General features: G+C 35.6%; 2 protein-coding genes and 2 pseudogenes across 2 annotated transcripts; all 4 read right to left on the reverse strand.

Annotated features, from left to right (window-relative positions):
• Positions 1-29,344: 29,344 nt before the first annotated feature.
• Positions 29,345-30,777, reverse strand: LOC109190752 (heavy metal-associated isoprenylated plant protein 16-like). The gene is made up of 3 exons (XM_019341334.1): positions 30,747-30,777; positions 30,560-30,638; positions 29,345-30,059 (listed from the first exon to the last, which is right to left on the reverse strand). The coding sequence occupies exons 1-3, from the start codon at positions 30,750-30,752 to the stop codon at positions 29,665-29,667; spliced, it is 480 nt and encodes a 159-aa protein (XP_019196879.1). The 5' UTR covers positions 30,753-30,777; the 3' UTR covers positions 29,345-29,664.
• Positions 30,778-32,342: 1,565 nt separating this feature from the next.
• On the reverse strand, positions 32,343-34,312 carry LOC109190304 (annotated as a pseudogene).
• A 355-nt stretch (positions 34,313-34,667) lies between these two features.
• Positions 34,668-36,794, reverse strand: LOC109190305 (heat shock protein 90-2-like). The gene is made up of 2 exons (XM_019340777.1): positions 36,626-36,794; positions 34,668-34,822 (listed from the first exon to the last, which is right to left on the reverse strand). The coding sequence occupies exons 1-2, from the start codon at positions 36,762-36,764 to the stop codon at positions 34,668-34,670; spliced, it is 294 nt and encodes a 97-aa protein (XP_019196322.1). The 5' UTR covers positions 36,765-36,794.
• Positions 36,795-45,463: 8,669 nt separating this feature from the next.
• On the reverse strand, positions 45,464-48,507 carry LOC109190753 (annotated as a pseudogene).
• Between the last annotated feature and the right edge of the window lie 12,386 nt (positions 48,508-60,893).

Here is a 60,893-nt window from a genome sequence, read left to right on the forward strand (position 1 = left end):
AAATTGTTCAAATTTAACAATTAATTTTTTTAAAGATTTTTTATTCTACAATATTTTTAAAATAGTTATATGAAATATCTAAACTTCAAATCAAAATTAAACTATATTATAAAAAAATTGTTATCGTTGAACTTTAAGATGTTATTTAAAGTTTAAACATTATTATTATTATTATTATTATTATTATTATTATTATTATTATTATTTTAGGAAGTTTTTAAGAAGGAGATGCCCTATTACATATACTTCCACTAAGGTTCAAATTTATCACCTCCCACATAAGGAAGCAACGTACTACAAAGTCCTTGGTTAAAGTTTAAACATTAAGCAAATAATAATTAAACTTTAATTAAATAATAAATAATAATTAATTTTTTTTTTAATTTGAAACCAAAACCGTCTTTACCGTTCCGATTCCAAGAGTACACGATTCAGTTTGAACCGAATGGTTAAAACTGAACCATGATCAACGTTCATCACTTTAGAGCAAATGGGAAAAGGAAAAACCTTTTTTTTTTTTAATCTTATCTTCATTCCCATACTCCATTCATTGTTTTCGTCAGAAGTGAGAAAAAAAAATACACATTTTTCTTATCATTCATTCGGCAGTTTCATTTTTGGTATAATTTTGCCGTGAATTTATTGAACTTCTTGGGTGTTATCTTTATCGAATATTTCGAAGGTCAACTTGTACTTATTCCAAATATTTTTTGAATATTCTCGTATTATTGGTATTCATTTTCATCTTGTTTGTGATGATTGAATATTTAAAGTACGAGATATTATTCTTTTTAGCATGTGAATGTGAATGAATGTCTTTGGCGTAGAGTTGATGTATTTGACTATTTATGGATGTATGGTTTGTGTGATGGCCTAAACCTTTGTACATGAGATTTGTTATAGTGAAAACTTTGTTGGTGGTGGTTCCGTGATTGTTTTCCGATTTGGAATTTTTTTACGTAAATCGTATGTCCCATGAATTGATATTTATTTTTAAGCTGTTGTGTATAATCTTGTATTTGTGCACCGTATTGTTCTTGTGATTTTCATTGTCACAAGAACATGAATTTTTTCCAACAATTGGAATTGGAATGAATTCAAAATACCAAGACAGTTCGAATTGAGGTTTTGGATGGAATTATCAATTTACCATGGTTTAAAAATTCATTATATTTATTGTAAATATATATGTGTTTTATGGCCAAGCGTTCAACTTGTTCTTCTTCTTCTCTCTCTGATCTCTTTATGTTCTTTATGATTTTATAACACACGTTATTAACACGAATGCTCTATATCTTCGTCAATGTTTGTGCTATGAAATATGAAGAAGACCAGGATGTGAGGATTACAAGAAAAAGAAAACAAGAAAGAAATAAATAGAAAGAAAAAGGCCGGGGGAAATCATCTTCCCTTATTATTCTTGAGTACTCTTTGTTGCATAAGAATCTTCTTCATAGATGGCGGCTCGCATGAAAAACATAACCCACGAGTCTTTAGGAAGCATCACCAACATCCTCGGTGAACTCTTCCTTTCTATTAGGACTCTATAGTTTCAGTTGTATTGTGTTTCTAATTGTATTCTCTGTATATAAATATATATTCCTGGTCTTGTATTCGGTTTAGATTGATACTAATATTTACAAAACTTAAAGTGTGTTTGGTTGATGGGTTTTGTCTATATTGTGTATGAAAGTGATTGTTATTGTTTGGTTGATAGTATAGGTTTTTAGAATTTCAAATACCCATCAATTGAAAAACTCATACCCAAATAAAATAAGGGTTTCATTCCCTGCTTTATTCAAGCACTACTATTAGTAACCATTCTCATTCCACCCTACTACCAAACATGTTAAATACTTTCACCAAACCTCATTACCAAGTATTTGATACCCATTGCGATTTCGATTTCCATGTGCAAACCAAACACACCCTTAATTACGTTATGATCTGGTATCAGGTTAGGTTTTCTCATGGCGTCTCCTGCCCAAGCCGTCCGTGATACTTCGGTCTTCTCCGAACGAACGGTGTCTGAGACAGCATTACCTCACAATGCAAACCTTCACACTCTAAACTAGTGATGCATATATATCGTTCATTCATTGCAGGAAAAGTACTACGTAATGTTGAATAAACATACCTTTACCGAGTAATGGCCTTTCAATCTAATAAGCAATAACAATAATTTGCTATGATGAGCTCAAATAACACAAGTAAATGCCAAAAAAAATTGAAAACCGGTGCAAAAAGATTCACGGCCAGGTAAAGGCTAATCATACAACAATAATGCTACAAGGAAGTTAATAGATTAAAACCTAATTTCCAGTAATAATAAAGTCATTGCAAATAAAGACATACTGGATAAGACGGATGTCATCTTCCTTCCCATAGAAACCTGCATGGGGGAAATTAAATATAATGCGGTCGAATTTCCTCATCCGGAGATCCGTTGCTTCACCACATCTTCCAACACATACTTAAATTAGGGTTTAGATAGTGAAAATTCCGGTTGAAAACATCTGACTGTTTGTGTAAGGAGGAACTTGAGATATCGGCGGATCTAGAAATCTCCGAACTGTACTTCTCTTTGTGCTCGTTAAGCGCACCTCCTGTCAAAATTCCGGTTGAAAGCTGTCCAAAAAAACTCTTGCTCGAAGAAGAAAGCGAAATGCTAAAACTGATGTTGGTGCCTATTTATTCTAAAACTTCTCTATATCAACATTATGCTAAAATTGATGTTGAATAAATACATCTCTTTTTAGATCATGTTGAAAGCATCGCATGCACCTCATCCTCGGATTCACCGGAAAAGATGAATTCGTCGGAGAAGAAGGAAAAAGATGCAATGTAAAATGACTAAAATACTCTCATTATTTTAAATGTTAAAATTTTCCGGCGAAATTTGGCCGGCAATTTGACTGCAGTGATAAAAATTGATAAAAATTTCATAGTCAAAGTACTAAATTGACACTTTTAAAAGTCAGGTGCTAAAATTAACAAAGTCCCTATAGTCATAGGACCAAAATTGAAATGTTCTCTAATAATAATAATAATAATAACAATAATAATAATAATAATAATTATTATTATTATTATTATTATTATTATTATTATTATTATTATTATTATTATATTGGTGGTAGTTGTAGTGGTGCGATGGTGGTTTGTGGTTGTGGTTGAGGTTGTATGGTGGTGGTGTGGTGGTGTGGTGATGGTTGTGGTTGTGTGGTGGTGGTATTGATGGTGTGGTTGTAGTTGTGGTAATAATAATAATCCAAAAACTAGCTTAAGAGATGATAAATATGCATTTTCAAAAAAAATATATGGGAAAATAAAGAATCTGAAAAATATTTTCCGACTAAAAAACTAAGATTACATTTTATGTCAAATTGAGTCTTTTTGTTCGCTAACCATAATGAATTTTTTGATTTTTTTCATTCAATACCAAAACAAGGAAAAACTCAAAAAATGACTTTTGAAAGTCATTTTTTGGGTTTGCAAATGGACCCTTAATTTGATTAATTATATTATTTGATTTTCTTTTGTTTGTGAGAACTAGTTCTTTGTTTAAATTTTTTTTTTTTTTTTTTGTCATTTAACTGTTTAATAAAATTTGTTAACATATATAGAATTTCATCATTTAGGCCTCTAGCTCTAATATATAATTTTTCACGCTCTCTTTTAAACTTTTTAATTGAATAATAAAATTACATGTTAATTATATTTATTAAATAGTGAGTGAACAAAAATTTTAAACAGATAATTAATTATGACAAAATATAAAAATATAATTAAATGCATTGGCAATACCACAATAATCAATGGGTTTGAGGAAATTATTGTAGATGGCATTCCTTTCAATATGGAATAGAGCTGCTGACAAGTCATTTTCCTATGTCCTGGTAACAATGACTTGATACAAATACGTTAAAAGATGTTGAAATTTTTAATGGCTTGAACGATCCAAGTTGATGATTAATTAAATCATACACCTTTGACCTTTCATTTCATCCAAGAGATTTTTTTTCTTTTTTTTTTTTTTTTGGTCTTGGGTGTACAATGTGTACTCTGGTTTCCCACCTTTATTGTGTGGGACAGTTGGGTCAAGGATCGAACCATTCACATTTGATTAAAGATTGATAAGTATCTTCCACTCAATCACATCTCAGATTAATTCATTCAAGAGATATGATTAAATATCTATGGTATATCACGCGAATTAATATCTTAACCTATTAAATTTAAATATTTTATTAAATTTGAGAGAGAGAATAATTTTTTTCGTTAAAATGAATATAATTTTTTTCAGTACGTGTGTGATTTACTTTGAGTATCACTACTTCTAACATATGTCTTGGTTTTGGGTTTAGAAAAAATTGTAGTTTCAAAATTGGGAAAAAATTGTAGTATCAAAATTGGGAAAAGAAATAATATTTCATTTTTTTTCTTTTCATTTTTCTCTTAAATAAAATCATGACATATGTGAAAAATTTTACTTTCTTAACGTAAAGTTATAAATATCAATTTGACTCTTATGATATATCATTTTTCTAATCAATTTTTTCCTATATTTTTCCTTGCCGCGAATAAGCTAGTGACACAATTTAATTTAAAAAATCATTGTATTAAGATTCTTTGGATACTGTAAGCAGCGGGTCAACATTTGTCTAAAAAATTACTCCGTATATAGATAATAAAATGATTTTAAAAAGGGACTAAACCAAAAAAAAAAAAAAAAACTTTATATATATATATATATATATATATATATATATATATATATATATATATATATATATATATATATATATTGGGTAGGTATCAAACATGCGAGTGATTTTTGGATCAAATAAAAATGAGATATAATTAACATCATGTTTTTTATAACCTAGATTTCTCGAACCTACGCTCTATAAACCCGTCCCAAAATCATGAGGAGATAAATTGAGTCAATCTAATTTTGAGATTTAGTACTAAATAGTACACTTTGGGCACACAAAGTTGAAGCCAAATCCGCAATAACATCTTTAAGATGAGACAAAATGGGATAATATTGAATTAAGTTATTAAAATTTTAATTAAAAAATATATGAAAAAATTTAGAAAAATGACATTTTTAGTTAGTTGTAACCACTATGTAGATTTATGCTATGTTTGGCAAACATAACTGAAAACTGTGAAAAGATAGCTGAAAGTTGAAAAGCTATAAGCTAGAAGTTGAAACTGAAGAGCTGATAAATGTAAAAAGATTAAAAAGAACATCTTCATAAAATTTAAATAGTTTTAAATTTAAATAGGTTTTGTTTACATATTAAAATTTAATATTTTAAAATTAAACTATTAGCATAATCATGATCTAATATCCTATAATGAAGTAGCAATATTGTTGTGAATCTCCTTCATCTTAATAGATGTCTCACTTAATTAACAATAATAATAAGCTAAAGTTGCAATTTATTAGGAAAATATTGAGATCAGATTTCACAAGCATTTCTTCTTATTAAAGATGATTCTAAAATATCACAGAAGAAGCTAAACATAATTTGTGCAAAGTTTGTTCACCATAAGTCCATAAGCTAAAAGCCAGACAAATTTAAAAACACACCACATAGAAGAATTTGTCTTTGTTACATGTCACACTCAAATAGACCTACAAGTATTTTCAAATCAAAACCTCATTGCGAAGAAAATAAAAACAAGAGGACATATAATTTGTAAACAAATAACACAATGACTGTTTAGTTGCAAATATTTTAAAAACTAAAAAATCATACCAGGATCTGAAGTCAATGAATGTTTAGTTGTATACAGTATATATACAAATTCACATATTGTGTTCCTCTCGACAAATTCGCATTCTCTATCTCTCTCTATGCATACGGGAATCGGTGACGGTGGCGGAGCGGTGGAGGATAGAGGCTCTCTCTCTCTCTCTCTCTCTCTCTCTATATATATATATATATATATATATATATATATATATATATATATATATATATATTTGTCGGAGGATCAATGGACTTATGAACGGACGATTGGAGTTGGAACTTGAATTGCTGGGCGGCGAAAGAGTTGCGAAAGATGATGAATAAAAATAAAGGCCAAAATAGTTTTAATTGGAAAGGTAAATAATGTCATTTATTTAAAATAATAAGAATAATTTTTTTTAAAAAAAAAAAGTTAGGAAGATACTAGCTTATTTTTGAAATGCTACATAAAATAAGTTCTTATTTTAAACTTTTAGCTTATTTTGAGAACATTACAAAACAGAGTTTATAATTTGTTAGTAGTTTAAAATAAGTTATAAGCTACTAAATAAACTGCAAAACAGAGTCTTAGTGATTCAATCATTATCAAAGTAACAAAATTATACACAACTTTTATAATTGAGGGATTAAAGTGTCATTATCCCCAAAATTTATATTTTTATCAACAATCCCAAATTGCTCGTGTAAGTCGTTGAACTCAAACAGTGGGTCAACAAAAAGTTGACTTGTAGTCAACTACGGAATGCTATTGCAAAGTCTTCTCAATCAACTAAGTAGTTTAGAAAATTAAGATTTTGATTTTAATAATGTGATTATTAAATCCTGATGTGTGTATCTTTGGTTTGTGGAATCTTTATATTCATTATTCCATTATATTGGTTAAAATCTCAATCCTAGTCTATTCATTTAATTAAAATTTATCAAAACAAACCAAGCCCCCCCTAAGCAAGGGTGGTCCCAACTCTCAAGCTCTGGAGTTTAATTTTATCTTTTAATTAAGTTTTAATTTTTTCTTTTTAAAAAAAAAATTAATAAATATTTAAATCAATAGCTTCAAAATTATTCTCTAATATTCATTTCAATTAACCATTACAACTTTTTAAATTATTAAATTCTCAATAATAGAATTAATACACACACGATGAAAAGTTGAAAAGGCAAAAAATATAGACGCGAATTTCTTGGAGTAAAAAAAATGTTCGTACATTATATTAAGAGTCATTTTTCATTATGTCACGGGGCTAAACAAAATGATAACAATACCCATTAAAAGGATTGTTATGCCGTGACAAGGTCACTTTTATGTTCATAATTACTGAATTTTTTTTTAAAAAAAATAATTATTGAACTTTATGTTCATAATTATAAAATTCTATGTTCATAATTTTTGAATTTCATATTCACAATTATTAAACTCTATATTCACAATTACTGAACTCAATATTCATAATTATAGAACTCTATATTTATAATTATAGAACTATATGTTCATAATTTTTTAATTTTATATTTATAAATTATGAACAGTTTTGAAATCGTGCTCACCTTGTAAGTGAAAGGAAGTGGTTTTCAAAGTCTTCTATAGTGGGGTACACTTGAGGAAATTATTCCAGCAGGCCAGACAATCTTTTTATATGGAGTATTAGGGGTGTTCAATCGGTTAACCGTTCGGTTAATCGAACCGTTTTAACCGAACCGAATTAACCGAAGTTTTTTTTTCTTTAACCATTAACCTAACCGAAGTTTGCTCTACCGAATTCACCGAACCGAAATTTTTTTCGGTTAATCGGTCGATTAACCGATTAACCGAACTTTTTAATGTTAAAATTTAAAATTCAAAAAATAACACCTAAAATAATAAATTCAATTAAAATAAAATACATATCATAATAAATTCATAACAAAATATAAAAAACATGAATTATAATCTCCAAACATCCATAACTTCAAATTAGTATTTATATTTATATATTAATTAAAAACTTCGGTTAACCGTTCGGTTAATTCGGTTAACCGACCTTTCGAACCGAATTAACCGTTAACCGAAGTTTTAAAATTCCTTTAACCATTAACCGAACTGAAAAAGTTCGGTTCGAAAACGGTTAACCGAACTTTGTCGGTTTGGTCGGTTAACCGAAAATTATCCGAAGTTTGCACACCCCTATGGAGTATTGCTACGAATTGGAAATTATTCCAGCAGGCCAGCTCTATCTTATCCATATAAAACAAGCTGCCAGCTGGAATAATTTGCTTTGACAAATTTTAATTGCAATAATTTAAAAAAAAAAAAAAGGTTAATAATAGTTTATGTCTTCTTCTTCTTTTTTTTTTTTTTTTTTTTTTTTTTGAAAAGAATAGTTTGTCTTTTAATTATTATAGTTTTTCACTTTTTTCCATCGAACTTAAAATGAACTAGACCTAGTTTTGACTAATGAAAATATACAGGGACAAGAAGCAACACATTTTCAATAATTAAATTAAAGAACAAATCTAATTAAATTTAAACTTGAATATCATAAGCGAAAATGCAATATTCAAAAGAAAAAATTAAAATTAATTTGCAAAATCAAATGACTCAAAGTAATCAAAAAAGTACCAAGAAATTAAAAAATAAAACCTAAACGATTACTTCTACTGTCCCATTTTATCTGTCCTATTTATTATTCATTGGTCAAATTAATCATTTCTTCTTTGTTTATTTTCTTTATTATTTTTTTTTACTTAATTTAATTTTAAATTTAATTTTTTTTGTGTTTAATAGTACTTTTAATATAATTTCTAAATATATAAATTTTATATACTAATACTAAACTTAATATTATAAAAAATTAGATTAAAAATAACTTCCGTCAAGCCTCGTTAACTGAACCAGGCACAAAATGAGACGAAGGGTTATTTTAAAAATAATAATAATAATTAAATTAAAACACCAATTATAAAATTTTTGAATATATCATTCATCTAATGATAAATTTTTGTTATCCACTGTGGTATTAGTCGCTTTACTTTATTTTTTGGGAAAATGGTCAAATAGGCCCTCAAACTTTTCATAAGAAGTCAATTAAGCCCTCCAACATTTCAAAGTGGCAATTAGACACACGAACTTTTAATTCCTGTGCAATGAGGCCCACTGACCGGGTAACCACCTATAACACCCGGTAAAATGCTCTGTAGACGCTGACTAGGCACCATCTTTATACATTTGGCATGCCACTCATCAAAAATTAAATTAAAAAAAAAAAACAAAATATTAAATAAAGAAATACGAGGTTCCCTAGGGCTTAGGATATATATGAGGTTCCTCAATATACGCTCCATTCTCCTTCTACGCGAACCAACGAACAGCAATCACCAGGTTCCTTAGGGCTTAGGATTTCTTCTTCTTGTTCTTATGTTCTTCTTCTCAGTGTCAAACGTCTCTTCTTCTTTTTTTTTTTTTTATGTTCTTGGACTTTGCATCTTCTGGCTGGAATGGTTCACCAATGTCGTCTCCCTCAAAGTTGAGGCCAAATTTACAATATGAGCCGTCTTTGTATTGTCGTTGTGGATTGAAATCACCACTATGTGTATCATGAGACAATGGACAACAATTTTTTGGATGTCAACGATGGAAGGTACTTTTATTGTTTTCAATTTTTTGTAAATAAAATTTTATGGGTTATTATTTTCAAATTTTCTAAGTTATTGTTTGGAATATGTTTGGGTTTTCAACATTTTTGTTGTTTATAAATTTATGTTTTTCTTGAATGTATGGATTTTTCCAGGAAGGTGGCTGTGGGGATTTTTTTTTTTTTTTTTTTTAGTGGAAAAGTTTATTATCAAAGGAGGGGAAGCTTGAAGTTGATTCGAATACCAAAATGGAAATTTGACAATTGCGAAGTGATGTTCAGAAGGCCATTCAAGTTGATGAAAGCAAAAAAAAAAGGCAGAGAAATATAATAATTTGTTTAGTAATTGTTGTAGTGATAGGTTTGTATGTAATTTTGCACAACAAAAGGGCAATACCATATGGATGTATGTTGCATTGGTGTACTTTAATATGATGTTTACTTTAATTTTATTGACATATGGCTTTGTGGCTGTGTATTGATAATTTCACTGTAATGTAGTCTTTATTTAGTGGCTTAAAATTTTGAATCCTCTATTTATAATTGTGCAATATCATATCAATGTTTCTCCACTATTTACAATCTGCTTCTCTCAAAAAAAATTGCACAATTTGCCACTAAAAATAACCCAAATCTGCCAAAGTATAATCTGCCAAAGTATAACAATTACAAAGTTGTATGAAAAATGCCAATCGGCCCATCATTAAAATGTCAATCTGCCCATCATTAAAATGCCAATTTGCCAAATGACAATCTGCTAATCATAAAACACAGCCATACATTTTCATTCACATACTTGCCAAATCAGAATTTTTGTCATTGTTTACATGTTGCCAAATCAGATTTTTTGCCACTTTTTACATATTGCCAAAGGCATAATTCAACAGCCAAGTAAATAAAACAGTCAAAAAAGATTCTAATGGCAAATAGTACCAAACAAGTTTGTTTGGCAAATAACAAAAAAATTTCTAACAATCCGCTTGTCAATCCATTGGTGCAATATCTTGTTGGCCATTCCTATTAGGGCATGTTCTTTTATAATGGCCCGGGTTCTTACAAAGAGAACAATGCATCTGCTTTCCCTTTTTAGATACCCTTGTCTTAACACTGCCAATGGTAGTAGTAGTGGATGGCTTCTGACGAGTTGAGACTTCATTGCCAATGGTAGTAGTAGTGGATGGCTTCTTACGAGTTGGGACTTCATTGGCCTCACGATTTCTTTTTCTTTTTGGTCTACCTGTCATCTTTTTTGGTATTGGAGCAACTATCTCCTCAGATTGTGTCTTTGGCCAGAATAACTCCCCATTCATAGGCTGAAGTGTATGTGAATATGTCCTTAGATAAATCTCTTTTGAATAGCAGAAGTCAATGTACTCTTCTGGGTCCCTTCCAGTATCAAAGATTGCACAAATTGCATGTGGACATGGTATACCAGAAAGATCCCATGAGTTGCATGAGCAGCTTCTACCTGCAAGTTTTACTTTGAATTGTTGTCTTCCTTTCTTAATTTCATAACCATCATCTCCATTGAAATCAACCTAGTATAATATAATAATCAAGTCAGAAACTAAAAATTACAATAAAGTGATATTGGCAGTAAGCTTTCACTTGGAGTGAGGTTTACTAGCAGTGGCAGTGGCATAATGAAAGGGAAGTGGTAGAAATATAATTACCTTCCATCCCATACTTTCACTTATATTTGCATTTAGTTTCTTCATTATCAGGGGTCCATAATTTCCTGTCTACCTTTCAACATCTTTCTTTTTTTTTGCAATCCTCTTCATCATCCCTATTCTTATGTCTTCCAACATAGGGATAATGGGCTTCACTCTTGCTTTCACCAAAGTGCCATTAAAAGCCTCACACAAATTGTTATCTACAACATCGCACTTAACAAATGTCCTAAAGAAAGCCTTGCACCACAACCTTGGAGGGTACCTTAACACACATTGACACATATAACTTAATACATAGATGTCCTAAAATAATACACACAATGAAACATTGACACTTTATATGCATTAGAAATATGAAACAGTTTACCTTTCTAAGTCAGCTTTTGCAGTACGGTCCATCTTTTCTAAACACTTAAGTTGTTCTTGGAATTGAGCTTCAGTTGTAGCCTTGACACACATCCAAAAGTGTTTTTTCAACAATTTTCCTCTATGTAGCTTACTCCAATTAGCATGCACATGTCTAGCACAATTGCGATGCTCGGAGTCGGGAAACAACTCTTGAATCACACGTGTTAAACCCTACAAAAGATATAGAATAGAATATATTAGATAATTATTCTAGTAAAATGCATAAGTGGTATTTTATTATTTTTGTTTTACCTTCTGTTGATCACTGATTATTGTCCATGGATAAGTATTGGTGATGCCCAAATCTGTTTTCAATAACCCTAGAAACCAGCTCCAAGAATCAGTGTTCTCTATCTCTACGACTGCCCACGCTATTGGGTACATTTGGTTGTTAGAATCTCTACCAACTGCACTTAAGATTTCACCTTTCAAAAGTCCTTTTAGAAAGCACCCATCCAGCCCAATCACTTTCCTACACCCTTCTAAAAATCCTAACTTTAAAGCCCCAAAGCAAACATAAAATCGTTGAAACACACAAGGACTATTAGGGGTAGTTTTATTAGTTTGTACCAATGCTTTTGTTCCAGGATTTGAGTTCATACATTCAGTAGCATAATCCCGGATTCTGCGAAATTGATCCTGAAAACCAGCATTTATTTTCTTTAGTATGGCCCTCACTGCTCTTCTCACCATAGAGATGCCCAGATTGAGTTTCAATTCTGATTGGATGTGCCTTTTCAATTCTGATGGTCCAATTGTAGGGTCATCTCTTACCTTATCCTCATACCTATCTTCAATCCACTGTTGGTTCACAATTGCCAAGCTGTATTTTAGATTACATTTGTGTACTGCAGTTAGTGTTTTAAGCTGAAAGCACTTTAGAGTTTCATCCCATGAACCAGTAGCTTGAAATGGGCATGGCTTTACACATGCAACTGAAACTCTCTTTGGTTCATTTTTCACATAGTGAATGTTTCTCTTTGCGTACACAGCATAATTTATCATCGCCTTCTTGAATTGTTTCCCATCATCATATAGAGTTCCCAGTTCAAGCTCAATTAATTCAACATTGGGATTATATGAAGGGTTTCTAAATCTACTTGTTGACTTCTTGGATTGCTGAAATGATGCTTCTTCATCCTCCTGTTCAGATTGATAACTTGGGGGGTCTTCAGAGTCATAATATTGACTTTCCACTTCTTCATTCACATTTCCAACTACATTTTCAGGTTCAACCTCTACCATTCTAGCCTCTCTATTGTCCTCATCATCATTAGATGAGGCATCATGACATTCAACATCCACAAGGTCATCATCTTCATCACTGTTTTTGGTTTCTTCCCCTATTAAATCATCACCCAAGAATTGCTCTTCATCACCCTCTTCCCCTTCTAAATCATCACTCAAGAACTGCTCTTCATCACCATGATTTTCAGTTAGAGCATGTTCAGTCTCTGGTTGTGTAACAACCCCAGGATCATATTCAGCTTCTAACACAGCACCATCTCGAACTGCCTCATTTACAAGTGTGGGTAATGCTAACTCTGGAACTACCTCTGCATCGTCTATACCATGCTCAACAAATAAATCAACTTGACCACACAGACACGCAAAATGAACAAGGTCAAGTGTACTTCTGTCGTTATTGAGTATATGTAGGTTCTCCATACGCTCATGAGGTAATTTATACGACAGAGATTGAATTTGACCATACCTGTTCTCTTTAATATATTTCAGCAAATGAGGATACGATAAATAATCTGGGTCCATTATAACCTCTTCAACCTCACCATTTACATAATTCATAACAGGGTGTTGAACAAAACTGCCACCATGATGAATTCTTATACATACAGTGGAATGCATCCTAAAAAAACAAACAAACAAACAAAGACCTATATTTAAGCAATACATAGACCTATGTAAATTAAAGCAATACAAAGACCTGTATAGATTTAAGCAATACAAATCCCATATTTAAAATATATATCGATTTAAGCAATACAAAGAATACAAAGACCTATATAGATTTAAGCAATACAAATCCTAGATTTAAAATGCTTATATTTCAATACAGTGTAGGTCATTGTATACATTTAAGTACTCTATATAGTTAACATATACCTAAAACAAACACCATGTGTAGGGGGACCACAACAAGTCAAAAAAATCAACTGCCAAACACTAAAGAAAAATGCAGGACTACACCTACCCAAGTTTGTCTCAATTATTAACTACATTGTAGGGGACCCATATCACAAAGCAATCCAAATTCACACCAAGTCAAAAAAAAAAAAAAAAAAAAAAAAAAAAAAAAAAAAAAAAAAAAAAAAAAAAACACTGCCAAAACTATTTAATATACAAATACCCATATCTATGCCTGCAAATATACAAAATCCATATTTTTGCCTTCAAATATACAAAACTCATATCTTTGCCTTCAAATATACAAAACCCACTATACATTTTTGCTTTGCTAATATGAAATCTTCAGTTGAATAAGGGTTAGGTTTATTACCTCTCTTCAAGGTCTGTTATCGTTTGTTATATCGCTCACCGTCCGTGGAAGAAGTTCGCCCAACTGCTACAACTTCGTCTTCAAGCTCCACTGCTACAAACTCGTCCGACTTCTCCTACTTCTTTACTGCCAATAACTTCGTCTTCAAGCTCCAGTCAACAACAATAGCCTTCGTCTTGTTGTTAGCATGCAATGTTCCTTCGTAAATTTCAATTTTGGGTGAATGAAGTTGGAGATTGAAGGGAGAATTGATTTTGATGGTAAGATTAAAGTATTAGGGTTATGGAGTTTCGTTCCCTTCTTTCATTCAATCTGAATAGCAAAGTTAATTTCCCCAATTTCCCATTTACTATTTTTATATTTCGTATTTCATATTTTTATATTTAATTTAATATTTTGTTTCTTTTTTCTTTTTTAATTTAATTTTTAATGAGTGGCATGCAAAATGTATAAAGATGGTGCCTAGTCAGCGTCTACAGGGCATTTTACCGGGTGTTATAGGTGGTTACCCGGTCAGTGGGCCTCATTGCACAGGAATTAAAAGTTCATGTGTCTAATTGCCACTTTAAAATGTTGGAGGGCTTAATTGACTTCTTATGGAAAGTTTGAGGGCCTATTTGACCCTTTTCCCTAAAAAGAATGTACATAATTGTATAAAAAATGTACATAACTGTATGAACAAATACACATAATTGTGTGAACAAATACACATAATCACAGCAACTTCCTACCGCGCCTCCCAAAACGACCCCAAAACGACGTTGTTTTGGGAGGCGCGCGGCGCACAGTGCTACGCGTGCCGTGGTGTAGGGTATAACGATTGACCAACTTCTGGTGCTCACAAGGAGCCCACCACATTAGGTGTAACTCTAGATTGCGACTTTCTGGGTTCGATCATGTATCTTTGTCTCCTTGTTTCACATATTCAATTGTTACTCGAGAATCACTTTTGATTAACCTCTTACCCAACTTTATAACAAATCATGAAAGATTATCCTGTTGTCATATTTACAAGCCACTTTAACCATGTAGTAAAAACCACATAGCCATGCACATACTCTCCCAACAATCACTACTAGAAATTATGGAATTTTCGACCACATGAAAGTGATCTTAAATCAAGTCGAAAGTCTTGTTTCGACCACTTTTGGTATCCGAAAAACCTTTATTGCTATTTCCGACCACTTTTTGCTTTTAACTTGATTCAAGATCACTTTCAGGTGGTTGGAAATTCCATAATTTCCAGCAGTAAATCTTACAACACTTCCCCCGAAACTATTTTTCCTAATTATCCCTTAACACTGCCATTTACATTTACCTTATATAAACTCATCCCAAGCATCCTTAACATTACCCAAAATGTTTTTCATCTCGTCTAGGCCACCCAAACTCACTTTGAAAATAAAGATCCATTCCTCTAGAACTAATTCATCCAAGCTACAACACTAAACACATTCTTCCATGGAAATCCAAATACAATAGCTTTAATTTACTCTATTTTTATTTCCTTTCCAATATGTTATGGACCATAATGCATTATCAATGTACACACGAGCTGAGAGTCAGAACTATATTCCCTCGGCATTCGTCCATAGAGTTAGTTTAAGAATGTCAACTCTACTATTAATTTATTGAAGAATATTTTTTTTATAATATCATTGCACATGCTATCTAGTCTAGTTTATAATTAATTCAGGAGTAATGTAGTTGATCAATTTCTTATTAATCAATAAACATCAATAAAAATGTCACAAAGACTTTGTTCCGCAATTAGCTATTAGTAACTAGTAGATTGTGTCAGCAGTTAATTGTTAACTAATTGTGATATCTGATTTAACCAAAACGATTGAACACCAACTCCAGTATATCGATAGGAGAACCCGCCGAACTCCCTAGGTCGGGGCATGGCCGGTGGGGGTCGAGCAGGGTGCGTCGCACTCGCAACGCCCCCTGGTGAGGCCAATGAAGGTGGGAGTACGAAAAGGAGGAAATGTGTGTTATGGGTGGCAAATTATGTTGTGCAACCGTGTGCACCATGCATGGTGCATACGATTGCAAAAATGACGTCTTTTTTACGTTCGATTTAAAAAAAAATAAAAAAAAAAAAAAACAGTTTCGATTGTCGTTAACGGCGTTATGTTGTGCATAATTTGAACTATATATCCAGAATGAATGAAGTATATAATTCAAATTATGCACAACATAGCGATGTTGTTTTTGCAACCGTGTGCACCATGCATGATGCACACGGTTGCATAGCATAACGCTCCCTCATGGGTGTTTTGGGCTATAATGGAGGGGCCACGATGAACGCCGGACTGATAGGAAGGCCCATTGGACTCCCCAAGTCTAGGTGTGGTCTACGGAGGAGTGAGGAGCCTCCTTTTTTAAAAATCCAAATCCACTGTTAAATGGCGCAGTCCATTAATTGCACAGAACTTTTTATTTTTAACAATAGGCTTACCCACCAAGCAAGCCCATAAGGCCATAACAATAAGGCATTTTATTTGTTTTTTTTCGTTACAAAGGATTATCAACAAAAGCAAAACTATATAAAATGAGATTACACTAAGACTATGTGGTCTAATGGTACTCGGGTTGGACTTTTATTTGAAAGGTTGTGAGTTTGAGTCTTGGTGGAGATATTATTGACTCTTTGTGTTTCAGTAGGTTGAGAAAGTATATGAACAGATACGTTGCTAAGCAGTAGCATTCAAAAAAATATAAAACAAAATTACACAATAATGACAAAATCACGATCTCATACTTTATCAACTTAAACTCTGTCTACTTGAGTTAATACGTCATAATTAATTTAGTGAAATTCGAAATTAATTTAATAAAGTTAGATTAGATAATACCTTTTTTAGATGTCGAAACCCCGCGCCTCTCAAAACGACGTCGTTTTGGTAAGTTATGTAGTTAGTTGACGTGATTATGTGTATTTGTTTATAAATTATGTGTATTTGTTTATACAATTATGTACATTTTTTATACAATCATGTATATCTATTTTATACAATTATGTGCATCCGAAACATGAAATTTATCTGTATTATGTTAAGAGTTGATGTTTATTATGTTAAAAGTTTATGTATATTATGTATTATGCTAGATTATATGTATTATCTTTTTTAAAAAAGTATGTGTATTTTGTTATACAATTATGTACATTTATGTATACAATTATGTGTATTCTAGTATAAAATTATCTACATTTTTGAACATGAGACTTTTTTTTTTTAAGGAAAATTAACCGCCAACACAGGGTAGCGAAATTTCAAAAAATAAAAAATAAAAAAATCTGAAACGACGTCGTTTTGCATCAGGGCGCACAATGCAATACGCGCCCTAGTGCAGGATATAAATTGCCATCGAGAATATGCATAGAATAAATTCTACTTTTATATATATATATATATATATATATATATATATATATATATATATATATATATATATATATATATATATATATATATATATATATTGACGGTAATAATGTTACCGGAAATATAATATAAGAGAAACGAATAAGAGAGTAACAATAGTTGTATTGCCTTTGTCTCAGTATAGAAAGTACAGTGTGTCCTACTCAGCTGAGGGAAGTTCTATTTATGCTAGGTCCTAACGGTAACAACATGAAGAGACATCCTTGGGGAGCTGAGCTAACGGCAAGAATATGAAGAGTCATGAATGAGGCGTTGAGGCTTTAACTCTCTCTCATCAATGGTGGCATCAATGGTGGCTTCAATGACATTAGATGTGACACCTGTTGGAATTCTAACCGTTGGAGCATCCATGAGGTGTCGGGTCAACTATGGTGCCGGGTCAGATGCACACTTATGATCCGGGTCGGGTGCTAGCCCTATTATCCTGTCATATATATATATATATATATAGGCCATGTTTGGTAAAATAGTTAGTTTATAGGTATATTTTAACTTATTTGACCACTGTTAGCTTTTTGATTTGGTTAAAGAATCAATATAAGTGTTTGGCTAATTAGCTTTTTATAACTCCAACATACTAAAAATAAAAAAGATGCTCAAAACAACTTTTTCAATTAGTCTTTTGAGAAAGAAAATTATATCAAACAACTAATTTAATAAACACATTTCTACAATCAGCTAATGTTATCAAATAGTTATACCCTCTAATTAACTCAATCATATAACAACCATTTATCAATCAGGGCATAATAATCCACAAACCATACAACTCATTTAAGGCACACAAAGAAAATATTTTATACCCTAACAAAATGCATTATGCATGTAACGTTTACGCTTCATCATTATCGACTTTGGGAAACTAAACTAGAATGATATTCCTTGAAAATCTATGTTATTGAGATTCAACATTGATGAGTTACAAAACTATCCAGTAAACACAAAACCCCTATTTTTGTTTTCCAATACTAATCATCAAAGGATTCAAATTCACGTGACAAATCATCGAAAATTCAACTATAATCAGGGGCGGATGTACGTATTCCCTTATATATATACTAGTTTTTTACGCGCATTGTGCGATTGGGATAATGCCCAATATTTTTTTTAAATAAGTACTTCAAAGTATATCAAGACAAGATTATATTGAAATTGTTTATGCATAGATAATTGAATGTTAAATTTGCGTATTTAAATAGGCAATTCTAAACTTACAAATGCAAGATAATATAGTCAAGATTGATTATAATTGTCAATAAAATAATTGTATAAGTATGGTTGAAACCAAATATGGGACATAAGGGAGAGCAAATAAAAATTAGGGCATAAAATATTAAATATATACTAATATTGAAGAACTAAGTGTTGATTGCCAAACAAGGATATTGCGACTTTGCGATATAGTTTTCCACTTCAATTTGTTGTGTGATTTGAATACTCTCTTTGTCAACAAATTCCTCAAGTAATTAATATGATTGACTTTATTAATTATATTTTTTTAATTTTTTCATGATATTAATAAAATACTTGGTAAATAAATATATAGCATTATTTTGTATTATAACTTTGATATTTAATTAAAAAATAGTGCACAAAAAAAGATAATAGACAATATAGTGAATATAATCAATTGATGAATTTGAATGTAAAGAATTTGTACATTGGAGAAAAATAAATACAATATAACAAATGAAATTAATTCTCTTATTTAATTTATTAATAATGAATAATTTTATTTTATTTTGAATAAAGACATTGTAGACACATAATTCTAAATTAAATAAATGCATATGTATGTATTATTTTTTGTTGTAGCTACTAAATTATTATTTTAATTTAATAAGAGTAAAATAGAGTACTAATTATGCCAACTTTGATTGAGATGAGGTTCGAACCTAAGACCTTTCTTATTTAAATTAATGAGTAAGTTAACGGTGAACTAACATAAATTAACGAAAAAGATAATACTTAACGAAAAAGTTAACGAATAATCATATTCATTAAGGATAATTTAGGAAATCTTAAGGAAAAATTAAAATCTGATCAATCTAAGCCATTCATTTGATTAAAAAATTTGACCGTCATTTTTATACCCATTATAGGCCTAACTCTCTTGGGCTCTTATTAGTATACAAGTTTTTTACGCGCATTGTGCGATTGGGATAATGCCCAATGTTTTTTTTTTTAAAATAAATACTTTAAAGTATATTAAAGGCAAGATTATATTGAAATTGTTCATGCATAACTAACTGAATGTTGAATTTACGTATTTAAAAATGTAATTCTAAGTTTACAAATACAAGATAATATAGTCAAGTAAGATTGATTATAATTGTCAATAAAATAATTGTATAGGTATGGTTTAAACCAAATACGGGATATAAGGGAGAGCAAATAAAAATTAGGACATAAAATATTGAATATATACTAATATTGAAGAGCTAACTGCTGATTGCCAAACAAGGACATTGCGAGGTAGTTTCCCACTTCAATTTGCTGTGTGATTTGAATACTCTTTTTATCAATAGATCTCCCAAGTAGTTAATATGATTGACTTAATTATATTTTTTCATTTTATTTTTATTTTTTAAAACAATTATTATTATTATTATTATTATTATTATTATTATTATTATTATTATTATTATTATTATTATTATTATTATTATTATTATTATTATTATTATTATTATTATTATTATTAATTATACCCTTAGGTCATTTTACATGTTAATCTAAACAACTACATACTTTTTTCAAATATCTGTTTACCAACCGTTGATATAATTCGTTGGTCATATCCGCTAACGCTAACCCCTAACCGCTGATTGTCAAACAAGGACATTGCGAGGTAGTTCTCAATTCAATTTGTTGTGTGATTTGAATACTTTGGCTTTATTAATTATATTTTTTTAAATTTTTTCGTGGTATTAAATAAAATACTTGGTAAATAAATATATAGCATTAGTTTGTATTATAACTTTGATATTTAATTAAAAAATATTGCACAAAAAAGATAATAGACAATGTATTGAATATAATCAATTGATGAATTTGAATGTAAAGAATTTTTACATTGGAGAGAAATAAAGACAATATAACTAATAAAATTATTTCTCTTAATTAATTTATTGATAATGAATAATACTTCTTTTTTAATAAAGACATTGTAGGGACAATGTAGCGAATATAATCAATTGATGAATTTGAATTTAAAGAATTTTTATATTGGAGAAAAATTAAAGACAATATAACTAATGAAATTATTTCTCTTATTTAATTTATTGATAATGAATAATATTTTTTTTTAATAAAGACATTGTAGACACATAATTCTAAATTAAAGAAATGCATATGTATTATTTTTTGTTGTTGCTACTAAATTATTATTTAATTTAATAAGAGTAAAATAGAGTACTAATTATGTCAACTTTGATTGAGATGGGGTTCGAACCTAAGACCTTTCTTATTGAAATCAATGAGTAAGTTAACGGTGAACTAACAGAAAATAACGGAAAAGATAATATTTAACGGAAAAGTTAACGGAAAATCATATTCATTAAGGATAAATCAGGAAATCTTATGGAAAAATTAAAATCTGATCAATCTGAGCCATTCATTTGATTAAAAAATTTGACCGCCATTTTTTCTACCCATTATAGGTCTAACTCTCTTGGGCTCTTATTAGTATAGTAGATAGTATATATATATATATATATATATATATATATATATATATATATATATATATATATATATATATATATATATATATATAAAAGAGTTAATTATCGATTTGGTCCCTCGACTTTGAGGATTTGACCACTTTGGTCTTCCACTTTCAAAAGTAACCAATTAAGTCCTCAACTATGCTATGGATCACTGATTTGGTCCTAAGAGGTAACAACCGTTTGGTAGACGTTAAAACAGAGGATAGAAATGTAATTTCATTCTTCAAGCATTGTTCGTTGTGTATTTCCTTCCCATTGCGAGCGGTTTTAGATTACAGACTAAAGAAAACCCCAAAATTTGTAAGCCCTAATCACAAACACTATGACGTAGATTTGGAGCATTCATACAGATTTCCACCTAAAATCAAAACTCCACGTCTAATCGTCGTACAAGCTAATGGGTTCAACAAGAAATGGTGCGTCGAAGTACAATACAGGTACAATTGTCTTCATTTTTTTGTTTGTTATTTATGCGTTTATGTGCATTTATATTGAATTCGATTTGCTGTTATCGTTATTGACTGATGTAGGACCTATGTTATTGTCATATTGTATGTGTTTGGGACCAAAGAATATTCTATATGGGGAACTAGGGTTTTGTTCGTATGTATGTATGTGGGGCTGTGGAACTTAGAATGTAGTTAATGGGGACCAGCCTTGCTTGAAATAAAGAGTCAAGTCATATGCTGGTCCCCATTAACTACATTCTAAGTTCCACAGCCCCACATACATACATACGAACAAAACCCTAGTTCCCCACATAGAATATTCTTTGGTCCCAAACACATACAATATGACAATAACATAGGCCCTACATCAGTCAACAACGATAACAGCAAACCAAATTCAATATAAATGCAAATAAATTTGAAAGTACTGCACTTGCCCAAGGGAAAAGGCTCATCACACCTCGAACCATGTCCTCTTTTATGATTGTAACCAGGGTAATCTGCATTCTTGAAATCAACACAATCGATCAAAACCAAAGAACTCGTTGATGCCAATTCAGCAAGATTCCAGCGACCGAATGGACCCTTAATTTGACTAATTATATTATTTGATTATCATTAGTTTGTGAGAACTAGTTCTTTGTTTGTTTGTTTTTTTGTCATTTAACTGTTTAATAAAAATTGTTAACATAGAATTTCATCATTTAGGCCTCTAGCTCTAATATATAATTTTTCACGCTCTCTTTTAAACTTTTTAATTGAATAATAAAATTACATATTAGTCATATTTATTAATGGTGAATGAACAAAAATTTTAAACAGATAATTAATTATGACAAAATTTAAAAATATAATTAAATGCATTGGCAATACCACAATAATCAATGGGTTTGAGGAAATTATTGTAGATGGCATTCCTTTCAATATGGAATAGAGCTGCTGACAAGTCATTTTCCTATGTCCTGGTAACAATGACTTGATACAAATAAGTTAAAAGATGTTGAAATTTTTTAATGGCTTGAACGATCCAAGTTGATGGTTAATTAAATCATACACCTTTGACCTTTCATTTCATCCAAGAGATTTATTTATTTATTTATTTATTTTTATTTTTTTTTTGTGTCTTGGGTGTACTCAGGTTTCCCACGTTTATTGTGTGGGACAACTGGGTCAATGATTGAACCATTAATATTTAGTTAAGGACTGATAAATGTCTTCCACTCAATCACACTTCAGATGATTTCATTAATTCAAGAGATATGATTAAATATCTATGGTATATCACGTGAATTAATATCTTAACCTATTAAATTTAAATATTTTATTAAATTTTAGGGAGAGAGTAATTTTTTTTTTGTTAAAATGAATATAATTTTTTGCACTGTGTGATTTACTTTGAGTATCACTACTTCTAACATTTGTCTTCGTTTTGGGTTTAGAGTTTAAACCAGACAGGGTAAAAAATTGTAGTTTCAAAATTGGGAAAGAATTGTAGTATCAAAATTGAGAAAAGAAATAATATTTCATTTTTCTCTTTAATAAAATCATGACATATGTAAAAAAAATTTACTTTCTTAACGTAAACTTATAAATATCAATTTGACTCTTATGATATATCCTTTTTCTAATCAATTTTTTCCTATACTTTTCCTTGCCGCGAATAAGCTAGTGACACAATTTAATTAAAAAAAAAATCAAATTGTATTAAGATTCTTTGGATACTGTAAGCAGCGAGTCAACATTTGTCTAAAAAATTACTCCGTATATAGATAATATAATAAAATGATTTTTAAAAAGGACTAAACAAAAAAAAATCATTAAAATATATATTGGGTAGGTATCAAACATGCGAGTGATTTTTGGATCAAATAAAAATGAGATATATAATTAACATCATGTTTTTTATAACCTAGATTTCTCGAACTTACGCTCTATGAATCCGTCCCATGATCATGAGTAGATAAATTGAGTCAATGTAATTTTGAGATTTTATACTAAACATTACACTTTTGCGCACACAAAGTTCAATCCAAATCCGCAATAACATCTTTAAGATGAGACAAAATGGGATAATATTGAATAAGTTATTAAAATTTTAATTAAAAATATATATGAAAAAATTTAGAAAAAATGACATTTTTAGTTAGTTGTAAACGCTATGTAGATTTATGCTATGTTTGGCAAACATAGCTGAAAACTGTGAAAAGGTAGCTGAAAGCTGAAAAGTAACTGATAGATGGAAAGTTATAAGCTAGAAGTTGAAAATTGAAGAGCTGTTAAGTTAACTGACTATGCTTAAAAGTGTTTGGTAAAATTAGCTTTTTGATAAGCTGATAAATGTAAAAAGACTAAAAAGAATATCTTCATAAAATTTAAATAGTTTTAAATTTAAATAGGTTTGGTTTACATATTAAAATTTAACATTTTGAAATTAAACTATTAGCATAATCATGATCTAGTATCCTATAAAGAAATAGCAATATTATTGTGAATCTTCTTCATCTCAATTTATGCCTCACTTAATTAACAATAATAATAAGCTAAAGTTGCAGTTTATTAGGAAAATATTAAGATCAGATTTCACAAGCATTTCTTCTTATTAAAGATGATTCTAAAATATCACAAAAGAAGCTAAACAGAATTTGTGCAAAGTTTGTTCACCATAAGTCCATAAGCTAAAAGCCAGACAAATTTAAACACACACCACATAGAAGAATTTGTCTTTGTTAATTACATGCAGGCCGTTCCAATAAAAAGTGGGGTCTTGTGCAATATCTTAATTTGGGCCCTTTTTTCAAGTTATTTCTATATATAAATAATAGGTTTTCAAAAAGTTGTGTAAAAAATTCAAACATAAATATTGTATAAAAAATTAAATACATTTAAAATTTTATTTAAAAAGTGACACGCGCCATGTACAACGGCACACTTAGACGCAGAATCATCCACCAAACTTTTGATATCAACTTCTTCCAAAATCTCATTTTTTAATAGAGATTAAAGCTAATCCATTGAATTTGTCTTGCAACATACTTGATCATTATATGATCTACACTCGTTTATCACTTGTCTCATTTTTTTGTAATCTAAGACGCAACTCCATCCAAGTTGTCATATTAGTTATATGATCTACACTCGTTTCATGCTCTTTTAAGTCTAAGACCAAGATGTGTCCAGTCCATAAAACCTTCATTGACCAAAACACCTTTTCGTATACTTTTTTTTTTTTTTAAAAAAAAAATCTTGCAGCAAAAACAAAACACCTTGTCAAGTTCTTTTGAATATACAAGCCAATCTCGATCACACTCATCTCCTTTTGGCAAATATCTTGTGTAAAATGCAGATAAAAATCTTCTAGACAATTTATCTTTAGGACCTTTATTTATTGATAAGTCTTTTTTAGGACCATCTTTCATAAGAATATCTATTAATTTAGAATAACGGCATCCCAATTTCTTGGATCATATATGTCAAATAAAAGCGAAATTAGAATTATTAATTCATGTAAATAAAACAATAAACAAGAATTATGAAGCAATATGTAATTTTAATTACCTATCAAGAAAATTGAATAACTTGAGAGTTTGTATGATAAAAAAAATACAAATAAACAACCAAATTGAATATTTAAATTACTAGATAAAGAATACAAACAACCAAGAATTAAGAATGCAATTCAAATTTGAAGAATTAACACTACAGTAGCTTAGCCTCAATAACGCAAATAATGCAATTGAAATTTGAAAAATTAACACTACAGAATGTTAGAATTAACGTACGTGTAATCCGTATAGAACGATACTCTCTAGTCTCTAATCTCTATCTGCCGCTAGGCGCTAGATTAGGGATTTAGGATAGGTTTTGAGTTTGTCGCTTAGTCGCAGCTGCTGATGTATATATACACTAATTTTTTATTTTTTATTTTTAAATATGGGGCGTCCAAAATTTGGGGGCCCTGTGCGCGGGCCCTGGGGCCGGCCCTGGTTACATGTCACACTCAAATAGACCTACAAGTATTTTCAAATCAAAACCTCATTGCGAAGAAAATAAAAACAAGAGGACATATAATTTGTAAACAAAGAACACAATGACTGTTTAGTTGCAAATATTTTAAAAAATAAAAAATCATACCAGGATCTTAAGCCAATGAATGTTTAGTTGTATACAGTATATATACAAATTCACATATTGTTCTTCCTCTCGACAAATTCGCATTCTCTATCTCTCTCTATGCATACGGGAATCAATGACGGTGGTGGAGCGGTGGAGGAGAGAGGCTATATATATATATATATATATATATATATATATATATATATATATATATATATATATATATATATATATATATATATATATATATATATATATATATTTGTCGGAGGATCAATAGACTTATGAACGGACGATTGGAGTTGGAACTTGAATTGCTGGGCGGCGAAAGAGTTGCGAAAGATGATGAATAAAAATAAAGGCCAAAATAGTTTAAATTGGAAGGGTAAATAATGTCATTTATTTAAAATAATAAAGATAAAGATTTAAAAAAAAAATTAAGAAGCTATTAGCTTATTTTTGAAATGCTACATAAAATAAGTTCTTATTTTAAACTTTTAGCTTATTTTGAGAACATTACGAAACAAAGTTTATAATTTGTTAGTAGTTTAAAATAAGTTATAAGCTCCTAAATAAGCTGCAAAACAGAGTCTTAGTGATTCAATCATTATCAAAGTGACAAAATTATACACAACTTTTATAATTGAGGGATTAAAGTGTCATTATCCTCAAAATTTATATTTTTATCAATAATCCCAAATTGCTCGTGTAAGTCGTTGAACTCAAATAGTGGGTCAACAAAAAGTTGACTTGTAGTCAACTACGGAATGCTATTGCAAAGTCTTCTCAATCAACTAAGTAGTTTCTTATCAAAAAAAAAAAAAAAAAAAAAACTAAGTAGTTTAGAAAATTAAGATTTTGATTTTAATAATGTGATTATTAAATCCTGATGTGTGTATCTTTGGTTTGTGGAATCTTTATATTCATTATTCCATTATATTGGTTAAAATCTCCATCCTAGTCTATTCATTTAATTAAAATTTATCAAAACAAACCAAGCCCCCCCTAAGCAAGGGTGGTCCCAACTCTCAAGCTCTGGAGTTTAATTTTATCTTTTAATTAAGTTTTAATTTTTTCTTTTTAAAAAAAAATAATAAATATTTAAATCAATAGCTTCAAAATTATTCTCTAATATTCATTTCAATTAACCATTACAACTTTTTAAATTATTAAATTCTCAATAATAGAATTAATACACACACGATGAAAAGTCGAAAAGGCAAAAAATATAGACGCGAATTTTTTGGAGTAAAAAAAAAATGTTCGTACATTATATTAGGAGTCATTTTTCATTATGTCACGGGGCTAAACAAAATGATAACAATACCCATGAAAGGATTGTTATGCCGTGACAAGGTCACTTTTATGTTCATAATTACTGAATTTTTTTTTTTTGAAAAATTAATTATTGAACTTTATGTTCATAATTTTTGAATTTCATATTCACAATTATTAAACTCTATATTCATAATTACTGAACTCAATATTCATAATTATAGAACTCTATGTTGATAACTCTATGTTTATAATTATAAAACTATATGTTCATAATTTTTTAACTTTATATTTATAAATTATGAACAGTTTTGAAACCGTGCCCACCTTGTAAGTGAAAGGAAGTGATTTTCAAAGTCTTTTATAGTGGGGTACACTTGAGGAAATTATTCCAGCAGGCCAGACAATCTTTTTATATGGAGTATTGCTACGAATTGAATAAGTCTATTTAATTAATTTTCATATGGCCCCGCGAGGACTTATACAAAATTACAAATAAATTAAAGATGTTAAAATTGTTTAATGGCTTGCACAATCCAAATTGATTACTAATTAATAAATCATGCACATACCTTAGCTTTGACCTTTAAATTTCATCCATAGTAGTCCATATCCTCTAGTTCGAATATTCTTTAAATAATGAGAGAAGTTCTTCTTCCAAAAAGTTGAATCCCCATTTTCAAGAGTCTCCATGCTCCGGTCTGACAGAGCATTTGGAATGATGTAAATCATGGTGATTCAGTGATTCAGTAAACATGACCAAATATCGGTGCACACAAAGAATTTGTCCACTTTGAACATAATCCCCACAATGTGGATAGATACCGAGGGTCGAACCTGAGTCTTTTCTTCCAAATAATGTCTACTGAACTAGTGAGCCAAGCCCATTTTGTCAATAATGAGAAACTTGCAAGCACTATTGGATGGTGTGCATTAGGTAAATTCTACTCCTGTATAACAATATGTAAATCACATATGAGAGATAAATTGTTCTAAGAAGATCATATGAGACAGACTCAATCGGGAAGGTATTGGCAAGAATTGAACTTGTGATCTTCTGCTACGAGAATCATACTTCACATACTTAGTCGCCCCTCTCGGAGCAATTCAAATATTCTTTTAAGTATGCAGCGCATGGTTTACTTTGATGCCAACTTCTAGCATATATGTGTCTTCCTTTTGGCCTGTTTTGGGTACAATTTGTAGGTTTATATCAAATTTAATATGTTAGAAAATTGCGATTTTGCTTATCTAATCTATTTCATTTTAAGCTGAAAAACATGACATACATCCAACCCCACAAAGTTGTTATAATGTTACAGTACATTAAATAACTATCAACATAAAAAAGATAATACGATTAGAACAACTTAACAATAAATTGTCTATTTGAGCTCAATGAGCGAGTTTTTTTTGAAAAAATTGAACGAGTTTGGTAAAATACATATTAATCCAAATTTGTGAATCGTTCGAGAGAAGATTATACTGCAACGAGTCAAAATTATTTGTCATGAATCATGAAACACAAAAAATTAGATGAAAATAAATTATCTAATTTGAAGTTAAACCGTAATGCTATGACAGGCTGCTAGCAACTAAAAAATATATGGAATATAAAGTAATTGTTATGCAGTGAAATAAACTATTATTCATAAAATGAGATGTGGCTTTTAAAATTTTAAATAAAATATTTGTCGGCTATACCAAACACAAAATGATTTGTAGATTGAAATTAAAAAATTTACTCCCACCAATCCAACTATAGCACACAATAAACCGGAAGAACAAAAATTATATATGAAATTTTATGTCAACATATAATAAAATTTCGATTATATTTTATGGTATTGTACCTAATGGCATATAATATGGGATGTATATAGCACGAATAAGCCGACCAACCTTAGATACCAAGAAGCAAACCTCCATAAATAATGTGTTGTGATTGACCTCGTTGTCTTGAAGGTTACATCACTGCCTTACACGTGTCTCAAATGACCTAACTTAATTATTAGATGATCTGATCTCCGATCCAACACCTACGTGTCCCATCTCCAAATATATAAATAGTGCTTTCCCAGCCTATTCCAACCTCCAAACTATAAATATTACCTTTCCTAACCTATGAAGAGATCCGGCTCTTGAAACCTTGTACACTTCCCGACTTATTTAGAGCCCACCGAAGTCTTTTCAACTTGAACTTATATTTGGACCATTTATAATAATAAACAATATCACCATTCTTAAGTCATCATTTCCACACTTACTTGAACATCGTAGTGTATGTATAGTTGAAAAATGATAGCATTTTGACATATACAATAATGCATTTATTAACGACGGGAGAAAATCTTTAATTTTTAAAGAAATAAAAAAAGAATACATTTTCTTGTACATCTGGAAACCACGGAACTAGAGAAGTTAAAATTTGAAAAGCAAAATAGAAATTTAAAATAAACACAACCATACAACCATACAATAATGCAAAGTGAGTTTCCTCTCAAATGCTCTGTCGGGTCGAGGTGTGGGGGCCCTTAGGATTGGGGTTCAGTCTTTTGGAAGAAAAATGCAAAGTGAGTTTTATTAACAAATTGTTGGGAGAGATAGAATGGTAGAAATTAAATGAAGTCAAAGTTTTGTTTCTTGAAGTTTACTCCATTTTCAAGACTTCAAAGAATGGAGCAGCCGGTTTGTGGATATGGGTCATAAACGGGTTGGCAAACCGGGTAGTACTGCAAGCATGGATTAGGGGGAGGACAAGGACAAGGACAAGGTTTACAGCAATCATCACCTTTCTTCTTCTCTCCTTCCTTCTTCTTATCACCATCCTTCTTGTCACCATCCTTCTTATCACCATCTTTCTTTTCACCATCTTTCTTATCACCATCTTTCTTCTTATCACCATCCTTCGCTGGTGGTGGTGGTGGTTTCACTTCTTCAATGGAGAAAATGCTGGCACATTTGAATTTCTTCTTCAAGCATTTTATCAACACAAATGAATCAACCCCCACACCGATCACCACCAATTGGCTTTTCGCTTCATCTATGTTAACCGAGATCACTCCTGCACGCATAACCCAACCAAGTTAGTCAGACTTTTGATTTGATAATCACAACCTAAGGTCGTTACAAGTGGCCTGTTAGGTTGGCCTTTTAAGTTTGAGTCGTTCAGCTATGAAAAACTCCTTTGTTAGTAAGGGTTACAAAGTGAAATTTATCCATAGCGACGGCAAGGTTTCTCTCATCACTCAAAAATTTAACCAATCCACTCCTACATGAATATGTACAATTAAAACTATGGAACAGTTTAGCCAAGTTGGTTAGATTGTTGACTTGGTAATTAATCACAATGTTACAAGCTTGATTCTAATGAAAGTTGCATATTGGCTTCACTGATTTAAATTGATCAACTATGCATAATCTAGACTGGTTTCTATAATCCTTTGCTGGTTAAGATCAGAAAGCTTACTCAATACACAATCTCAGTGACTATAGGTTTCCTCATCACTCAAAATATATATATGACGCTATATATATTAATAATTGTTTCAACATTCAAATTACCTGCAACACCCACTGCAATTTTCATAGCCTTTGCCCGACATTTATCCACGTTTATCGGCAGACTGATCGTGATCTTTTGCTATATCCAATCACAAAAATGCGTTTTCATTCCAATCAATCATCACTTTTATAAAACCTTAAAAAGATGGAGATTTGTATTTGTTGGGAAAGAGACATATATACATACCTTCATGCTGAACGCGATATTGTTTTTCCAGCTTCTCTCAACGTAACTTAGGGATAGAGTCGTCTCTGGGCTTTTTATATTTAGGCCAAGTGTTTACTTTAATCAGGTAGGACCAATGTGCATTAATTAAATTAAATAAATATTAATTAATTAGGAACCTACCTAACTAGATGGATTGATGTAACAATATAATTAATATTACTCCGTATATTATATGTGTTTTCAATTTTTTTTTCAAAATTTTATTTTTATACTTCTCCCCTTCTTATTTTTATACAGACAAGTTCTGACCAGGTTAATTAAAACTAGAGTTGTGTTATATATATTCTTAAATTCTACTTTTTCACTTTTACTTTCAGATGTGTGGCAGACAATAGATTATTTTTATCATGGGAGTCTTCATAATAATTTCCTAAAAACTAATAGATCGCCGTTTTTATTTATTTCCTTCAATTCCTTGCAAACATACATATATACATACATATTCTTCGGTAGCAGAATAGGTACAAAAGAAAATTTGCCCCACCCCGCTCCCCACCCAAAAAAAAAAAAAAAAAAAAAAAAGTTCAAGGGCGTATGTACTTTTTTTTTTTTTGGTGAATAGCAATCTTCTATGGTGAATTAACAATTGAGATCTTCTCTTCAATAGTGAAATGTTATGTTTCTTAAACTGGGGAAAACAACATCAATCAGGAGAGACAAATACGATATATTTATAAGACAATTTTGTAATATGTTGTCAAAAAGAATAAATTTTATATTTTTTCAATTACTTGTGAAAAAGAATCATACATCCATAACCAAAATTTATTTTTTTTGAATTTAACACAAGTTTAATTTTGAGTGATTTTTAGACCTTATATTTAAAATATTTTAAAATATATTTGGTTTAAATAGAATATATATAGTTTTTACTTGTAAGTCCAATATATGTAAGATTTTACATTAATATCCGAACCAAGTTTATATCAGTATATAGCATAATTAAAAATATATTTGAACCAATAACCTATTAATTAAGCTCACCTAAAATTTAGTTTAGATAATATTAATATTTTTTAGCTAATATTTAAAATATTTTTGGATATATTCATTTGAATGACATGTATATAAATATATAATTTTTACTTTGAATTCTAATATGGTAATGTATGTGAAATTTCAAATCCGATATCCGGACCAAACTTTTACTACGATATAATATAACTAAAAATATCCGAACCAATAATCAATTGAGTTCAATCAAAATATAAAACTCGGTATCAATGTTGCAAAAAAACGTTAGGCGCCGATTTTTTTTTTTTTAATTTTTTTAATTAAAAAAATTAAAAAATAAAAATTTTCAAAATTTAGTACTAAAACATAAGGTTTTCATAGTTATTTCTTAGAAACTATTTACAAAAGTGGTTGAAAAATAGTTCAAAAGATTGTTTAAACCATCTAAATACATAAAAAACTAAAATTAAGAGTTAAAGAAGCATTTTTTTGAGAAATTAGTGGACCAAACCGCCTTTGGCAGTTTGCGGTGTATAGATCTCGAACACAAAAAAAAAAAAAAAAAAAAAAAAAAAAAAAAAAACACAAAATTTGGCACATTCACTTACCAGCCTTTGTCATACCAACACCACTGTCAATAATGGACAGTGTAATGTTAGTTTTGTCAGGGACAATGTGGATGAAGAGCTCAGGTTGAGCATCTAGTTTGCTCTTGTCAGTCAAACTTTCAAATCGGATCTTGTCCAGAGCCTAGACACATTCATCACATAATAATTGTTAATTTGAAACGCTAAACACATCAAGATATGAGTTGTTTTAAAACAATGTTAAAAACTATACATATGTATCCGCATTAATACATTGGTTATTAACAAGCTCTGCATATATACAGCAATTTTGGTTCTTAATAATATAATTCATAGTGTTTCCTATCCCACTAAAGTTGAATTTTTTTGAAGAGTGCAAATAAGAACAAACTTTTTAAAAAATAGTAAGACACAACGTTCCAATTTAAAAAAATACGCAATTTGAAAAAAAAAATTGTCTGAATCGGACAACCGAGTCAAAAGTTATGCCCTCTGAAACTTTTCCGATATTTATAAAAAAAAAATTCGCCGAACCGGCCGGTTAGGCGATCTAGGCGGCCGGCCGCGTATGAGGCCGCCGAGGCCATTCCTCGCGGCGGCCTCCTAGCGCCTAGGCACGATTTTTGCAACCCTGCTTGGTAGAACCCAACTCCAAACTGTCCAATCATGCTAACATCAGCACCAGCCGTAAGAGCTTCCATGAATTCTTTGGTCCCAGACCTTGCAATTTTACCAAGATTGTTCACCAGGTCTAAAAAAATAAATAAAAAAGTAGACAATCAGCATGATCAACAATAAGAAGCAAATATAACACACAAAAAAAAAAAAAAAAAAAAACACAAAATTTGGAACATTCACTTACCAGCCTTTGTCAACCAACACCACTGTCAATAATGGATAGTGTATTGTTAGTTTTTTCAGGGACAATGTGGATGAAGAGCTCAGGTTGAGCATCTAGTTTACCCTTGTCAGTCAAACTTTCAAATCGGATCTTGTTCAGAGCCTAGACACATTCATCACATAATAATTGTTAATTTGAAACGCTAAACACATCAAGATATGAGCTGCTTTAAAACAATGTTAAAAACTATGCATATGTATCCGCATTAATACATTGGTTATTATCAAGCTCTGCATATATATACAGCAATTTTGATTATTAATAATATAATTCATAGTCTTTCCTATCCCACAAAAGTTGAATTTTTTTGAAGAGTGCAAATAAGAACAAACTTTTTAAAAAATAGTAAGACACAACGTTCCAATTTGAAAAAATACGCGATTTGAAAAAAAAAATTGTCCGAATCGGACAACCGAGTCAAAAGTTATGCCTTCCGACACTTTTCCGACATTTAAAAAAAAAAAAAAAAATCGCCTAGACCGCCTAGCCGGCAGGCTAGGCGGCCGGCCGCGTAGAAGGCCGCCGAGGCCATTCCTCGCGGCGGCCTCCTAGCGCCAAGCGCCTAGGCGCGATTTTTGAAACCCTGCTTGGTAGAACCCAACTCCAAACTGTCCAATCCTGCTAACATCAGCACCAGCCGTAAGAGCTTCCATGAATTCTTTGGTCCGAGACCTTGCAATTGTACCAAGATTGTTCACCAGTTCTAAAAAAAACAAATAAAAAAGTAGACAATCAGCATGAGCAACAATAGGAAGCAAATAGAACACACAAAAAAAAAAAACACAAAATTTGGCACATTCACTTACCAGCCTTTGTCATACCAACACCACTGTCAATAATGGACAGTGTATTGTTAGTTTTGTCAGGGACAATGTGGATGAAGAGCTTAGGTTGAGCATCTAGTTTGCTCTTGTCAGTCAAACTTTCAAATCGGATCTTGTCCAGAGCCTAGACACATTCATCACATAATAATTGTTAATTTGAAACGCTAAACACATCAAGATATGAGCTGTTTTAAAACAATGTTAAAAACTATGCATATGTATCCGCATTAATACATTGGTTATTAACAAGCTCTGCATATATACAGCAATTTTGGTTCTTAATAATATAATTCATAGTCTTTCCTATCCCACAAAAGTTGAATTTTTTTGAAGAGTGCAAATAAGAACAAACTTTTTAAAAAATAGTAAGACACAACGTTCCAATTCGAAAAAATACACGATTTGAAAAAAAAAATTGTCCGAATCGGACAACCGAGTCAAAAGTTATGCCTTCCGAAACTTTTCCGACATTCAAAAAAAAAAAAAATAATAATAATAATAATAATTCGCCGAATCGCTAAACCGGCCGGTTAGGCAGTCTAGGCGGCCGCCAAGACCGCCTAGCCGGCCGGCCGCGTATGAGGCCGCAGAGGCCATTCCTCGCGGCGGCCTCCTAGCGCCTAGCGCGTAGGCGCGATTCTTGCAACCCTGCTTGGTAGAACCCAACTCCAAACTGTCCAATCATGCTAACATCAGCACCAGCCGTAAGGGCTTCAATGAATTCTTTGGTCCCAGACCTTGCAATTGTACCAAGATTGTTCACCAGGTCTAAAAAAACAAATAAAAAAGTAGACAATCAGCATGAGCAACAATAAGAAGCAAATAGAACCCACAAAAAAAAAAACACAAAATTTGGCACATTCACTTACCAGCATTTGCCATACCAACACCACTGTCAATAATGGACAGTGTATTGTTAGTTTTGTCCAGGACAATGTGGATGAAGAGCTCAGGTTGAGCATCTAGTTTGCTCTTGTCAGTCAAACTTTCAAATCGGATCTTGTCCAAAGCCTAGACACATTCATCACATAATAATTGTTAATTTGAAACGCTAAACACATCAAGATATGAGCTGTTTTAAAACAATGTTAAAAACTATGCATATGTATCCGCATTAATACATTGATTATTAACAAGCTCCGCATATATATACAGCAACTTTGGTTCTTAATAATATAATTCATAGTCTTTCCTATCCCCCAAAAGTTGATTTTTTTGAAGAGTGCAAATAAGAACAAACTTTTTAAAAAATAGTAAGACACAACGTTCCAATTCGAGCGATTTGAAAAAAAAATTATCTGAATCGGACAACCGAGTCAAAAGTTATGCCTTCTGAAACTTTTCCGACATTTAAAAAAAAAAAAAAATTCGCCGAACCGGCCGGTTAAGCGATCTAGGCGGCCTGCCGCCGAGGCCATTCCTCGCGGCGGCCTCCTAGCGCCTAGCGCCTAGGCGCGATTTTTGCAACCCTGCTTGGTAGAACCCAACTCCAAACTGTCCAATCATGCTAACATCAGCACCAGCCGTAAGAGCTTCCATGAATTCTTTGGTCCCAGACCTTGCAATTTTACCAAGATTGTTCACCAGGTCTAAAAAAATAAATAAAAAAGTAGACAATTAGCATGAGCAACAATAAGAAGCAAATAGAACACACAAAAAAAAAACACAAATTTTGGAACATTCACTTACCAGCCTTTGTCATACCAACACCATTGTCAATAATGGATAGTGTATTGTTAGTTTTTTCAGGGACAATGTGGATGAAGAGCTCAGGTTGAGCATCTAGTTTGCCCTTATCAGTCAAACTTTCAAATCGGATCTTGTCCAGAGCCTAGACACATTCATCACATAATAATTGTTAATTTTAAACGCTAAACACATCAAGATATGAGCTGTTTTAAAACAATGTTAAAAACTATGCATATGTATCCGCATTAATACATTGATTATTAACAAGCTCCGCATATATATACAGCAATTTTGGTTCTTAATAATATAATTCATAGTCTTTCCTATCCCCCAAAAGTTGATTTTTTTTGAAGAGTGCAAATAAGAACAAACTTTTTAAAAAATAGTAAGACACAACGTTCCAATTTGAAAAAATACGCGATTTAAAAAAAAAAATTGTCCGAATCGGACAACCGAGTCAAAATTTATGCCTTCCGAAACTTTTCCGACATTTAAAAAAAAAAAAAAATCGCCTAGACCGCCTAGCCTGCAGGCTAGGCGACCGGCCGCGTAGGAGGCCGCCGAGGCCATTCCTTGCGGCGGCCTCCTAGCGCCTAGCGCCTAGGCGCGATTTTTGCAACCCTGCTTGGTAGAACCCAACTCCAAAGTTTCCAATCATGCTAACATCATCACCAGCCGTAAGAGCTTCCATGAATTCTTTGGTTCCAGACCTTGCAATTGTACCAAGATTGTTCACCAAGTCTAAAAAAAACAAATAAAAAAGTAGACAATCAGCATGAGCAACAATAGGAAGCAAATAGAACACACACACACAAAAAAAAAAAAAAAAAAAAAAAAAAAAAAAAAAAAAAAAAAAACACAAAATTTGGCACATTCACTTACCAGCCTTTGTCATACCAACACCACTGTCAATAATGGACAGTGTATTGTTAGTTTTTTCAGGGACAATGTGGATGAAGAGCTCAGGTTGAGCATCTAGTTTGCTCTTGTCAGTCAAACTTTCAAATCGGATCTTGTCCATAGCCTAGACACATTCATTACATAATAATTGTTAATTTGAAACGCTAAACAAATCAAGATATGAGCTGTTTTAAAACAATGTTAAAAACTATGCATATGTATCCGCATTAATACATTGGTTATTATCAAGCTCCGCATATATACAGCAATTTTGGTTCTTAATAATATAATTCATAGTCTTTCCTATCCCACAAAAGTTGAATTTTTTTGAAGAGTGCAAATAAGAACAAACTTTTTAAAAAATAGTAAGACGCAATGTTCCAATTCGAAAAATACGCGATTTGAAAAAAAAAATTGTCCGAATCGGACAACCGAGTCAAAAGTTATGCCTTCCGAAACTTTTCCGACATTCAAAAAAATAATAATAATAATATTAATAATTCGCCGAATCGCTGAACCGGCCGGCCGCGTATGAGGCCGCCGAGGCCATTCCTCGCGGCGGCCTCCTAGCGCCTAGCGCATAGGCGCCGATTAATCGGCGCGTAGGCGCGATTTTTGCAACCCTGCTTGGTAGAACCCAACTCCAAACTGTCCAATCATGCTAACATCAGCACCAGCCGTAAGAGCTTCAATGAATTCTTTCGTCCCAGTCCTTGCAATTGTACCAAGATTGTTCACCAGGTCTAAAAAAACAAATAAAAAAGTAGACAATCAGCATGCGCAACAATAAGATGCAAATAGAACCCACAAAAAAAAAAAAAAAACACAAAATTTGGCACATTCACTTACCAGCCTTTGTCATACCAACACCACTGTCAAAAATGGACAGTGTATTGTTAGTTTTGTCAGGGACAATGTGGATGAAGAGCTCAGGTTGAGCATCTAGTTTGCTCTTGTCAGTCAAACTTTCAAATCGGATCTTGTCCAGAGCCTAGACACATTCATCACATAATAATTGTTAATTTGAAACGCTAAACACATCAAGATATGAGCTGTTTTAAAACAATGTTAAAAACTATACATATGTATCCGCATTAATACATTGGTTATTAACAAGCTCTGCATATATACAGCAATTTTGGTTCTTAATAATATAATTCATAGTCTTTCCTATCCCGCAAAAGTTGAATTTTTTTGAAGAGTGCAAATAAGAACAAACTTTTTAAAAAATAGTAAGACACAACGTTCCAATTCGAAAAAATACGCGATTTGAAAAAAAAAATTGTCCGAATCGGACAATCGAGTCAAAAGTTATGCTTTCCGAAACTTTTCCGACATTCAAAAAAAAAATAATAATAATAATAATTCGCCAAACCGCCGAGCCGGCCGTTTAGGCGGTCAAGGCGGCCGCCTAGACCGCCTAGCCAGCCGGCCGCGTAGGAGGCCGCCGAGGCCATTATATTCCTCGCGGCGGCCTCCTAGCGCCTAGCGCGTAGGCGCCGATTAATCGGCGCCTAGGCGCGATTTTTGCAACCCTGCTTGGTAGAACCCAACCCCAAACTGTCCAATCATGCTAACATTAGCACCAGCCGTAAGAACTTCCATGAATTCTTCGGTCCCAGACCTTGCAATTGTACCAAGATTGTTCACCAGGTCTAAAAAAAAAAAAAAAAAAAAAAAAAAAAAGTAGACAATCAGCATGAGCAACAATAAGAAGCAAATAGAACACACAAAAAAAAAAAAAAAAACACAAAATTTGGCACATTCACTTACCAGCCTTTGTCATACCAACACCACTGTCAATAATGGACAGTGTATTGTTAGTTTTGTCCAGGACAATGTGGATGAAGAGCTCAGGTTGAGCATCTAGTTTGCTCTTGTCAGTCAAACTTTCAAATCGGATCTTGTCCAGAGCCTAGACACATTCATCACATAATAATTGTTAATTTGAAACGCTAAACACATCAAGATATGAGCTGTTTTAAAACAATGTTAAAAACTATGCATATGTATCCGCATTAATACATTGGTTATTAACAAGCTCTGCATATATACAGCAATTTTGGTTCTTAATAATATAATTCATAGTCTTTCCTATCCCACAAAAGTTGAATTTTTTTGAAGAGTGCAAATAAGAACAAACTTTTTAAAAAATAGTAAGACACAACGTTCCAATTTGAAAAAATACGCGATTTGAAAAAAAAAATTGTCTGAATCGGACAACTGAATCAAAAGTTATGTCTTCGGAAACTTTTCCGACATTTAAAAAAAAAAAAAAATCGCCGGCCGGCAGCTTAGGAGGCCGCCGAGGCCATTCCTCGCGGCGGCCTCCTAGCGCTATTTTTGCAACCCCGCTTGGTATGTAGTTCAATTTTTAATTTTGATAATATGATTAATGTATAACTTTAAACATAAGCAAATAAGTTATGTTTAAATAAGTACTTGTTGGGTTGAGATTCCCTCCTATGTGGAAAATAGCTCATGTTTGGACCAATTATTTTTGTACCCACTATATAGTTTTATTGAGCCCTAATTATTATTATTATTAATGTATAATAATAATAAGGGATTATGAAGGGTTGGAAACAAAGAGACTTTTGGCATCTTGTTACCTTTCATGTACTTCATTCCCTATAAAAATGCTTAGGAATTTTGGATGCAAGATGGCCACTAGACACACACACATGATATTACAGTAGAGAGCAGTGAAACAAAGCCAAGTTTCTTTTACTTCTTTTTGTCTCCTTGGCCGGTCTTGTGAGGTTTGTTGAGGTTCTTGGGTGCTTTATTCATCAATATTTTTTGGAGGTCAGCTTGTTTGTTCTAGACATCTTTTGAATAATCTCGTAGTATTTATATTCTTTTTATCGTGTTCGTGATAGTTGAATATTTTAAGTACGAGTTTGTATCATTTTAAAGTCTGTGAAACATTATAGAAATCTTTGGCATAGATCTATTGTATTTGGATGATTTGTAGGGTGTTTGGCTCGGGTGGTAGCCAGCAACTTTGTACCCAAGATTTGTGATAGTGGAAACTTTGGTTGTGGTGGTCCCGTGGTTTTTCCCCGTGGTTTTGGGGTTTTTCACGTAAATCTTGTGTCCCTTGCATTGTTATTTATTTTGGGCTATTGTGTTATCTCGTATTTGTGGACCGTGTTAGAGTCTGTGATTTTCATTGTCACAGGAAGTGGGATTCAACAGTACTGCAAGTAAAAAAAAAAATAGAAGATGGTGATGATAAGTAAAAGAAGATTATAACAAATGTAATCATAGTAATAAATAAATATGTAAGTAAATAATGGTGAGAATGTGGTTATAGTGACATATAGCCAAATAGATGATAGATGATTATGTTTTTCATTTAGAAAACAGTTTTTAATAGTTTTTCTAGTTTTCTAAAAAAATAAAAAAAAAATTATTTATTGTTTTCAAAATGAAAAACTGTGCTAGTAAACATGTTTTCTGTTTTCTGTTCTTCAAACTCTCCAATTTTCTGAAAAATTGTAAAGAAAAAAAAAAATCAGTTAGTAAATGAGTCCATATTACATGTGTCCCAATATTAGGACCAATCATCATCGACAAAGCCTAATACCAAATCACACCACCAACCACAAGATGTTCACCGACAACATCAACCTAGGAACCATTGAGCTCTACCATAAAGTATAAAGGTTTGAATGATTATTTTCCAGCAGTGTTATACAAATGTTATATATTATAAGTAGAAGATATACCCATGTTAATTTTATGACTTTTTAAAAACGTTACACAATTTCAATAAATTGAACTAAAAGTTAACTCTATATCATTTTAAAAATTCACTTCCAACTTAATAATTTTATAAAAACAAAATATGACTTCATTTCAATAAGTTAGGTTAAAATCTAACTCGATATATATCAGGTTAGAAAATTGCTTTGAACATTATCTCATAAAGTAACGGTGGTCCTTATAAGCTTATACTCTCGGATTGATTAATTGAATGAAAGAAGAAAAATTTAACTTTTTTTAATTATATTATTTAATTATATGTTTATTTAATCCTAATGTTGCCAAATATATGGGTATCAAAGTAGGCATGCAAAACCGACTTTATAATATTCTAATAAATTTATCGATGCTTATAATATTACTGGCCATATTCTTATAATTAGATGTATAGTCAGCAATAGTATATACACAGTACAAAATATATACCAACCGTTACCCATGCTGATAATTTGGCCACCGCTATCTCACATTCCCATGGGGAAGCAACAGTAGATTCCCTCATTAACCCAGTAACAAAAGAATGGGATGTGGACCTTTTACAAGAGATGTTCCTCGAACGTGACCCCGAGCTCATTAAAAAACTGCCCATTGCCGCCCCAGATTACGATGACTAGTGGTGTTGGAGGCGGAGATATTCGTGGTATGTATTCTGTGAAGAGTGGTTTTAGAATATTAATTATATAGTGAGACAAAATATATGTATTTGAAGAAAGAAAAATATGTATTTGAAGAAGGAAAAAATGTGAGCTCGAAGACCAAAAACATCTAAACTTATCTACTCAAAATTATAAATACAATAATACCATCGCATGATTTTTCATTAATATACTTCTTCATTCTGGACTGTTGATTTGGACTAGATCTATAGTTGAGATTTAACCTCTTTTTTTTTTTACCTAAAGCCTTCATTCGCATATGATCTAAATTTTATATATATATATATATATATATATATATATATATATATATATATATATATATATATATATATATAATTAGGTTCAAATGTGGATGGTGCACCCAGGTGCGGAGGTGCGGTGAGATGAGAGTCATTGTTCTTGCCTAAATCAACGTCCATGATTAACAATGATTAAAAAAACACAGTGGCAATTTGATCTTTTTGTATCTATGTCAAATTTAAGGTGCGTGGTTTTTGTACTTAAGGTGCGTGGTTTTTGTGTTATGTGCTTAAGGTGTGTCAGTTATTGAAAACTTAAGTGTGTCGATCTAAAACTTTATGTGTGTGGTTTTTCCTTTTTAAGGTGCGTGATTTGTGTGCTTAAGGTGCGTCAATTGTTGAGTCGGCCTATAGCTTTAAGTGTGTGATTTTCCTTCTTAAGGTGTGTCAATTATTGAAACTTAAGGTGCGTCAATTGTTGAGTCGGCCTATAGCTTTAAGTGTGTGATTTTCCTTCTTAAGGTGTGTCAATTATTGAAACTTAAGGTGCGTCAATTGTTGAAGCTTAAGGTGAGTCGGTCTAAAGCTTTAGGTGTGTGGTTTTCCTTCTTAAGGTGCATTATTTTCCTTCTTAAGGTGTGTTGTTTTCCTTCTTAATGTGAGCCATTTTTACAATTTCTTTTTCATTCAACAGTACAGTGGTGTTTTTCAATTTTGGTTCCCTAGTTCAAAATAATCTAATTCAAAAGAAAAAAAATATGATAGCAATATAATACGGAGTAACAAATAGTGGAGTTGTTATCTTTTGGAGTAAACATGAAGAAGATGGATGCATTTGAGGACGCACGTTTTTTTTTTATTTTTCATTGATTTGAGCCGTCGATCTAGATTTGATTAACGGCTTAGATCTAACCCGATTTTTCACCTGGGTGCATCTCTGCGCCTTCTCGTGCGGTTAGTGCGGCCGCACTAATAGTTATGCAAATATGCACCAACAATGTTAGGAAATGCACAACAGAAATATACACCATTAGGTACGCATCACCAAAAAAACGCAACATTACGTATGCATAAAAGCACCACACAGTGTTCGGAAATGCACAATTAGGTATGAGGAGTTATGGTGCATTATTTTGGGTGTGTAGGTGCGTTTTTCGGTATATTTGTGAATTTCATTGCTGTGCATTTTCCAAACACTATTGGTACCTTTTGTTAACATTATTGATGCATTGTTCAAGCAGCTACACCGTCCGCACGGGAAGGCGCGGCCGCATTTGAGCAGACTTATATATATATATATATATATATATATATATATATATATATATATATATATATATATATATATATATATATATATATATATATATATATATATATTTTTAAGTTCCAGTGCGGATGAATATAATATAATGCTTCCGATCCCGTGCGGTTGTGCGGGTGATTAATGTGCTTGAGTTTTGTACTTAATATGCGTGAGTCTTGTGCTTAAGGTGCGTGAGGTTTGTGCTTAATGTGTGTGAGTGTGTAGTGCTTAATGTGCGTGAGTTTTGTACTTAAGGTGCGTGAGTCTTGTGCCTAAGGTACATGAGGTTTGTGCTTAATGTGCGTGAGTGTGTAGTGCTTAATGTGCGTGAGTTTTGTACTTAAGGTGCGTGAGTTGTGTGCTTAATGTGCGTGAATGTGTACTTAATGTAAGTCTAAAAAATGCTTAAAACGTTGAATTTGTGTTTTTTTATAATACTTTTTATTACTACGGACTCTATTACAAATTTACAATGTAATATAAGTCCATACATACTTTCTCAAATCACACAAAGAGTCAATGCTTTCAACGGAGTGCGAACTTGTAACGTTTCATTTGACAGAGCCACAGAGATGACATTGAACTACAAAAATATTGAATTTGAAAAATGAGTGTTGATAAACATTAAATTTAAAAATAGAAATAAAGAATGAAAAACTGAAATGCATGGATATTTAACGAAATGACAATTCCAAAAGAGAATCAAGTCAACTAGTCAAGGTAGATAAAAAGAAATGTTAATTGCATATGGAGATTATATTATTAGTTCAATGATTGTTGCTAGAATCAACAAGTCAAACTTAAATAATTATTTAAGAAAAAATTAAATTTGATATTATTACTTTTTTGTTTACATGGAAAGTGATCAATATTTGTTAGAACGAACAAGACAAATTTTTCAATAATATTTTAAATATTGAGTAAAAAAATCACTCAAACATTAAAAAAAAAAAATCACAAATCGCAACGGAAACTATTCCGTCGCAATATAGCGATGAATATTACGACAGAATAATTTCTATTATGAATTATTATATATATATATATATGAGGTTTACTAAGTGCACACTTTTAAATAGTGGATACGAATTTCTCTTGTCAACCAAAAAGGAATCAACTCAAGATTGAGATCTGAAAGATGGTAATTATTGCATACGAAAGTTTCATTATTAGTTAAAACTAGAAATTCACTCGTACAATATATAGAATACATTGTTTAGGTCCTCAAATTCATGTATATAAAATAAAGAGAAAAATGTCAAATAGGCCTTTAAACTTTACAAGAGAAAAAATGATTAGGTCTCTGAACTTTTAAAAGTTGAAATAAATACTTCGACTTGTGAAGAAACAATGATAAGATTCTAACATTTGATTTCTTAAGAATTATGGTGTGAATGTGTTCACACTTTTTTTAAAGGTAGGTGGTTTCAGCGGTAGGTCATCTTTTTTTAAAAAAATAAAAATTGTTGTCACCGTATTTTTTCGCCGAAAATGTTGCCGGAATCTTTTTAATCGGTTATTCCAATTGAATAACCTGTTATTGGGCTTAGACGCACCAAAATAACAAGTTAAATGGTCTAATTGCACTTTTTTAAAGTTGAGAACTTAATTGCACTTTTGCCTAAAGTTTAAGGGTCTATTTGACCATTTTCCCTTATTATTATTACACAATGATATTTTAGTCTTTATATCACTTTTTTATTTCTCATTCCCAATAATTCTATTCCTCCATACCAAACAATGTAATTTAAATTCCTACCTTATTCTTTTCCCACCGAATTGCAATTCTTTTCCTTTCTCCCAAGAAAACATCTATTAAGGTTAATTTTTTAAAAGGTACATTATTTGAGTAATAAAATTTATTATTTGGTATACTAAAAAAATAATGTAACTTCAATATATTAAAAATAAATATTTATTCATGATTCACATTTGTATGGCAAATTATTGAGTGGACCATGGTCCACACAATGTTACGTGGACCATAACAAAAAGTACATTTTTAATATATTAAATGTACATTATTTTTGTACTGAATATACATTATACAATATAATGTACACTCAGAATAAAAATAATGTACATCCTCTGAATACAATGTACATTATTTTTGTACTGAATATACATTATTTTTGTATTGAATGTACATTATTTTACAATAGGTAAAATCTGGTTCATACAACTTATGTGGACCATGGTCCACACAATAATGATTGCATTTGTATTCTATACCTTATAAATTATGGATATTTGGAACCTATTAAGTTTTACAAAAGCCCATATTTGTATTTCTATACCTTATCAATTACGGATATTTGGAACCTATTAGGTTTTACAAAAGCCCATATAGTACTGTAACAATCATTATATCATGATTCATGATGATCCATCTTATAAGATAAACAATTGACCCAAAATTCATTATTAATATTTTAAATATTTATTTTTAATAAATGGAATGTTAACTTTTTGAAGATGCATTTTGTATTCACTGAAAGTTTTTTTTCTAAATATAAATCAAAAAAATATATATATATTTTTTACTTGATCTCATAACTTCCCATAGGAAAGAGTTATTACATGTCATTTGTACTCAACATATCAAAAAAATATAAATGAACATTTATTTAAGATCCACATACGATGAAAACCATGATTCATATTACTATTTGCCCCTACCCACTCTTATTATACATTTAATACATTTATTATTTATTAATATATAAAAACCACAATGTGACCGGATCAAATATGAAATATTGTTAGGAAAATTTAAAAAACTTGGTAACGAGATAACGACCAACACTCCCCCAGAAAATTTTCACAGGAACAGGATTATTAACACTGGAATTATCAAAGCATCATTCAATCTATAATTAAACAAAAATGACAATATCATCCGAAAGAGCATACAAGACTCTCCAAAAAAAAAAAAAGATTCTTAACAACTGTATCAAAACTAAATCGAAAAAGCCAGAGTAAAAATCTAACACTTAAAAGAAAATATTAGTTAAGCTACTTCCCCCGAATAGAAACATCCCCAATGATTGCATTGTCAGAATGGATTTAATCTACTTCCTCCATCTTGCTACCCTCAGCATCGTCCTCCAATGCTGGCATTTCAACATCTGCAGCATCACCAGCATCCTCATCGATGCTCAGCCCTAGTTTCAACATCCTATGAATCCTGTTGCCAAATGTATTGGGATCATCAAGGCTGAAACCCGAAGTGAGCAGAGCAGTCTCAAACAGCAACAACACAAGATCCTTCACAGACTTGTCATTCTTGTCAGCATCGGCTCTTTTACACAGCTCCTCCATGATGGGGTTCTCCGGGTTGATCTCCATGGTCTTCTTGCTTGACATGTATCCTGCCATGCTTGAATCCCTAAGAGCTTGTGCCTTCATAATTCTCTCCATGTTGGCAGTCCATCCATATTCTCCGGTAACCAAACAGCATGGAGAGTCCACAAGACGGTCAGAAACAATCACCTTCTCAACCTTGTCACCAAGTACATCCTTCATCACCGTGCACAGATTCTCAAACTTGGCCTTCAATTCCTCCTTTTTCTTTTCTCATCTTCACTCTCATCAAGCTTCAAACCTTCCTTGGTTGCAGATACAAGCTTCTTTCCATCAAACTCCTTCAACTGCCCAACAGCATACTCATCAATAGTATCAACTATGTAAAGGACCTCGTACCCCTTCTTCTTCAGCTTTTCCAGGAAGGGAGAGTTCTCCACTGCCTTCTTACTCTCACCAGTGATGTAGTAGATATCCTGCCCTTCATTTTGCCCTTCATTCTTGTCACATAATCCTTCAAACTGATCATTTCATCACCACTCTTAGTGGAATGGTATCGCAGCAGTTCAGCAATCTTAGTTCTGTTCTGAGAATCTTCATGGATACCAAGCTTCAAATTCTTGGAGAAAGCCTCGTAAAACTTGTTATAATCATCCTTGTTCTCCACAATCTCAAAGAAGAGCTCAACACACTTCTTAACCAAGTTCTTGCGAATGACCTTAAGGATCTTGTTTTGCTGCATCTCTCATGAGATGTTGAGAGGAAGATCCCCAGAGTCAACAATACCTTTCACAAAGCTCAAATATTCTGGAATCAACTCTTCACAGTTGTCCATGATGAAAACACGTCGAACATAGAGCTTGATGTTATTAGGTTTTTTCTTTGAGTCAAAGAGGTCAAAGGGTGCCCTCTTTGGAACAAAGAGGACGGCCTTGAATTCCAGCTGACCTTCAACTGAAAAGTGTTTAACAGCTAAGTGCTCCTCCCAATCATTGGTGAGACTCTTGTAGAATGCAGCATATTCTTCATTTGTGATCTCCTGGCTTCCTCATCCAGATGGGCTTTTGCTTGTTAACCAATGACCACTCATGAGAAACTTCCTTGATTGTTTTCTTTTTCTTCTCATCCTTCTCTTTCTCTTCATCAACCTCTTCTACTTTTCCTTCCTCGTCTTTTTTCTCCTCTTCATCCTCATCGTCAGAAATCTCCTTCTCAATGGTTTTCTCAGTCCACAGAGAGGTAGGATAGCTGATGAACTCAGAGTGTTTCTTAATTAAATCCTTGAGCCGGCGCTCCTCAAGATATTCAAGCTGGTCTTCCTTGAGGAAAAGGGTAATTTTTGTACCCCTGCCCAGATTCTCACCAGAAGTATCTCTGGTAACAGTGAATGAACCACCCGCTTGGGACTCCCAGACATACTGTTCATCATCATTGTGCTTTGTTGTTACAATGACCTTCTCAGCAAAGCTGAGTAGAACCCAACTCCAAACTGTCCAATCATGCTAACATCAGCCCCAGCCGTAAGAGCTTCCATGAATTCTTTGGTCCCAGACCTTGCAATTGTACCAAGATTGTTCACCAGGTCTAAAAAAACAAAAAATAGACAATCAGCATGAGCAAATAATAAGAAGCAGAATAAAACACAAAATTTGGCACATTCACTTACCAGCCTTTGTCATACCAACACCACTGTCAATAATGGACAGTGTATTGTTGGTTTTGTCAGGGACAATGTGTATGAAGACATATTCATCACATAATAATTGTTAATTTGAAAGGCTAACCACATCAAAATAGGAGCTGTTTAAAAACAATGTTAAAAACTGTGCATATGTATCCGCATTAATAAATTGGTTATTAATGAGCTCTGCATATATACAGCAATTTTGGTTCTTAATATAATAATATAATTCATAGTCATGATAAAAAGCATACGTATAACATAAAATACGCCCATCCCAGATCATTTTTTGGAAGAGAGCAAATAAGAACAACCTTTTTAAAAAATAGTAAGACACAGTGTTCCAATTTCAGGTTTTGTTTAAAATATATATTAAAGAGGGAGCATTTGATGGTCCACCATAATCACTCTGAAAATTGGAGTTTTACAGATAGAACAATTTATAGTCAAATATTAGTTCCAATCAATCGATATCGATATGTCCAATAAACAAGCCTAAGCATCTCACGAAACACAAAACGTCAAAATGAAATAATATTCAGCAGTTAAATTCGAACTATTTCTCAATACAACTGATAGCTCCATGGAGGACAGATACATCATAAGAATCTATTCATCCACACTGCATACTACATGAGCTCATATGCATATATTTGTGTGTATATATGTATATGAGAGAGAGAAAGGGAGACTCACGTCTGAAGAATTACTGATGAGCTCGCGTAGAAAGATCTCCTTGTTGCTATAGAAAGTGTTGATGATGGGACTGAGGAGCTGATTTATCTCAGCCTGGAAAGCGAACGTCTCCATATCCGCCATTGCCGCCGAGATCAGATTGATTTCTTATGGAGGCTAGGCAGCAGTTAAGGAGTTATACTATTATTAAAGAAGACAGGTTTGTCTACGTTGCGAGAGTTGTGTCTATTATATAGGGGAGATTTTTTAGGGTTTCTAGATCCTTCTACCCCCCTCCCCTCCCAAAAAAGTTTGGATTTGATGATTGGTGCCGGCCCTCCGTTGGGTGGGGCCAGGTGAGTCACCCATTGTTATGTCGTGGAATAGTGTGACACAATTCTAGTAAAACCCTATATTCATAACTTTTAAACTTTATATTTACAATTTTTGAACTTTATATTCACAATTAATTTTTTATGCGCATTACACGATGAGTATAATGTCTTAATATTTTTTTAAAATAAGTACTTTAAAGTATATTAAGGCAACATTATATTAGATAATTAAATGTCAAATTTGCGTATTTAAATAGACAATTCTAAGTTTACAAATGCAAGATAATATAGTAAAGATTGATTATAATTGTTAATAAAATAATTGTATAGGTATGGTTGAAACCAAATACAAGACATAAGAAAAGCAAATAAAAATTAGGGCATAAAATATTAAATATATATTAATATTGAAGAGCTAACTAATTGCCAAACAAGGACATTGCGATCTCACCTCAATTTATTGTGTGATTTGAATACTTTTTTGTCAATAAATATGATTGACTTAATTATATTTTTTTATTTCTTTATTTTTTTAAAACAATTATTATTATTATTATTATTATTATTGGTAGGGAATATCCCGACCGACATAGCTTCACCACGACCGAGATGCCTTTGTCCTTTTCTCTTTGTCTTTGCAGGTAAACAGGTCGGGCTCCTTGTGAAGAACTCGGTCGGGGTCCGACCGGGAGTTGCCCGAACGATGATGTCAACCACCGAGCGGTAGCCCTTTGGCGAGAGAGCTGACGAAGGACACGTGGTGGCTCTCTACATCGACAGGCAAGGTACCCGGGAGGATGACACGTGGTGGCTACGTGGAGGACATGCCGAACGGCTGGAATCCTGTCCCCGGCATAGCGGCTATAAATACCCACAGTAGCTACAGTGTAAAGGACTTTTGGACGATCGATAGGTTGTTGTTAGAGAATCCCGACCGCACTCAGTCGGTACTCAGAGCAACCAAGGAGATTGTACTTAGGGCCTTTACCGTGATCAATAAAGTCTTTTATTTGCTTTGAACGGTCTCGGGTATTTTATGTTGCTTGCGTATAATTAGCAGTATCATTTTGGCGCCGTCTGTGGGGAACCTGTGCAACAAAGCTACGTCTTGACGAGCACTCGACCTCTTTACAACAATGTATCCGTGGGCATACAACAATTTCGCCGACGACCAGGCGGATGCGGCGAGCTCCTCCGACCACCACGCTACCCAACAGCAAGGTCAGACGGTCGATCTAAACCTCAACCTCTCACCACCGCATCCATCAAACGCATACCCGGCCGCCCAACAGCCGGTGAACTACATACAACCGGGATTTCAGACGCCCGGTCAGCAATACCCTCAACCGATGATGTATCCCGGTCAGTATCCATACCCGGTCCCACCTCCACCGTATGGATATTGGCCAGGTCAACCGATGTGCTACACTCCCCCGGTTGGTTATCTACCATATACGCCTGCTTATACAGCTCCAGCCGCCGCCCCTCCAGTACAACCGACCGCACAGGTAGAGCCGCAGCGTCAGTCCGCAACCCGGGCTCGACGTTCGGCTCATTCGCGGTTGGGGTCGGGGGGTGCCGATGCGATGGAGGCACCAGCTCAGGCCGTCCAAGCGGAGGACCCTGAAGAAACTGCCCGAGCGGCGGCTTTTGATCATCTTCGACCGGAGATGCGCCAGCGTTTGGGACCACAAGACCCGAACCGCATGCAAGAAGACGTACAGATGCAGGAGGCTAGCCAGGAGGCTTCATCTGGGTATAGCGGGTCGAGATCTCACCGACGGCGACGCGCTCGGGACACAGCCCAAGCCGCTCAAGCCGCTGAGCTCAACGAAACCCGAGGATTGCTCTATAACCTCCAGGCGGAAGTTGCGCAGCTCAGGAATGCGTACCCTGCAACACCCCCGGTCAACCAATCGACTCTGCACCAGACGCCTTTCACAGCAGCGGTAATGGCCCAGCCTTACCCGCTCGACTTGAAGGTCTCTGGCGAGAACAGTTATGACGGACGGGCAGACCCTGAAGCCCATGTGAATGATTTTTATAGCAACATGATGATGAAGGGCGTTTCAGACGCCGTAATGTGTAGGGCATTCTACTCTACGCTCACCGGTCGAGCAGCAGAATGGTTTCGGACCTTACAGCCGGGCTCGATCGACAGATTTGACACGTTGGCGATCAAGTTTGTGAGGAAGTTCATTACTTCCAAAGTGGTGAGAAAGTCCTATATGTACCTTGAGAAGGCCAAGCAGCTAGAAGGGGAAAGCTTGACCGATTTCCTCGTCAAGTGGAAGGCAGCGGTCGGTGAGGTCGAGCCTATGGACGATGCGACCGCCACCCATATGCTTCACATATCTCTCCGGGCGGGACATTTGTATCAAGACTTCATCCTACACCCCCCGACCAGTTATGAGGAGGCCCTTCGAAGGGTCACAGACTATGCCAACGCCGGCGAGGCGAACGCCGTAAAGCGCTTGCAGGAGGTCGGCTCTTCGTCCCGTAAACCGGCCGGCCGGGCGGAACATCGGTCGGGAGATAACAACCCCCGATCCCGCACCAGGCCTGGCGAGTTTACGGCTTTGAATCGATCCGCAGCGGAGGCCATGCAGTACGCCCAGTCTTGCAATCTCATCAAACTCCCCCACCCCGATCAAGATGGCCCTGACAAGAGTAAGCACTGTGCTTACCATCGATGCGCCGGGCATGACACCGAGGAATGTACTCACTTGCGCCAATTGTTAGAAGATTTGCTCAACTTGGGCAAGTTGGACAAGTGTGTGGGGAAGAGAGAGGACAGCAAGAGGAACACCGATCGGAGGGATTACAGACGCTCTCATCACCGCTCTGATCGGCCAGGTCAGGACCGAAGAGATGATCGAAGGGACGATCGTCATGATGACCGACGGGACCCTGACCCTCCGTCTGGCAGCCGCCCATCCGGAAAGCCAACCATACACGTCATTTTCGGCGGGCTGGAAGATGCTTCCCGACCGAGGACAAATTGCCCGGTCGCAATAGTAGATTCCCGGGAGACCGGGAAGAGGCAGAAGATGGAGCTCATAACCTTCACCCTTGAAGACCAACCTAGCAGCAGTGACCACGGCATGGAGGCGCTCGTGGTCACGATTGACGTTAAGGGGACAGACGTCCAGAGGGTTATGGTCGATACGGGCAGCAGTGTGAACGTCCTATACTTGGACGCCTTTGAAAAGCTTGGCCTCGACAGGAAGGAGCTGACTCCGGTCGGTGTACCACTGTCAGGATTTACCGGGGCCCTTATTTACCCCGAGGGAAAGATAACGCTCCCGGTTGAGATCGGCACACCTCCAAAGTCGATCACAACGGAGCTGGAATTTGTTGTGGTCAACCTTCATTGCGTCCACAACATAATCTTGGGCCGACCCGCCATTATGAAGATCGGTGGGATAATTTCTATGCCCCACCTGTGCATGAAATTCCCCACCCCTAATGGGGTCGGCGTGGTCCGTGGCGATGTCCAATCCGCCCGGAAGTGTTACACCCGAGCGGTCAATAGACGTGACTCCGGTCCATCTTCCCGGGTGAACACCATAGCCAAAGAGGAGGCTAAGGAACGGAAGGAGCAGCCTGAGCCTTCCGAAGAAATAGAAGAAGTTCCCCTATCCGAGGACCGCCCGGATAGGAAGATTAAGATTGGCCGAGCCCTCACCCCCGAGCTTCGAGCAGAAGTTTTGGCCATACTCCGGGAGTATGCTGATATCTTTGCGTGGGGGCCCGAAGACATGCCCGGGATCGATCGGTCGGTCATCTGTCACAAGTTAGCCGTCGATTCCGCAGCAAAGCCGGTCGTGCAGAAGACACGACATATTTCCTCCGATCGCCGCGAATTTGTCAGAGAAGAAGTCAAAAAGATGGCGGCGATCGAGCACATCCGTCCGGTGGTCTATCCCGAGTGGGTAGCAAATATCGTTCTTGTTCCTAAGCCCCCAGCATGGAGGATGTGCATCGATTTTACGGACCTCAACAAGGCCTGTCCGCTCGACCCGTATCCTCTACCGAGCATTCACCAGATGGTCGACGAGACGGCCGGGGCCGAATTAATGAGCTTCATGGATGCCTTCAAGGGGTACCATCAGATCATGATGCACCATGAAGACGAGAGCAAGACAGCCTTCGTGACCCCGGACGGGCTGTATTGTTACCGAGTGATACCGTTCGGCCTGCGGAACGCAGGAGCGACCTATCAGAGGATGGTCAACATGCTCTTTGCCGATCTATTGGGCCGAACGATGGAAGCTTACATCGATGATATGCTGGTCAAGAGTCGGGACCGATCCGACCACACTCGAGACCTCCGGGAGTGCTTCCAGATCATGAGGAAGTACCAGTTACGGTTGAACCCGACCAAGTGCACATTCGCGGTTCAAACCGGCAAGTTCATCGATTATATGATGACCAAGAGAGGAATTGAGCCCAACCCGGCCAAAGTAAAAGCGATTCTGGACATGCAACCACCTTCCACCGTTCGGGAAGTCCAGCAATTGACCGGTCGGTTGGCAGCCCTCAGCCGGTTCCTCTCCAAGCTCGCCGAGCGCGCTTTACCTTTTTTCAAGGTATTGCGGAAGGTTAATGGATTCGTCTGGGACGAAGAATGCCGATCGGCTTTTGATGAGCTGAAGGAATATCTCATGTCACCGGTCGTGCTCTCAAAGCCCGAGCTCGGAGAAGAGCTAGATGTGTACCTCGCAGTTTCCGATCGTGCAGTAAGCGCAGTATTGTGCCGAATCGATCCGGAAGGGGTCCAGCGACCGGTGTACTATGTAAGCCACGCGCTACATGGTCCCGAGCTCCGGTACTCCCGGTTAGAGAAGGTCGTCTACGCCTTATACATTGCCGCGAAGAAGTTGGCTCCTAATTTCCAAGGTCGAGTAATTCGTGTATTGACCGATCAACCGATCGGGCCAGTCCTCCGAACTGCCTCATCATCAGGTCGCCTAGTCAAGTGGGCGCTAATGTTGACCCAGTATGCGATCGAATACCGACCAAGACCGGCTATCAAAGGTCAGGCCCTTGCTGATTTTTTGGTCGAGTGCACCGCCCGGGATACCCGACCTCCCGAGGTTGCGGATCCCGAGGCCGAGTGGTGGTCGTTGGCTACTGATGGGTCAAGTAGCAAGAAGGGGGCAGGAGGAGGAGTGGTGGTCACGAGCCCGGAAGGATTCAAAGTCTATTTTGCTCTAATGTACCAGTTCCACCCGACCAATAACGAAGCCGAGTACGAAGCCTTTGTTAATGGCTTACAGTGCGCTCGGGACTTGGGGGCTGAATACATCCGAGCTCAGACGGATTCCGCGCTCGTGGTCGGGCAAGTTCTCGGGGATTATGAAGTCAATGGAGAGCGTCTGCAGCTTTACCGAGATCTTGCCATGGAGAAGCTCGCTCAGTTCCGGGGGTATACCGTCCGACACATACCCCGATTGGATAATGCCGACGCAGATATCTTATTTAAATTGGCTCAAGACGCCCCGGAACACATGTCGAAAATAGCTCGGATTTTGGTGATCCCGAGACACAGCATCCATCGCCTACCGGTCAATCCGATCCAACCGGTAGAAGATAATTGGATCACCGATCTGAAGGAGTTCCTCGAGCACGGTCGACTTCCAGACGACCCCCAGCGTGCTCGAAAAGCCAAGTTGAGAGCCCCGAGGTTCCAAGTTTTGAACGACCGTCTCTATAGGCGATTATATGGAGGCCCTCTCATGCGTTGCTTGACCGCATTTGAGGCCGATTTAGTCATGAAGGAACTCCACTCGGGAATTTGCTCCTCACATCAAGGAGGCCGATCCCTGGCCCGTCGTATCATGCTGATCGGGTACTATTGGCCGTCCCTCCAGCTAGACTATGAAAAGTTAGCTCGGGAATGTGAGACGTGCCAACTGTTCGCCCGGATGCCTGGACGACCGGCAACCTTCTACCAGCCAGTCACGACCGCCATTCCTTTCGCTAGGACATCTTGGGCCCTTTCCCTCAGCTCTCTGGTCGGAGAAGGTTCGTGATCGTCGCCATTGATTATTTCTCCAAGTGGATAGAAGCCGTGCCCTTAGCCACGATCACCTCTCAGCAATGTGCTCGTTTTCTTTGGCGAAATGTGATTTCCCGCTTTGGTGTGCCCGTGCATCTCATCAGCGACAACGGCCGCCAATTCATAAGCCAGTATTTCCAGAACTTTTTGGCCACGATCGGGACAGCTCACGTCCGGTCATCGGTGGCTTACCCGCGGGGAAACGGTCAAGTGGAGAACGCGAACCGGACGATTTTGGAAGGTCTGAAAAAGAAGTTACACTCGGCCGGTCGTAGTTGGGCCGATGAGTTGCCATATGTCTTATGGACTTATCGGACGACCCCGAGGGAAGCTACTTTGGAGACCCCTTTCGCCCTGGTTTATGGAGCTGAAGCCCGACTCCCGATCGAGGCTTGGATCCCGACCGATCGAGAGAGAACCTACAATGCGGAGGAAAACGAACATGCGATGGCCGTGGATCTTGATGGGGTCGAGGAAAAACGAGAGCTAGCAGCCCGGCGGATGGCCGAATACCAGAAGCGTGTCAAAAGTTCGAAGGACGTTCGGGTCAATCCTCGCTATTTTCAAGTGGGGGATTACGTTCTACGACGAAGGGAGGCCAGTCAACCTTTAGAGGGCGGAAAACTAGCTCAGAACTAGGAAGGGCCGTATATCATTAGCGCGGTCATACGGCCGGGCACGTACCGACTGGAGACGACAACCGGTCGGGTAATCGAGGGGACTTGGAATTCCGAGCACCTCGTTATGTTTAGGCATTAAGCCTATTTTTTGTAACTTTTGACGAAGTGGGGGCTTGTCCTGCGAGTAGGTCCCGGTCGTCGGTTGTAATTAAGCTTTATGATTGTAAATATTTGTTTAACCGCCTGCGAGCGGGAAGGTTTCAATGTATATACGATCGGTGATTGCTCGACCGCTTGCATGCGGCGGCCCGGTCGGTTATTTTCTCTACCTTCGGTGCGAATCTATCGACCGGCCAAATGCGCTCCACATCGGCGGACATGCGAGTCACGCCACTGATCGGGGAAGCCAGGAGCACACAGCATAATTCCACGATCTGTTCACCTCTTGTCCACTATTGCACTCACTCGTGCCATGAGAGCACAATAGTGTGGGGGCTGGGATAAGGGAGTGTCCGTAGGCCCATCGCTCGGGAAAACTCGGCTATCGGGGGCTTAGTGTCCGTAGGCCCATCGCTCGGGAAAACTCGGCTATCGGGGGCTTACCTGTTTTTCAAACCTGAAGATCGGGTAAACCTGATCGGGTTAGCCAATATGACGTTGCCTTAAGTCCGTTGTTCGGAGATATCCCGGACGTAGAGGCTTGGCCAGTTGGCCAGTTGGAGATATTTCGTCAAGGCCTGAAGATCGGGTAAACCCGATCAGGTTGGCCAGTTGGACGTCGAAATCTCGAGCGTCGAGCGGGTCGAGTAATGCAGGATCGGGCCAAAAGGCCATGAGGTCGAGCATTAAGGGTCGGCCTATGCATGAACAAAAATAAAGATACAGAAAGAGGGACGAGCGACGCAAGTTTAACAAAAGATGAATTTCATTGATTTAAAGGGGTGCCCGGTACAAATTCGGGACCGGGCTCCCGATTGATGTCACTTACAAAAGAAGCAGAATTAAAAACTACTCTACTTCTTCGCCTCAGCATCGCCCTTCCTCGGCGTTTCCTCCCCGCTCGGGCCGGCTTCAGCCCCACTCGCCACGGCCCGATCCTTTGGATCAAAAGGTGCTGGCCCCGGGTCGGCTACTTCGTCGGGGAGGGTGGTCAAGACCAACTGCAGATCATCCCCTTCAAGGGCTTGTTCCATGATCTTCTTGGTCTGGTCACGCATTTTCCGCTGACCGGTTTTGTAAACCCACCGGCCAAACGTCCATATCAGCTTCTCCCCGACCTCTGTGCCTCGAACGGACTGGAGAAAGCGAGCGCCCGATTTGGTGTCTTGGAAAAGATGCTGGGCGAGCTTATCCAGGTCGTTCTGGCGAGCCTTGAGCTCGGCTGCCTCCCCGATCGCCTGTTGGGCGACCTGCTCGGAGAGGTCCCGCTCAGCTTTGACCTTCTTTAGCTGAGCCTCCAGATCCCGGATCTCCTGTAGCCGCCGGTTGGCGACCTTCTTCAAGGCCTCAGCTTCGTTGGCCTGAAGGGCCCGTTGTTGAAGAAACTGGGCCGCTCGGGAGATCTGCATATATGAACGACCGTGTTAGCCGGACAGCGGTACTTCTCGGCCAGAAGAAGGAAAATACGCTTACCTCAACCAAGTCGTAGCCGATCTTCTCGGCTACCTGGCTCGGGGTCAGCTTGGAGAAGTCCTCCTTGGCCGACCCGGCGTTCCCGATCCGAGCAAGGATCGAAGATCCGCCTCTGCTGCCCCCGCCCGATGGGGTCGGGCTGTGTTGTTCCCGGCGCCGCTTCAAGGCCCCGGTCTCTGAGGTGGTCTTCTCTGCCACCTTCTCTTTCCCCTTCCCGACCGCCACTCGGGAGACCAGGACCTCTGAGGCGTCCACCACGAAACCTTCGGTCGTGGTGATGGTCGACGCCCCAATGGGTCGGGCAACCGGGATCTCCTTTTTCCCGGCCGGCTTGGCTTGGCCCTTCTTTTTGCCAAGGGAAATCTTGGCCACCGGGCGCACCGGGACATCCTCATCTCCGAAACCGGCCATTCCTGCAAAACAAAACAAAGTAGGTTAGGTCGAGCTAAAGGCCCAGTCGGGCTTTCGAATTCGGAGAAAGGGGCTAATGTCACACCTTTGCCCTTTCGTTTGCCCCGAGCGGACATCTTTGCGATCGTAATGCCCCGGGGCTCGGGCTTGTACTTATAACGTATATTATATACGGGCTCGGGCAAGTCAGCCGCTTCGAGGGACTCGGGCGTCTTGAAAATGTGGTACTCGTAAATCTCGCCCGAGATTTTGGTGACGGCGTCGATGAGGGCCTGGGTCTCGATTGGGATGACTTGTCTTCGGAAACGCTGGCTCCAGACCCTCTCGACCGGCAGGATCCACGGATCGTACTTCACCGAGAAGATCCGGTTTTTCCACCCCCGGTTGTTCCCGGGCAGCCCCTCGATCGAGCATTTGTCCGCTCGAGATTGTATCATCAGAAATCCTCCCCCATGCGCAGCCGCCAGCACCTTCACTTGGTAGACGAAGTTGAAGAGCTCCATCGTGCAGGCTACGTCGTGCCGACTGCAGATCTGGGGAAAGCAGGCGATGATCCGATGCGCGTTCGGGCAAATCTGCCCGGGTATAACTTGGTAGTAGCCCAAGAACGCTGTAAGGAGGCTGGAGAAGGGGAATGTGATCGGGGCCATTAGCGAATCGTAATGCAGCCCGATCCATTTCCCCTGGTGCCGCTCGATGATATTTCCGAGCTGTCTGCTGGTGTCGAACTCGACCCGACCAGCAAGAGTTGCCGCAATTTTGCTTGCTTCTCCTTTTGTCAGCAAGCTCTTCTGGCCTTCAACGCTCTCGCTGTTGAGGAACTCAAACCCGTCCCCGCCCGGTGGCGCCGGCCCGGTCGGGTCCTCTTCATCCACTTCGGCTTCGTTGGCCCGGTCTCCGCCCTCAGGCTCGGCTCGAGGGTAATCCCCTATTACCCTCGTAGGCGTTTCCCTAACGCCTTCGTCCGGGAGACTTCGTCCGCTCGTGGACGTTGCTTCGCTCCCCGACCCGCTGGAGCTCGACACCGAGGTCCTAGACGAGCTTGTTGATCCTGCCGGCTCAGGGGCTTGGTCGGGAGTGGGCTGTGGTCGTTGTTCGACCTCTGGGGAGTAGGACATGATGTCCACCTCCTCGCTGCTGTGCTCGATTGCGTTGTCGTAGTCTGCGATCGAGGCATTCTGGCTATCCGAATCCGACATGTTTTCTACCTAAAGGTTGGTCGGGGTTAGTACAGGGTCGGGAGGTTAGCCCAAAGTTAGTCCTATCCTACTCCTACGCAAAGCTAAAAACAAAGTAAAAAGCTGAGGGATCAAGAGCTTACCGATTGCTGGTACTTTGGAGAGAACTTGAAGCTTGGCTTTGCTCGACTGGTTCGCTGAACTGATGCTCGGGACTCTCTGAGGGTACCGACTGCTTCAGAAGATTGAGGAAAGTTCAAATGAAGGCCTCAGGGGCCTATTTATAGGAGAGCGTTTGGGCGGGAAAATCACCCACTTGCGTGACACGACCAGCGCTGACTCCGAGGTGACGGTTGCAGTCGCAGAGGCCGGCAGTGGCCGACACGTGGCGAGGAGGGGAATGACAGCTGGCCGGTCGGTTTAGTGGCCGACGGTTGGGCTTCTTCATCCCGTCCCGTTTTTCTCGGACGATCAAAAAGGCCCGTGCTGGGGGGCTCTTGGTAGGGAATATCCCGACCGACATAGCTTCACCACGACCGAGATGCCTTTGTCCTTTTCTCTTTGTCTTTGCAGGTAAACAGGTCGGGCTCCTTGTGAAGAACTCGGTCGGGTCCGACCGGGAGTTGCCCGAACGATGATGTCAACCACCGAGCGGTAGCCCTTTGGCAAGAGAGCTGACGAAGGACACGTGGCGGCTCTCTACATCGACAGGCAGGGTACCCGGGAGGATGACACGTGGTGGCTACGTGGAGGACATGCCGAACGGCTGGAATCCTGTCCCCGGCATAGCGGCTATAAATACTCACAGTAGCTACAGTGTAAAGGACTTTTGGACGATCGATAGGTTGTTGTTAGAGAATCCCGACCGCACTCAGTCGGTACTCAGAGCAACCAAGGAGATTGTACTTAGGGCCTTTACCGTGATCAATAAAGTCTTTTATTTGCTTTGAACGGTCTCGGGTATTTTATGTTGCTTGCGTATAATTAGCAGTATCAATTATTATTATTATTATTATTATTATTATTATTATTATTATTATTAAATATATGTATACCCTTAGGTTATTTTACATGTTAATCTAAATAGATAATATTTTCAAATATCTTTTACCAACCGTTTATATAATTCGTTGGTCAAATTCGCTAATATAATCCGCTAACGCTAACCGCTAACTGCTGATTGTCAAACAAGGACATTGCAAGCAAGGTAGTTCTCACTTCAATTTGTTGTGTGATTTGAATACTCTCTTTGTCAACAAATCCCTCGAGTATTTAATATGATTGGCTTTATTTTATATATATATAAAACTTTTTCATGGTATTAACAAAATACTTGGTAAATAAATATATAGCATTATTTTGTATTATAACTTTGATATTTAATTAAAAAATAGTGCAAAAAAAAAAAAAGACAATAGACAATGTTGTGAATATAATCAATTGCTGAATTTGAATGTAAGGAATTTTTACATTGGAAAAATATAAAGACAATATAACTTATAAAATTATTTCTCTTAATTAATTTATTGATAATGAATATTTTTTTTTAAATAAAGACCTTGTAGGGACAATGTAGCGAATATAATCAATTGATGAATTTGAATGTAAAGAATTTTTATATTGGAGAAAAATAAATACAATATAACTAATGAAATTATTATTTTTATTTAATTTATTGATAATGAATATTTTTTTTTTGAATAAAGACATTGTAGACACATAATTCAAAATTAAAGAAATGCATATGTTTTTTTTTAGCTACTAAATCATTATTTTTATAATTTAATAAGAGTAAAATAGAGTACTAATTTTGTTATAGCAGTGCTTCATTATCAGTTGTCGTGACCCGCCGCTGCATGGCATCAACATGGAACACACCCGGATCTCCACATGAAGTGAATATATGTTCTTATAATAGTCGGTGATTAGCACAGACAAACGGTCCCCCTTGATCCAGTTCCCATCTGCATCCTTGAGCCTGAGAATACAGTTCTTCTTTCTACGGTAAGAGGTATACTTGTGAAAATTTAGTGTTTCTATCCGCCCCTTGAGCCAATGCTGCTTTGCCATTTGCTTCCAAAACACTTAGTGGTCGTTTACTAACTTGGAAAAATGGAGGACTTTCCAAAAAAAATTGAGAAAATGAGAGTGGAAAAAATAAAAATTGGAGAAGCTGTTTACTAAGTTTCTTATTCCAAATGCTTTCTCCTTCTCCATTTTCCAACCTCATGTACAATTTTGGAGAAAGAAGATTAGGACTTCTCCAAATGGAGGAGTGAAAAAATTTTGGGTGAATGGTACATAATGGGCGAGGTCCATTATTCGAATCCTGCTGTGCACATTTTAGAAGTCTTTTTCATTTTCTTTGTTATTTTC

The sequence above is a fragment of the Ipomoea nil genome, unplaced genomic scaffold, assembly GCF_001879475.1.
Source record: "Ipomoea nil cultivar Tokyo-kokei standard unplaced genomic scaffold, Asagao_1.1 scaffold1576, whole genome shotgun sequence".
NCBI classification, from domain to species: Eukaryota; Viridiplantae; Streptophyta; class Magnoliopsida; order Solanales; family Convolvulaceae; genus Ipomoea; species Ipomoea nil.

Bases quoted from the DNA above. Each gene is read 5' to 3' on its own strand.
- LOC109190305 (XM_019340777.1), bottom strand. From the start codon at position 36,764: ATGGACAAGATCCGATTTGAAAGTTTGACTGACAAGAGCAAACTAGAT. The intron at 34,823-36,625 runs GTAAGTGAATGT...TTGTTTTTTTAG, and splicing joins TGTTGGTATGACAAAGGCTG to ACCTGGTGAACAATCTTGGT.
- LOC109190752 (XM_019341334.1), bottom strand. The intron at 30,060-30,559 runs GTAATTTGAATG...TTATGCGTGCAG, and splicing joins AATTGCAGTGGGTGTTGCAG to GAGTGATCTCGGTTAACATA.